The following is a 72,089-nucleotide window of genomic DNA, read 5'->3' as shown; positions in this document are numbered from 1 at the left end:
GATATAGAACAATCAAGTTTAATTCACTGGAAAATAATTTATTGGGTTGTCATGTGACAATAAAAGTTTAGTGTGGTCTATAAGGTTCTTCTGTCTCTCTAGTCTTTTTAGAGCTGAGATGACTAAAAACCGTGCCTGGAATTATAGTGTTTAAGATTATACTCCATTGCTAACTGGAAGGGGGGAACATGAGAGAGTGATGCACAGCTATACATTAATGATCTAAAGAATGCCAGAGAAAGGAAAAATCAAAAGTACGGATCACATAAGATCTGTTGGGAACAAAAGCATTTTAGAAAAGGATTATAAAAGCCACCCTTTCCCCAGCAGTAGACTTAATTCTGTATGTCTGCTACAGATCGATAGGAGGGTGGTGGATAATTAAGTCTACGAGATCAGGGAGATACATACCATTAGGAATAGTATTATGATGTGACACTTTCGCTTTGCAGATACAGCTTGCTAAATGAAAATGAATAGTAGTGCTAGTGCCTGGTAATTCTCAGATGTGTTAGCTAAAATTTTTCTGTATCAAATAGTCACCAAATCAATCAGAACAGATGATGGTATTTGTGCTCTAGCTTTGGAAAGAAATGAGGAAGTTACAGCGGAGTGATAATACAAAATAAACTTGTAAAGACATGATTACAAGCAGGTTTATTTTAAGTAAAGCAGCAAACAGAAATAGATTTGTAACTAAATTTCAGATTTTGTGAGAGTAAACCTGAATAAGTTTAAATTACAAGTTAGTGAAACCAACTAGACCAAGATACTTAGATACTTGAATATATAAAAATTTGGAACTTCTCCAAAAACAAAGATAGAAAATCTGTCTGGAATAAGGGACAAAGATGGTCTGAAATGTATATTTTACAAACAGAAATTGTAAGACACAGTGCCAGCTGTAACACCTCAACAAATATATTAAGTAGAGGTATTTTAAAGAATAGAGGTGAGTCATTTGCAAGAAAACCAATCGCAGAGGAAGTGAAATAAAAACTTCTGAAGAGAATTAGACTAAAATTCCAGAAGCTATTTAGCCAAACAACTCAGAAATAAATAAATAAAAAATAAACTACTATAAAGTTAAGGTGGAAGAGTGAACTAACCTTAGCACAGTCTTTGAACTTGATAATCTTGCAGAATGCAAAGATTTTAGCAGTGGTTCACCATCATTTCTGCAGGAATTCTGAGAAAACTGGTCATTGCTCAAGTCCTCATAAGGGACTTGAGGCATCATCACTTCCCTCTCAGTCTGCGTTCTTTAGAGCAATGTCTTCACATGTCTTCCTGGGAAGTTTTATTGCTTCTCTTTATTGCTGTATGTTTTCTGTTAGCTTTGAAACTAAGCTAATCTGCTAATGCTCTGGCTAGCTGCATATCCAATCATTTAGACATTACTCACCTGTGCTTTCTACTCTGGATTTACAGTCTATAAACTTGGCTCCACCTGTGATGTGCCAACACTTGATTTGATGGGAAACTACTGACTTGTATGAAGTAGATGTACCACTAACCACTTGTTTTTCACTGCTTGGTGTCATAACACAAAAAATGGTAAATTCAAAGAGAAGTACTAGAGCATCTTTCTGACAAAAGCCCACATAGCCTGATCTTCTCATTGCACTGTCTTATCACTTAGCTACATGAAAATGCAATGCATATTATAGACGTAAAATAAACCCAAGATTTGTTATGAAAATTTCCTATTTAATAATTGGATAACACAAATTAAAAAAAAAAAAAAAAAAAGGAAAAAAGTCAGATGCATGGGGGAAACAGATTTCTGGTGTTACCTAGATGTGATTAGACAAGTTGTAGCTTGCAAGTCCCTTTGTTGTTTCTCTTTTATGAACACTTGTTATCAATGTTACTTTTTTTGCATATTATGAATAAATATGTTCATTGGAATTTTGCACTTCACTTCATGCAAATCAGGCATAAATCAAGGCAAATAGATAACAGTAAAGCATTCCTTACCCAAGACTGTAGGAAGTAATGCAAGCTTCACACATGGTCCACCTCCTTGGCATATTCTTGACTGTACTCAACGGGTAGCAGGGTGAGTGGCTTTGCTCAGAAATCCCATAAGTCCCAACGAATGTGTCACAAGCCTGCAAATTTAGTATAATTCATTACCTAAGACTCTCTTGTCTCTATGGCTGGTTTTGAGGTAGCAGAGGTATAACTGCTTTGGGTCTGGCAGGTGTCAAAAAGACAACCCTTTGCTGCAAGAAGCATTCATCTTATACTGTGTAATATTAAAGTGCTGTTTCCTTTCACTGAAATTTGTTTGGAATCTGGTGTTCTGAGGTGCTGTCTCCTTCTGCATATAGATACGGATTCTCTGAGAGCACCTCTTAATTGAGGCCAAATCCCTCTTTTTTTTTTGCTATCAGTTACAGCTGTTAATTCTATTAGTTCTTTTCATCACTTTGCTCAAAATGGTTGCTAATAGAATCACTAAATAGCTGATGGGATCATCCAACTAACATTTATTTATTTGTTTATTGAAAAAAGATGGGAAAGGATCATATAATCTCAGGGTAGTCACACACACACACACACTCTCACATGCTCACTCACTCACGTACGTACGTACGTGTGGCATAATGATTTCTTCCATTATCTTTCAAAAGATATATAGGTCGTTGCTTTCTCAGTTCCTCTCCTATTAGGGGGCAACATAATGTTAGCACGGGAAAGAGTGCAGGAGCACAAATGGCAGCACAGAGGGTTGTATCAGTAGTATGGGGTGTAGAGTGACAGGCAAGATTGGTAGAAACAGAGCAAGGGCATTTTCCTCCAGTGGTACTGGGACAGTGCTGGGCACTCCCCCAGGACATGTCACAGAGCAACGAGAAAGGTGACTCTTTCCTGGTCAGCAGTGTATGGTACACAGCCTCTTTTGTGGCATGAATGGAGAAGCTAATTCAGATACAGGACTTTATTTATTTTTTTTTTTCCTCAGTATGTAATTAATTTCTTAAGAAGAAAACTGGAATTAAGTCACTTATGATTTGGATGAAGTTTAGTATTTACAATGAGAACAGTTGACACTGAAGGTGGAATGTGGAACTGGTTAGAAAAACATGGCTATACTTCAGTTTAGATAAGATGAAACTCCTTCAGTGTGTCTGAAATCAAAGGATCTGAAATCGTCTTAGGACTTGCAACTCTTTTCTCACAAGCCTGCTTCTGTCTTCCCCGTCTCCCATCTTTGTATGTATGTGTAGGGGGACATTAGAAGAAATCCGCAACATGTCCCTTGTTTCTAAAGTTGTTGGAAGGTCATCATAGAAAAAGAAGCTCCTGAAATGAAGCTCTACATGAAGTGAGAACACATATTTCTGGTGATAGTTTTTAAAAACCTAAAATGTGAAAAATTTCTTCTTCATCTGGTCACCCTCTCTAATCCTTATAACTACTATAGTTCAACTTTTGATTTTTAAAGATAAAGCTTTGTCTTCTCTGAGTATATCTAGGGCTGCAGTTACAGTATCACTTATTGTCATGCTAATCCAGTTGTTTGGAATAAGAACCCCCCGCCTCCCACACGATTGCCAGCTAAGAACTGGTCTAAATTGTTCTTCTGTTTGTAAAGTATTGTGCAGTGGTATCATTATTTAATTGCTGCTGCTTGTTTAGGAATGTTAATGATGACTAATTGAGGAAAAAATGAGCTGCTAATGAAAAAACCAAAATAATTACACAAACTTTAAAAGTTTGCTCAGAAAGACAACGAAGATCACTAAATGATGGCATGGCAATTAACAGTCAATTAAAAAGAGGACAATGAATAACTAAATGCTTCCTTACACTGTGCTTGTAGTAAACAAACATATTTATTTTGCCAGGCTATTGAATTTTAAATTAGTGACAAAACTTAACATGTTTTTTCCTCTTCATCTTGTTCATTACCAAGAAGCGTATCTACCTTTGAAATACAGGTAATTTTTGAAATAACTTATTTTGTGAACTATGAGTTTTATTCCTAGAGTGTGTTCTGTGATATGATACTGTGTTATTTCATTGCTGGAGAAAATCTTGTAGAAATGTGGAGACCATTAGACATAGCAAGTATGTCTTTTCCTCTATGCAATAAATGTATCCCAAAACTATTTCAATTCCTAATATTATGAAAAAGAGTGAAAGTGTGTATTCCTTTCTACCTTTTCTCTAACTTTCTCTGAAAGATATGTGGATAATTAAAATTCATTTTAGTCTGGGAACTTTAAAGTTTACCATTTTACAATAAATATACACTACAAAAAACATACACAGAGTCAGACTCAGACCACTGAGAATTTCTCAAGTGTTTTTTCAGCTTTTCAGATGATTTTCAACTTTCAAAAAGAGACATTTCTACCAGTCAATACTATTTCAGCCAGCATTTTTCACAGGCTTTCAAATTAATTTTTTAGTTTGAGTTATATTTTTAAAGCATGACTCATATATCTCGCTTTCCACTAGAGCCTCAATCATTCAGCCTGTTAAAGGGAAAAGTTCAGTTTAGACTGAATGTATATGCACACACAGGTCAGCGGACAAACATTTTAGACAAGATAATTTCAAATTAGCGTAATTTCCGATAAATAGAGAGATTCAAGCACAGAATGTCATTTTTCATAGTTTCTTCTATTTTCAAAGGAGGAAATACTGTCCTGGTATTTTAGGTGATAGTGTGAGGACTAAGCAAATATTAACCCTCCATCCTCCTCCCTCTGGCCAAAATGACACATGCTACTGAACTTTAGAGTGATAAGTGCTTATCTTCCACACTGAGTAGTTTTAAATTGCCAGGGGGAAAGCTGCACATAAGCATGGATGCTTTCACAGGAGTAGAGGAGATAACTTTACTGAACCCATGAAGAGGGCTCTGAAGAGCCTCTGAAGAGCCATGAACCCATTCCAGCATTTTTCTTTATAACTCAAAGACAGTGTTCCTAAGCATAAGTGCATTTCTTCTACTTCTGCTTGCTTGAAAGAGAAAGCTTGCCTTGGAGTATATTTATGGATATATAACCTGGATTAGCAGTAGATTCCACTACATATAAGCCAGAGTTCACTTAGATCAACATATCTGTATGCTGTCTCACACCTATGAGCTTGAGTTCCCCTCATGTCAAGATAATTGCATTTCATGAATCACGTTTCATAATAAACATCCTGCTGATGCTGTCCAAATTATTCCCCCCTCCCCCCATAAAAATGGTTTTATCTCAAATAGAACTGACAAGATAGAGTTCTGGCAGGGAAATTTGTTTGGCTGGAGTAATCCCCATTTGGAAAAAAATTAAATGGAGTTGTTTTGTCTGGTTGAGTGGCTGATTCTTGGGGATGTGTGCAAGGTCTACATGCATTTATTTCTTTCAATCTTCTTTAGTTCAAAGCAGATTATTTCATGGGCATATTGTGAAAGGATAAAGTACAGTTTCTGTGACATAAATGTGTGAGAGAAATCATTAAATTAAACATATTTCGTGCTTATATTCACCTAAGCGTAATCTTAAAATTGCTTTCAATAATTAACATATTACATTTAGTGTTATATGAAACCAAGCTGATATTGTTTTTGATAAATGTTCATTAAAAAAAATACAAACCCCTTAAGAGATAAAGATTTGTGCTGCAATTCTTTTCTTGTACAGTAGCCAAGAAGTGTCTAATTTATAATAAATGTCTGTATTTAGCTGTGTTTTGAGATATATGTTTAAAACAGTTTAATCTATTTCTAAAGGGGAAAAAATTACTCTTGACCTAATGATATAATGGCACAAAGACAACCTGAACAGAGAAAATGAAGCATTATTTTAATCTTAATTTATATCCTTTTAAATAAATACTAATCCTTTCATTGAGATAAAGTAGAAAATGAAATAATCATGCTGGAGTCACTCCTGGATTTAAACATAGAATATTGATTTACATTGTCTTACTTAGCAATCAATCTTTATCTTTTTCTTAATCTTTTAAAGAGACTCCCAAAAGAAATTACGTCCTTTAATCTCCATGTAAAGATATTAAATTATGTAACAGATATGTCACATAAATTGAAAGATATATAACATTCTATAAATAATACACTTAAAGATATTAGTAGGCATTTGACTTATGTCCTTCCTTGCAAACCCACAGAGTGGTAGTTAACAGAAATTGAGAAGTTTTCTAAAGTGTTATTCTTAATGATTCAGTGGAGCCAGAATCTTCTGGTACAATAGAAATTGACAATTAGGAACAAAGAATAAGGAAGTTGTTCAACAGTTCTACTGAATTTAATGAAATTCTGCAAGAAAATAAGGTAGTATGCAGAGTTTCCTGTATGAGAGAAATATCTGATATTGCCTAATTAAGAAAAAAAGCCCATATGAAGACAGCCCATGATTTTAGAATATTAGATTAGATATATGAACAAGTAGCTTTTAAGCTTATATTTATCATTTTGTTGATGCTGTTCTTTTGGCTTGGCTCTTATTTTGGGGAAGGGAAGGGTCTTTCAAAGAAAACCATGCAGTTGAATTCTATATTTTATAAAAATATGGATGTTAGGTTCTTAATTTCTGCTGGTTCCAAATTGACATCTAGTCAGAAAAGAAACTGCTGTACTCTTCTTTGATATAATGCATTTCTGTTTGCTATCTGTTTTGGAACTGTAATTTCAAACACAAAGCCACTGTGATAATAAGCATCAAATAGACAGATAAAATGACTAGAAGCTAAAAGTAAACTGATAATATTTGTGGCCCAAAATATGGGAAATACAAAATGACAGATCATTTTACACTGTAAAATTAAAGTTAGTTTTGCTATGAATAATAATGCAAAATAGGATTTCTGATTTTGACAGCTGAAGACTTTGCAGTCTGGAAAACTTTTTGGTATGCAGTTCACCGACCTTTTTATTTTTGTCTCTACTGGGATTCCTTCCACCTTTTCCTCTCCAAAAACCTCTATGCGGCTACTATCAGATCTTCTTGTTGGGGATGTGGTACCCTTGCAAGGTGTAGCCCCATGACAGAATGGGGAATTGTATGACTCAGAGCCCTTGAAAATTCATGCTGATTTTATGCTCAGATGTGAACATTTTTTTCTGTGACTGTATTATCTTGGGACTGGAAAAGAAGCTCAGAGTCCTGGTGGACAAAGTAACATAATATCTTCACATGCTAAATGGTGAAAGGAGGTTTTTATTCCCAGCTTCTTATCCACTCATGTTGGTGGAATTCTGCTGTTTCCATATTTTTCCTAGAGAATGAGGCATATAACCGTCTTATTTCACACACAGGAAAACAGAGACAAAAGTTGATGTAAATCTAGATGGAGAATAAGCCTTTTCTAAAATATAACTCTGCATATGATTGTCTGGTGCAATTACCAGTATGAAAACAGAAAAATAGGACTATTATAACTTAAGAAAAGAGTATGTCTCACAGCCTTCAGCTTGAATATAACATCTCCTGAGTATGTGGGCCTAAAAAATCTTGAATTTTTTCAATAACGTAAGTGAGCTGTAAAATGATGAATTCCAATATGTGGGCATCATGAATTTAAAAACGGCTCACGGGAAATCAATAAAAATCTTGATTTGATTCCATGTTTGAACATAGAATAGAAGACCAAAGACATATACCAAGGAAAATAACTTTTCCAGAAGAAAATAATGACTGCTGTAGCCATGCTATAAATGTTTGATATACCCTCAGAGCTATGCAGCCAAGACTCCTCCATCACAACCCAGGCAGGAAGCAATGCTCACTGTGTTTCTTTAGTCTCTAATGACTCAGCTGGAGACGAGAACAAGTTTTGAGTTTTAAAGGCTGATGGCAAGGACAAAGACAGTTACGGGAATGAAGTGATTTCAACCTGGGAAGGTCAATTTGATTACTGGCCCACACGGTGATCTCCACTGCAGGACAACAAAGTACTCTGAATCGGCTGAATGGACTAATTCTTAAGGCACAAATTTTGCATACCTCTTATCATGCCACAGATAGCTCTAGAGAAGGAATATTTGCATGCCTTTTTTTTTTTTTTTTTTTTTTTTAATATAAATACAAAGTTTCTGTTATTTGCTTGTGTAGGTATTTTGGAAGCACCCCTCAACCTGAACACCAATTAAAATATCTAGTAAAATGTCTGTTGATAGATTAGTTCTGAGTAGTTAATTCTGAGTTCCTAAACTGTAATGGATCTTCAAATAAGCTGCTTTTCAAAACTGATGAAGTTTCTCAGGAAGAACTGAAAAGCACTTTGTGAAGTTATTTATATCTAGTCTGAGTTTCAGGTCCAATTAGACAAAAGAACAAAAACCCACCAGACAGTGCAGAACTCTTTCCTTTATTTTTAGACAGAGGTGAAGATGATCTGCAAAATTCAAACTGAATTTGGATTAAAAACAAAGATCTTCAAATTTTGGAGTATGAAGAAGGAGGATTTATGGTTTAATAGATATGGAAAACATCTAGTTCAAAACCCTCATTTTCTATCATGTTTATGTCCAAAGTTTTTCTGTGCTTTTAATTCTGATTCTAAATCCTACTGTTTGAAACCAATTGTTGCTTTTCAGTATTGGTATTACTACTTATGAAGAGCTGAATAAACAAAAATTTTAACTGTTGTGAACCAGGTGAGGTGTTCTATATTGAAGTAATTTAACCTCTTTCACTCCCACCTTTTCTTCTTTAAAAAAGTGATGGTTGATATAGCTTATATCTTTCACATTTTATACATTTTCTGTCCTCAGAGACTGTCCTGTTGCTCCTCTTGTTTTTGTTTCTGTTTACCTTTTAATCATGTTTCATGCTACAGAAAATAATGGCATGCAGGTCAACCTTCTGAATGGCATTATTTTAAATGTTAGGTTCTGGAGAACTTGCACAACTATACCCAAAATGTGTTACAGACCTTTTATAGGTTAATTTGTTCAGAAACCTTTAGTGGGATATCTATTACAGCTGTACTGGAGTAGCAGACAGGGGAGGGTCCCAGTCTGTCCTTTCTGGGACTCCCTTGTTCTGTCTTCTGGGGCCTTCTACTTGATCTGCTTCTAGTATTATGTCTCTCTTATAAATTAATATTTTTTTTACTCTAAGTCAGCCAATGACTCAAAGAAGTAAAATCTGAATGACATACCTTTCAAGACCCCATTATTCAGCTTGACATCTGAACATACACTGCCAAATTAATTAAAAAGTTATCTATGCAAAAAAAAAAAAAAAGTTCTGTTATTGGTCAAGAGAGGATAATGCATTGAATTTTCTCTTCTAGATGTATGATTTCACTTTTTTTTACTCCCTTTTTTTTTCTCCACTAGCACGAGCGTAAGATTCCTTCACAATGTCTGCATCGTTTCTCTGCTACTGTGTGAGAATATTACCCTCTGCTTATTATAAAGGATTAGAAAAGAGAGAACCAAAGTTTCAGCAGCACTTACTCCACTCACATAGAGATATTCTGATTTTCTGTTGTGAAAGGGTTGGTGTATTTTTACTGACTTTTCCACATCAATACATGTAAGGCTGTGAGGAAGAAGTTAGTCTTTAATTTATTTTAAAAAGTATTTTTCTAAGTCTCTCTTTTTCACTTCTCTCTTCCAGTACGCTTTGGTTTGTCTTGTAGAAAAGGTAAATTAAGTTCCTCTTGAATTGATCAGGTGTTACTATGTTTAACTGATCTTTTCAAACAGTCTTTTCTAACTAATTTTACTCTAGTTCTCGTGTAAAGGTTGGAACTGCATGTATTTGTGTCAACTGTGTGCCTACTGGGTATGAAAGAACTGCTGTGATTTCTGCTTCCCAAAGTCGCAGGTACAGATCACATGACTTCTACCCAGAATCGGCTGAGCAGTTACTTCTCCTTTTCTATTTTATCCAAGACAATGTGCAAGCTACTTTGCATGTTGCTGGATGAATGCAGTCGGTTCCCAGAGATGTTCTGTGAGGAGTAATTTCAGTATATTGTGTATATTAAACCTGCTACACATTCAGAGCCTTTGCTTGTACCCTTGCCTGGATAGCAGTATAATTTGAAACTTCACCGCTATATGGGGGTCCAATAACTGTTCCATACCAGTATCCCTGGGCACTGATCTTAAAGAGTGACCCTTGTTTGTAGTGAAGTGCCTCAGACAACACAGAGGAGCACCTCCTCATTCCCTTCCCCAGCGAACAGTAATACATCATCATGCTCTCTCTCCTGTGATTTCTGTAGCTCCCTTCATGCTAGGATTTCAAACTTTACACATGAATTCTCATAGCTTGTTGGAGTTACATATAACATTTTATTTTGAAAGCAAATCAGCAATAAATCAAAAAGAGATTCCAGGTTTTCCAGCACTTGTGCTTCTTCCCAGCCTCTGGAGCAAATTCCATTATGCAGATGATGGGATGTGAAATAAGACTGAAGAACACAAGAGATGTTATAAGGCTGCTCTGGCAGCTTGCATGGTATGGAGTATTCTGCATCTTTTAAAGCCTTTGCGCTTCAGCTCAGTAACCTGTGGGATTTGCCATTTACTTCTCATTTCTACTGTCAAATTGAAAGACCTTATGAAGAATAAAGCCGACAACATGTTGTCCATCTCTGCCGCCTCAAAAATCACAAGTTAAAAAGAAACAACTGTCTGTAGATGTTTATTTATACAGAAGTAACAGATGGATATGAACATACAATCATATGGTGCCCTCCCTCTTTTCATGCATTAATTGATTTATGAAATCTGCAGCCAGTGGTTTCAATATTGATTGCCTCTTCTCCATTGTGATTTTACCATGCTGACAGTGTAATACAGAATTACCTTAATTGCCTTAGCCTTTCCCCTCTGCCAGAAGTGGACAACTCTGAAGGGTTACGCTGTCTCCAGGCAGAACTCATGGAGAGCCCTCATCAAAATAGCTGAAGTATTCCATGGTATACGTAGATATCACATTCCTAAAAGTGAGATCTCAAAGTATATATTTTTAAAACACAACAGTAGGCATCTGTCTAATCTTGAATGACATCACTTTTATGACCTTGCCAAACAACATATGCCAGTGCTAAGCTCTCTCTGTGCTTAACAAATTTTGCCTGTTTTCCACTTTGCTGCACTGTAATCCTGTTGCTTCTTGCTGTGTCCAGCATGGACACAGAGAAAGGGCGTGCCTTTCCTTTTTCTAGTTATTTTTTATGTACTTGTCCTTTGCAACTCACACTAAACTACCTTATGCCTTTAATCTTTCCACTAAGTTCATATATTTTGACCACTGATTTCCAGACTTGTTTTCCTTCTGTCTCACACCTTTTCTTGGAAGGCAGAGTTTAAAACTGGCAGCTGAGGCTGGTCTAATATGGTAGCATAGAAAAATCACTTCAGAAGTCTGTCATATAATACCTAATTTTTCCAGCAGTGTGATCCTGATGATTCAAACTCAAGCTATGATTCTCTGACAGCTATAATGGTGATACAGGATGAGAGAGGGGCCATCAAACAGGGAGACAAGAATGCAGCAATAAGAGTAATACGCTCTTTGGAGAGTGGGAGCACAGCCAGGGTGTGATAAATGGATACAGACTGTGATGACAGTTCAACAGGTATATAAAAGCATTTTGCTGCCACCTAGTACTCTGTACTAGTAGAAGCGCTACTCTTTGGAAAAGCAATGAAGAGTAACATACAAAAAGAGACCCCACTGCCAAGTTTGTAACAACTAACATGAGCTTCACATGTCAGAAATGGAAGAACAAATCACGTGAGCCCGTACCTCTGTGTGGGATACCACTGTCTATATGGAAGTTAGATCCATAATGTAGCAGTGTTTCTGTCAATTGTGATATTGCTTTTCAAACTTGCTCTAGAACTCTAAGTCTAGGGGACTAGATAACTGATTACTGCAGTATCTTTAGAATGTGCTCTTGATAATTCATCTACTTTCTTGGTCCCTGAACTTTCTCAAGTCAGTGGTTTATAGAGCTGACAGCCCAGACCCATCCAAGATGATCTTCGCTCTGTACTCCTCCTCCATTTGAAAACTAGGTAGAAAGTCTCCCACTAACACAACATGAATAGTGCTCTGGCTAATTCTACAAGCCAAAAAGAAAAAAAAAACACAACTTAATAATCTCCCTTCCTCACTTTGGTAGTCAGTAGATACTTCTCAATATATTTCATTGTATTACATTTCTACTAGCCAGAAACATGTATTCCTTTGCAAAGTATAAGAAGTATCTAGCTTCTTTTATCCATGGAAGATATTCCTAATTGATCCTTACCCTTATGCTAAAGTGGCAATAATTTTTATTTTGCTGCAGCAAATTTCTTTCATGCTGTTTAAGTACTATGCAGCATATTTTCAAACTATGTCCTACCATGATGTAATTTCCTGGGTTTTCTTAAATGGACTGTTTGCGTCAAAATAAATGTCCCTTCAGCAACACTCTTCAGATATCCTTGGCATTTACGCATGGAACCAAGGACCCTAAAAATTACTTTTAAGATCCTAAAAATCCACTTATGCATTTCAGCTTCTAAATCATCAGTAAAGAGAATTGCTCTTCTTTCCTACATCTGCTTCCAAATAACAAGGACAAAACCCTACATAGCTGAGGGACATTATGAGAAAATATAAGAGTACTTTAAACTGTACAAATTCCTTCCCTGAAACTTAGCATTTGTGAGACACATACTTTAATGCAGCAGTTGCATATACGTATGGAAAGGACCCTACTTTATTGCCCTTTCAAGTATAAGTAACTCTTTTTGTTTCTCTATACACCATTTTATGTTTCTATTGTCATGTGGTTACATGACAATAAAAAAATTCTGTCAGACTACCAAATACAAGTTCCTTCATCGTAACATTTTTCACAAACGCTTATTGCTGTCTTATTAACCTTGGTTAACCACCTACAGCCCCAAGATAGGACAAGATGTGCATGAGTAGATGCACAAATACAAATCTTAGTAAGAACTGTTGCTTTTGTAACTTTGCCTCACAGGGACTAAGTTGCAGTACTTAGCAGAGCTCCATTCATCTATGAAGAGTGATGAAAATTCTGGGATTAACACACAATATGTTTATCTTTAGAAGATACAACCACTTTTTATGCATTGAGAGATTTTGACCTTTCAGATAACTTGCCTCCAGCATAGTAATATCAAATAAAAACATTCAATTTAGTTCCACATTGTGATTCCATTTCTGACGGCTGCCATGCACGGAAAAGGCTCTGAAACCTGTCTGCATCTACAGGCAACAGAATGTAAAGGGGTTTTTTTTTAGTCTGTATGACCACAAGCTTTGGCTTTGTATTTTATGTGCAATTTGAATCCTCCAAAGTATTTTGTTTTGCCTTTATTTTTAGTTCTCATTTGGAAGTTTAAATGCTTGCCAAAGGGATTTAAAACATCTGTTGTTTTTTAGTACAAGGAGTGATGGATATTTGCTACTTGGTGTGAGAGAGTTAGTGGATAAAAGGATATATTATAATTGACTAATTAGAACTAGGTTTAGAATTCAAATACCTCTATATATTTCACATAAGCCTTTAAAGGAAAACAGGTACAACAGTTTTCTTAGATATTAATTAGAAACACAGCAAAAATAATATTCAACATTAGTAGCACTTTGACTCAAGAAAAAATATTTATGAAATTCCTCACTGTTGAAAAAAAAGTTTTGGAAATTGTATATGGACATAGAATGCAATTTCAAAAGAAATTACTGACTAGAAATTAAGCTGCTTTCTACTTTCCCTTCTTTCATAGTGTCTCATAGGTTGTTTTGCTTACTAGGATATGATATTCACTTTTATCCAAGTACAACTACAAACTTGTCTGAGCAAAACCTATATGTAGTATCTGATGTCAGAATATTTTTACTATCATGTTGTTGCTTATTTTTCAGTTTATCTTAGAGAAAAACAATACGTGTTATTTAGTACAGACTGTCATATCTCTTGTCATAATTAAAAATATCTCCTATTTATATTTTAAGAGAAAAAAAATGTGGTACAGAAGTGAAGCACAGGTCTGTTGTAATATCTTTTCATTACACTCTGTATTTCCAGTTACTAAAAGGCTGTAGACTTTAATAGGTGCTAAAGAATGATGCTGGCAGGTCTGACAGAGAGTGAAGTGAGAATAGCTCCTATGGGCAGTGTCCTATAACAAAATCACACTTGTTGGTCCATGAAAAAATCCATAAGGCTAAAACCAGTCCCAAACATGCAGAACCAGGAAACATTGGTACAAAATACCCCAGGGCTGTGTATGAAGTTGTCTTGCCACTGCAAAGGAAAATAACAGCTCTTGGGAAGCTGCAATAAAAGAGTAGATCACTTCTGCGTTGATTACCTGCCACATTCTGTGTTTCACAGCACAGGTAGGAGGAGAGTTGTGTAATCAACATGTTCCTCCTCTCACCTTAAGAATTGCCGCTCACATGCTGCTCTGCCATGGCTTTGTTCAGCTGATATTGCAGGAATTTTGTTGGACTCACCCAATCCAAATTGTTGACAGTTTTGCTAGCTTGAATTTCTGGTGTGTTTGGCATTTGACATTTTGCAATGGGAGCAAGGACAACAATTCAAGGAATTTTTATAGACAGTAATATCTACTTGAAATTTCAGCATTCTCTCTGCATGTCTTTGTGAGCGTAAGACAATCTTGAAATACATAGTAATAATGAATGCAATGGTTTTTGTTTCATTTTAAAAAGACATTCCCATTAAATCATTTGAGTTAACATCTGCAGAAAATTGCCGTGGATGATGAATTGTGTCAGATCTTACAAGAAAGAATTTAATTAAGTAAAACAAGATATCCTAAAGAAACTCCAGGTGGATCCAGGGAAGAATTAGAGAATACAGCTAGTCTTAAAATATCTTAACTCATTTAAATCCAAAGTTGTAAAGCTTTTGCAGATGTTGAAAAAAAATGTACTAATTTATGCATAGAAATAGCAAATTTACATTTCACTCTGAAAAATGTGGTACATATCTGTCTATCCTCCAAACAAAGTTGACAAGAACAAACAATAACGCATATTTTGTTTCCTGAAAGAACAGTTTGAAAGAAAAAATTCTACGTCACATCTCATTAGAAAACATGTAACATTTTCACTTGAGTTAAATTCAACGTACTACTTTATAGGAGGAAGTTGCATGGAATTAGAATGTAAAAATAGTGACAGCCAAAAATGTTATGATGTAACATTTATCTCAGTTTATTATTTTTTGGTTTTTTTCTGCTCTGTTTTGGAAAAATGTCTCTAGTCTTAACTTTAGAGCACATTTTTTTTTTTTTTTCTAGTTCATCTCTTATATGGAAAATCCTTTGAAATCTCCAGGTAGTACAGGAGAGAATTTGATTCTAAACTAACTATTTAATAATATAAATCCTTGACCATAGTCTGAAGTGATTGAGATCTAGTTATCTAGCCACCCTGACGAAAGAGGCGGAAATCAGAATAACTAGTATTAATTGTGGTACTAATGATGTGTAATGCTAAAAGCAACACATATTTTCTGCCAAAATTAATCACTTAATGATAGATATGTTTGCTACATGAAACACTAAGTGTAATACATGCAAATCACAAATTGGACAGAGTAGGATCTAGTTGCAGCTATGCATTTTGTTATGTTAGATTATTGGCAATATTGGGTTACAGCCAGGTACCTTGGAAGAAATCAGGACCAGGTTAATCCATAACTTGAATAATCCACTGATGATGAGAATTAATAGTATTACCTACTGTAAACATACATCACCTTAATATTTGAGGACTAGACCTTTAAAAGTATGCTGGTGATTGCCTCCTTCTGGCTATCTGCTTCTAATACCCAGGCACTAGTAAAATCTTAAAGTTAGTACTCAGCTGCTTCTTAATGACATAACCGCCTACATTTCAAACTGTGAGTGTACTTAAAGATTTTAAACATCCTTTAAACTCTTGGACACCTGAGGTGTGACCCCTCAAATCTGTCCCTTTCACTGTGCTTATTGATGGGACTCAATCTTCTGTATGGACCTGAGGGAATGAGGAGAATTTCCTATCCCAGAATAGCTTACCTGCAGATACTGCTTTGATTGTACTTAGAAATGGTAAAAAAAGGAGTGATAGAGACCTGTAAAAGAAATATTGTGCCTTATTCAGAAAAATGGTCTAGAAAAAAAAAGTTGTTTTTGTTGATAACTCATTTTGCATGTGTAGTTACCTAATGTATGTTTTGTGGAGAACCTCTAGGCTAATCCCAAGGACAAATTTAATGATGCAAAAATGTGCTAATGACCTAATATGACACCGGTACTTTCTCTCAGACAACAATCTTTGGCCACATGTGAGACTTTCAGGCTGATAGTGTGTTGAGACAGCAATCCTCATGCAAGGTGAACTCAAGCCCTCTACAAGGACAGTAAAACTGTACCCTGGTGGTCCTTATGAAATTATACCCTAAGAGAGTACCAATGAAGAGTACAGTGACAGAATCTTCAAAACAATGGCTTTTCAAACCCTGGTTTTGTTCACAGGCATACAGTTTTATCAAGCTCTTATCTGTCTGAGAAGGCATATCGGCTCCCAAGCACAGCTCCAGCGATCAAGTGTTTACATATTGCTTAGGGTTTTTTTCAAAAACACAGGTGCTTAGAATTGAATTATTTAAGAAAAGAGTATCACTTTTGATATTTCACATACAATGATCATAAACAAATCCAAGCTTTCATAAAAGATAATATTCTTATGAGATTTGTACCTAATTTTGAGGGCAAAACAATTCTAGTAGATCAGATTCTTCAGTCTGGAAAAGAAATAACAAATCTTATGTCATCCATCATTACCAAGAAAAAAACCAAAACAATAAACCATCATTATTATGAAAACATCTGTACCACTTTATTTTTCAACATCTCAATGTGGAATGGCAGAACTGTTTATTCTTAAGGAAGAGAAAATGAGCAGCTGACTATCAGAAAGAGGAATTTATCGTAATGTGTCAATAGAACCTTTCAGTAAAGAATGGCAATAGTTTATATGATTCTATTAGAAATAAAATAGCTAGCAAACAACCAGATAAAGAACTAAAGTGAGCACAAAATGGGAATCTGACACACAGAAACACAACACATGAAAACACAACAGAGAATACATGGAGTTTTCAAACTGTAACAAAAAAATGAATACTGGAAAGGTCTATTTTAGTATAAAAATAATTGCACATTTGAATTTGAAATACATAGGCAATAAATCTCTTTATGCTGCATGTCAAAACTTAGTGCTTCCACTCTTCTGATAGTCACAAATACTTTATTCTTAAAATAACTGTGGGAAATATTCTATAGCATTATATATCTGGGGAGATTGGAAGTGCTTAGCAGGTTTTCCTGTTAACTGGGGGGATGACCTGGGGGGCATTCTGTTCAAAATGAGCAAGGCATAATTCAGTCAGGATATGCTTCAAAGGATAATATTGTAATTAATATGCTTTATATCATATTTCAAGTATATGAGCAATATTTGATTTCTTCATTAATGTCTTTTTTTAAAAGAGATATATAGACCTTTTATATAGATGAAAATACAGTTTATTTATTATTTAGCACATATATGATTCTACACAGTGGTGATTTTAATTATACATTATTGGCTTTGTTGACCGAGTTCAGTTGTTAAGAACCCACAGATGTGCAAATCTAGGAATAGCAAAACATTCATTTTCATTGTTAACAGAAATTTGAAGAGAGTTTTTGGGAACACCGTTTTCCAGGAATGACTGTAGCTAGTACCATGTTCAGAGGAAGACATCTTAAACCTGCAATAGCACTAAAAAGGAGCATTTTCCACTGTCCTTTGGCTGTATGTTGATCTTTAATCTGGTACTTCTGCACTAGCAATTGTTTTTAGATTATTTTTTTCACAGAATCACAGGATGTTAGGGATTGGAAGGGACATCGAAAGATCATCTAGTCCAATCTCCCTGCCAGAGCAGGAACACTTAGATGAGGTTACACAGGAATGTGTCCAGGCGGGTTTTGAATGTCTCCAGAGTAGGAGACTCCACAACCCCTCTGGACAGCCTGTTCCAGTGTTCTGGAACTGAGAAGAAGTTTCTTCTCAAAATTAAGTGGAACCTCTTGTGTTCCAGTTTGAGCCCGTTACTCCTTGTCATACCATTGGTTGTCACTGAGAAGAGCCTGACTCCATCCTTGTGACACTCACCCTTTATATATTTATAAACATTAATAAGGTCACCCCTCAGTCTCCTCTTCTCCAAGCTAAAGAGACCCATCTCCCTCAGCCTTTCCTCATTAGGGAGATGCTCCACTCCCTTAATCTTCATGGCTCTACACTGGACTCTCTCCATCAATTCCCTGTCCTTCTTGAACTGAGGGGCGCAGAACTGGACACAATATTCCAGATGGGGTCTCACCAGGACAGAGTAGAGGGGAAGGAGAACCTCTCTCCACTTGCTAACCACCCCCCTTCTAATACACCCCAGGATGCCATTGGCTTTCCTGGCCACATGGGCACAGTGCTGGCTCATGGTCATCCTGCTGTCCACCAGGACCCCTAAGTGCCTTTCCCCTATGCTGCTCTCTAAGAGGTCATTCTCCAACTTATACTGGAACCTGGGGTTGTTCCTACTCAGATGCAATACTCTACACTTTCCCTTGTTCTATTTCATTATATTTTTCCCCACCCAGCTCTTCAGCCTGTCCAGGTCTCACTGGATGGCAGCACAGCCTTCTGGTGTGTCAGCCACTCCTCCCAGCTTGGTGTCATCAGCAAACTTCCTGATAGTACACTCTATTCCCTTGTCCAAATCGTTGATGAATATATTGAATAATACCGGCCCCAGTACTGACCCTTGTGGAACTCCACTAGATACAGGCCTCCAACTAGACTCTGCCCCATTGACCATGACTCTCTGGCTTCTTTCCTTCAGCCAGTTTGCAGTTCACCTCACTACCCGATCGTCCAGACTTCACTCCCTCAGTTTAGCTGTAAGGATGCTGGGAGACTGTGTCAAATGCTTTACTGAAGTCAAGGTAGACCACATCCACTGCTTTGCCATCATCTATCCACCTCGTTATATCCTCATAAAAGGCTATGAGGTTGGTCAAACATGACTTCCCCTTGGTGAAGCCATGTTGACTAACCCTAATGATCCTCTTATCTTTGATATGCCTTGAGATGACACCAAGGATAAGTCATTCCATCAGTTTCCCAGAGATGGAGGTGAGGCTGACTGGTCTACAGTTGCCTGGGTCCTCCCTCCTGCCCTTTTTGAAGACTGGAGTGACATTCGCTTTCCTCCAGTCTTTGGGCACCTCTCCCATTTCCCAAGACTTGGCAAAGATGATGGAGAGTGGTCCAGCAATGACCTCAGCCAGCTCCCTCAGCACCCGCGGGTGCATCCCATCCAGACCCATGGATTTATGGATGTCCAGATTGCTCCCTAACCCAGTCCTCATCAAATGAGGCAAACTCCTCCACTGTCCTGCCTTTCTCTGGGGCCTCAGTGGTACGAGGCTCCACAGGACAGCCTCCGGCAGAGTAGACAGAGACAAAGAAGGCATTCAGTAACTCTGCCTTCTCTGTATCTTCTGTCACCAGGGCACCCACCTCGTTCATCAGTGGGCCTACATTGCCTCTGGTGTTAGTTTTATCTGCCACGTATTGGAAAAAGCTCTTCCTGTTGTCCTTGACCCCTCTCACCAGGTTTAATTCTAGGGAGGAATTTTTGACTGAGTTGAGCTGACTCAATTTCAAATTAAGCATACTATAAATTTCCTACATCCTTTTAGAACTCCTTTTTCCAGAAATGCTAAAACTAAACCAAACAAGAATACAACTTGTCTTTCTAAAATTGAGCTTTTACTTGTACACTATCAAGAAGAATATACATGAAGTATTTTAACAAGACAAACTTCCTTTTAATTTTATTTTATCATGTGTGACATTTGTCAGAGAGAGACATAAGAAGAACCAGAAAGATATGAAGATTCAGATACAGCTTGGAAAAACCCAGTACAGAATAGAGGAACAGGCTTTTGGGATCAAATGCCAGTTGGAAAATCCTTGCAAGAGTGTGTGTTTTTGTTTGCATCTGGAGAAGCTGAAATTTCTGTAGTATCTGTAAAACCAAAACAAACAAGAAGTCTGCATTTTTTTTTCCTAGTTGGAGCAACCTGCAAGAACCTGAAATGTGTAACTGTTTTGTAGAGAAGGCTGAAGATACAGAGTCTTCACCCCTTTATGCCCTGTTTGTATGGTCATACTTGTCCCTCTCATATTTCTAACTTCTGGGCTTTGACCATTTGAATAAATCCTAAAAGATTTTGTATGATCTGGTTGTTTCTACACTTGGACACACATTTCAGGTGACAAATGTTATATGATTGCTTACTTTTGTGATTACTAGATGTGTTTTACTCTGTATAAAATATTTAATGTAGATGATGCTATATTTCACTTTTATCTTCCAGAGAGTCTAAGACTATCAGACCTCTTGTAATGCCAGAAATTATTTGCTTTTTATCCTTATTTGAATCACTTGCCTGACAAAATAACATATTTTGCTTATTCTTTTTATAGCATCATCATTAAAGACACAATTTTTCTTTTTTATTTTCATATTAGAACCCAGAAAAGTGAACTGAATATATTTTTCTGATTTTCCCTTCTATGTAGAAGAAAATATATTTCATGTTTTTGATATACATTCTCATACTGCTTGCCTACTTTTTATTTTTCTTCTTACTGGATTACATGTTATTAGTTACTATCTGCTTTTTTGAGACTCACGGTAGAAATGGATTTAGTTTACTTTTTATAGTCAGAATAGGTTCAGGTGAGAAAGATTAGCTGTCTGTTTTCAGATAGTTATATTATTTAATATTATAGTTCCAGGAACCATTTTCCCGATTCTTCCAAGTCACTGTTTTTTGTCTTCTGATAGTGGATTAATTTCTGTACTTTCATTCAAATAAGATAATTTAGTACATTTGGAGGCTGATGTTCCAGTGGTGTCTTATCTTCTTTGATAGATGTGGAGTCCTCACTATTCTCTGTGTGTCACCTGTGAAGATCCTTAGAAATCCCATGTCACTCCTTAGAAATCTTTCATGACCTTATAACTTAGTCCACAATGGGTCTTAGGTTAACGGTCAGTTAAATTGCCCAGACAAAGATTTATGTTAGACTCTACAGCTGTATAGTTGTGGAGGGTACATCTATGTCAGCAAACTAACGTGTTCCCAGGAGTGCTCTTGGGTACTGAGAGAAAATTTCTTATACCAATGATTTGTGCAAAAGTTGCCTGGTGTGTGTTGTTCCCTGTGTTCTCCCCAGCAATTTGCTGGTGCTGCTCACAGGTTTGCATAATGCAAGCAAAGTCCACTACTGTAGGGATGAGACATTCTTTCCCAGGTAGCCTGAACAGCTAGGAACATTTTCAGGCAAAGGTTTTTACTGCTTACGATGTAGACATAATTGCCAGATGGAAACATGATTGAAAAACAAACACGGCAAGTATGAACAACTGTATAAGTCATGACACAATAAAATTTTGTCTCTTTCTGCTAGCATATTTTAAAAAAATCATTGCAAAAACTTAATCCTGGTCTGTATATAACTGTGATGGAAAAGCCACGGATAATATTGGGTTTCCAAGGGGCTTTGTAGTAAGGTTACAACATGTGTCAAGCTCGGTTGTCCAAGTGGGTGTCTTCTGCTTAGGATGTGGCCAACGCCAGCAACATCCTCACAAACTCAGCAGAAGCATACTGCACAGTGGCCTGAGCAACGGGGGAACTGCATTTTTTTCTCTATCCTTTTCTCCCTAAAGTCCTGCTCACACTTTCAATGGAGATCTGTTGCCCTGTCAGCAACACATTTGAAAGCCCAGCACAGCTGTAAGTCTGTACTGCAGTTTTTGCGCTATTAATGATTGTGTTTAATGCACACTTCAGTGGGAATAGATCTTATTTAACTACAGTTCAAATAGAAATGAAGCAACTAATTTAGGCAAAGAGACTTGACTTTTATATTGCATTACTACTTGAATTTATCTCTAGAAGATTTAACTTGATTCATTAACAACACTTTAAAACCAGGTCTCTGTTTCTTCACTGTGAATTTGATTTAGCTAATCTGAACCTAAATCTGGTTTCACAGTAAAGGCAGAGGCTTAGAAATAATCCCAACAAACATATTGTAGAAATCTACACAGATCCAAGTCTGCTGTTCAGTTGAAATATAGGCAGTTTTGCCGTATGGAAATAGTTTATTTGTGTATTATTTTAAACCAGTTTGGCCAAACTTTTTTTTTTGTCAGAAATATTTAGAAAAAGAGTAAATGATCTACTGAGAAATTTACCAACATAGTACTTGACAAATTTAATAATGTAAAAAATGTTTCATTTCATATTCCAAAACTTGGCTATGCTTAATTGAGGAAAATAAAAGTAATAAAATATGACCAATATTTCCAAGAGAGAAACTAAGAACACCAGACTAAGAAAGCTTTAATCATCCTCATCAGCTCCCATATTCTACTTTTACAAGTAACTAATAGATTTTATTATGGATTTACTGAGTTTCCTTCTTGTTTGTATTAAATATTTTTACTTTTTTTTTTTTTTTAAATCCATTTTAAACTTAACTGGGAAAGCTGCATTAGAAACGCTTAAAATCAATTTATGTTATTTTTAATTTGTAAATTTTAATGTCTCACTTCTCTTGATAAGTCCTCTAAATTTCTTAGACTTACCTATGCTTATCAATAAAATAATGCTAATGCTACACTTACAAGCAAGGAAGTTGATTAGACATAAAGAAAATATTACCTGAATTTTCTTATTTAAACTTGCTGATTATCAGGATTCTTAAGAATGAAAAATAATCTACTATAAACCACTAATAATAGAAACTCTACTCTGGGTGTTAACACCCAGGACAAAAAAAAAAGTAAACAAAAGTTAAGATGTGCTAGTGTTTTGCATTCTGACTGCTACAATCTAAAGTATAGAATGTAACAAAATGTAAACTGATACATGGTTATTTTTTTCAGTTCTTCCATAACAAAAAATAGGCTTTGTACCTTACCAAGATAAGCACATATCACATATCATATGAAGCAGGAAAAAAAAGACTGCTCATTTTATCTTTAGACAATATTTTTTTACAACCCACTTGCTTGTAAGATCATGATGATAGAGAAAATAACATGTTTTATCCTTGATGTAAAATGAAGTGCATTTTCATTAATACTGGATATGAATTTTTAATAGAAAATAAATTTTTTTTTTCTGTTGTCACTATCATGTATCTACATAAAGAATTAATTTAACCAGAAAGAAAATATTTTAAAAGAAAAAGTAAAGCAGAGAAAATCTAATTAACCAAATTACTTCAACAACTAAATGGATTATTTTCCTTTGTTTCCTGGCACTTGAGTGTCTTATTACAGTGCCCTATTAATGTTCTCAGTTATTAATACTATCAGAGTGCAGAGAAACTTTAAAGTAGGTTTATTACTGTGTATTTTTTTATAGCCAGCTATAAACTATCCTGAATACATATATGTTGTAAAAAAAAAAAAAAACAAAACAAACAAATAACAATTGTCCTAGCTGTAGTGAACCCTTTTCACCATCTTCCATTTGCCAGAATAGGATATGTCACTGGTAATACACTGTAAGCTGTAATGCAACATGGAAAATAACGTAGTGAATAGACCCACTAATATGTTCTAGGGCAGAAAACTTGCTGTTATGGAAGAAGATCTACCCAGTCTAAACCTGCTAAAATTAACTAAAGCTTGTGAAAACATTCAAGTTCAACTTTAGTTAGAGTGTTCCTTCAAAGTGTCAGCAATCCACTAGAATAGTACAACACCAACAGCTGGTGGAAGAAAATGCTCCATGACACAGTTCAGTCTTCCAGCACTTCACTTTGCTGTAACTTAGCTCTGGCTCCTCCTGAGTTCTGTCTTACCTTCTCCTTTTTTATCTTCTCATCATGTACCACTTTATTTTAGTATCAGTGCTTTGTTTACTTGCTCACTCCATCAGACTTTGCTGTCTCCAAGAGATAGTACTGCAAAAAAGTCTGCAAACTCCACTGAAACCAGTGGGAAGTTTGATAATCACTTACAGGGGAGTAAGTTTTCCACCAATATCAAAACTTTATGGAAAAAAGATTGAAATTAAAAAAACCAAATCAAACCAAAACAAAACTCCTCAAACCAAACAACCAAGTTTGGCAGCTAATTTTTGTTTCTTTTTCTATTTTATTTTACTTTACTCAGTTACCCAATCCATATGGGTTAAGAGAGAAGGAAGCTAACTGCTTCACAAGAGAGCACTTTGTAGAAGTGTCTCAGGAAAACCAGAGGCTCTCAAGACATCTGACCAATAGTAATTCCAGAAAGCTTAAAGTGTGATGCATCTTGACAAAAAAATAGAATTAGCAAGACTTCAAAAGGCTTTAGTGGTTTACATCAATATATGGTAGTTTCAGTAAACAACTCTGATTAAAGTATGATGGTTCAACGAATCCTGTGGGTACGATATGAACAGAGTGTGAACAGTGCTCATTATGAATGCAGTAAAAATGACAGATTTCATGGTACTCAGGAAATTAAGATGCTTGTACAGAAAGATTCTGGAAATAAATATACAGCTCAATAATTCCGTTATCAGTTACATATCCCACTGGATAGAATGCTGAAATAAATTTAATTCATCAAATGGAAAAGTCACTAAAAATTTCATAAGTATAGCTGCATAGAGTTTTAAAACTCACTGTAACGCTCAAGACGTTGTTACTTAAGTACAATTAAACATATTTGGAAAAGTCTTCTTGAAATAAAGTTAGTGGAGAAAAGTTTATCCTTCTCCAAGGATTACTTATGTGGAAGACAACCAGACAATAGGGTGATTAGTGGCAATGTAGAACTCTAATAGAGATCCATGATTTAAACAAAAATTGGTACGAAAAGAATTTTTACAAATGTTGAAAATCTATCAAAACATTTTATTAATTGAAAACTAAGGGTTGTAAAGTAAAGAAAGCCTATATCTATTTAAAAATTGATTACTGGGAATGGTTTCCATACACATGAGACACTTGAGAAGTCTGGACAGATTGTGTTAATTAAGAGAAATGGATAGCTGCTACTAAAAAAAAGGATCTTGGGAATGCACTGGGTTATTTCACTCAGATGGAATTGTATTGTGTTACGGAGTATCCTTTATTCTGACTCACCAGCTGGCTAATGGAAATGTTCTCCTTCACTATTGCTTAGGAAATTGATAAGGTGGAGTTCTAGTCTTCCACAAAATAATGTCATCCAATCTTCAACCTCAGTGCAATATAGTGAACCTTACTTGCCTAAACTGTATCTGAACAATCTAGAAAGTATCAAATTTTGTTTAGTTACTCAAGACAATATTTTCTGAATTATGGAGATTACTACTAGTAAGATAGATATCCAAGTAGAATCTCTAGTAAGGTTATGGTATTAAATGTGAGCCTAAACCCATAGTTAGCACGTCTGATTGCTGTGGGGTGTGGGGGTGGGGTAACCTTGGCAAGCAGCCAAATGCCCACCCAGCTGCTCCTTCCCAGACCTTCTTCATCAGGACAGAGGGAGAAAATAAGAGGAGATAGCTCATGGGTCAAAATGAAGACATAGATATTGCTTACAAGGAACTGTCATGAGCAGAACAGACTAGACTTGAAGAAAATTAATTTCTTTTATTGCCAGTTAAAATATATTTGGGTAGTGAGAAACAAAGAGAAACATTAAAACAACACCTTTCCCACTCCCTTTCCCAGCTCAACTTCACTCCTTCACTTCCCACTCCACTGCTCTCTGCCCCGAACACTGGAGGAGTGGATGAGGAAGGTTACATTTGGTAGACAGTGGTTTCTCTCTGCTGCTCCTTCTCTCTTACACTTTCCCCCTGCTCCAGAGTGGGTTCTTCATAGGCTGCGATCCCTCAAGGAATATCCAGCTGCTGCAGCAAAAGGTTCTCCATGTGTCAGTCTCTGGCTCCTCCAGACAGAGGTCACCCCTGCAGCCCTCCCCCAGCCAACATATGAGTATTAACACCCAATACACTGATATGTCAAATGATGCAATCAACACATTCTCACCTGGCAAGCACTGATTTGTCACTTTGGATCAAAATCATAAAAGTTTTGAGAAAATCAGAAAAACATTTAACTCAAATTTAAATGAGTAAATCTTTCTTATGCCTGTCAATATCAAATCCCATGGTCCTCATGAAAGCTTTTCTGTTAACATCACTAAATCCTGCCTCAGTCTATTAAAAAAAAGTATCTTAAGCTAAAACAAATCAAATAGCAAAGTAAAAACAGTATTGTGTCATCCTAAAATTAGTTATCATTTTCATTTTCTGTTTTTCACAGCTAAAAAAGGTATTTACTAAGGAAGTGCAAAGAAAATGCTGGCAGCAGATCTCATTAAGTAAAAGGGAGGTAAATAGAAACCCCGATCTGAATGCAAATCTCTCCTCTGATAATTAAGTTTCAATGGAATATAACAACAACACATACAGATAAAGTAATGAATATATGTCTTATCTGAATGTTTCTTTTCGTATATCCAATTGTTTGTTAATTCCCATAGGCCTGTTTTATATAACACACCCACTCTAAAGTGCTCTCACAGAAGGAAGGGAATATTGTCTTTCTAGCACTCTTTAGAACAAAAATGATTTTGTGTGTGTGTGTGTGCGTGTGTGCATTTGGAGGCAAAGCAGAATTTAATAGTGTTTGTTTTGTCATTAAGCTGAAAAGAAAAATGTTCACCTAATGTTCTAAGATAAATCAAAAAAGAAGATGCCAATATATAGGGGGAAGTTTGCACATGTTGCTTTTTCAGGGCCAGAGAAAAGACTGGATGTTTTTCTGCCATAAGGGCATAAATAGTTTTCTGTTGAACTACTACAAGTCCAAAGAGACACCGCTGACTCTGACAAAGTTACTCCTAATTAACAGCGATGTGAATCAAAGTAGGAGCTGATTTAGATTAAGAGTAAAACTTACTCCCACCTTCCTTATTCTGGGAGCTCACAGATATTTATATAATATTGTTGCTCATAGAAAGCATACAGAATAATTAGCAAATCAGAGAACTTGATCATAAGTTTGTTAATCACCACTGCAGTTGTTTCATCCGCAAGTCTCCTCTTATTTACACCTTTTAGCATTGGAATTCCACTAACAGCGACACTTTTGCCATAATGATTTTCGGTATGAAATGAATGAATTGATGATTCTAGAGGAGCTGATGTCATAACTGACATAAATAAAATTCAAGGTGGCCACAGGCAGGAGTCTCTGAAGGTGTGGGGATTTTGGGGCTCTATGGATACAGTGCAGCTCTGTGTGTGACCACAGTCACCATCACAAAGGATGTGGAGTCTTGTCTCACTGTGCACTTGATGTGAAGACCCCCTGAACTTAGGTCCAACTCACTCAGCAGTTCACCTGTTAACTGTAGGACTTAAAATAACAACGGGGTTAAATAACTGACTTTTTACAGTACTTTTAAGATAGTCACTGATCTGCTACTAAAGAATGCAAGTCTGCTTTCTGCAATGCATATTTTTTGTATGTTAAATGCAGTAATAAACAGATGCTTCCATATTACATGTATTCAATTCTTCACTGTTTATTCATACCTAAATCAAGAACAGTTTGAACTACTTTTGACTGTGTCATTCTAGGGAACATCTTTTGGAAGAGTACAGCTAATGTAATAAGTGCAGTTAGGTATGTCTTTTTGCAAACAGTTTCTTTTTTTTTAGACACATGGACTATCTTGGTAATATGTTATCATGAAGTGTTCATCACTGTTTGTTTGTTTGTTTGTTTTTGGTAAAAACAGAAAAAGAAGCTGTAGGTATTACTTTCCTGAGACTGTACAATATTGTGTACAAACTCTGAGCCACATGGTGAGGACTGGGTTTGCAGAAGGTCAGATAGAGCTTCATTTTCATGTAATAATGAAAAACAAATCAAGTAACATTAACTCCAGATCTCCCTGCCGATCAAAAAATGCTCAGGTTCAACTTCAATTACAATTTAATACTGTGCTTATTGTAAATGATGATTACAATGAATCCATAATACATTGTGCAGGATGTTTTATGAATTTCTAAAGGGCTCTTTCTGCAGCTGTGCATTAATTAAGCATTAGTTATAAGCACTTAGATACATGGTTGTCAACTTGCCAAGTTTTAGACAACAGATATTAGGTTTTATAGTGCATTGAAACCACACAATGACAGTCACAATGACAAATGCTACAAAGATAAAATGAAGAAAAATGTAGAGGTTTATTTCTGTGATGCATATTTCATTTTGTACCAACTTTATTTCAAGAATCACCATCTATTCTGCAATTCAGAACTCTTCCTGCCAAGTACATTATACTCTTCCTGAGCTAACCAAGTGTCATTTGCTAAAATTTTAAAATGAGTAACCTGGCTTCTGGTGAGCTATTTTCTTAGAAAGGCCAAATGAACACTGACATGTGTAGGTCCTGATTCTGTAATTGTTAATTGTACAAAAGTCATGTGAAATCAAGGAGAGAAATGTCTGACTGGTCTAAAAATTATTCTCCTGTGTCATTTTGAAAGGTTCTATGTGGAGTTTTTAAAGTAAGGGCAAGCAAAGCTAGTTTTAGAAACTGTTTTACTTGTCACCCTATGTAACATTGTCTTAGAAAGAAGTACAATAATTTTTTTCTCTTTAGCTAATGACGTCTGAAAAAATATCAGCAAAAATAATTATATAATCGTCAATGAGTACAGAACAGGTCCATACTTTGGCTGATGCCCCCATTATTTATGTACCTAAGATGTATAAATAGGTATAGGTCACAGGATTTTGACTTAGCTTTGTATGTCAGCCTTATTTACAGTATTTTTAGTGTTCTAGCAGGAAGCTAAGAATACAGCACATTAATTTCCTTGCCTACCTCTAAGGCACCTGCATAAGATTATTATTCAAACACAAATAAAGAGAGTCTTTTAGAACTCTAAATGGACGTGTAGAATTCAGAAGATTGTTCAAAGTGATTGCTACTTTAAATATAAGATTTTTTTGACCTATTAGATTCTGGCATATGGCATTAAAATGACCCACGGAGAAAGAATGAGCAAAATGGCAGTGAAGCAGAAAGAAGAGCAAATTGAATGAAGATGCTCTAATAATAGTCTCTAGGTCATTAAAAGCTATTGCTTGGTCTAAACTATACCAAAGGAAAGTAAATTCAACTGAGATGTAAAAATAATTTTCTGATTCTAGAGACTAAAGCACAAGTTGTTATGGTAGGACAAAGGGTAATGGTTTTCAACTAAATGAGAGAAGATTCAGGCTAGACATGAGGAAGAATTTTTTTACAATAAGGGTGGTGAAATGCTTGCAAAGGTTGCCTAGAGAGGTGGTAGATTCCCCATCCCTGGAGACATCGAAGACCAGGCTGAGCAACATAATCTAGTTGAAGATGTCCTTGCTCATAGCCATGGGTTGGACTAGATGACGTTTGAAGGTCCCTACCAACCCAAACTATTCTGTGATTCTATAACTACAGTTCATATGGAGACTGTAGCATCTTCCACACTGAGGATCTTTAAGAAAAAGCTTAAAAATGTTTGTCAGTAATTGTGTACTTAGCAGATTTGCTTTGGGCAGAACAATAGATTTGGTGGGTCTTGTAGTGATTTGATGGCAAGGGACTCTGTAGTTTATCCTGTTCAGAATTTTTTATTTTGGTACCTCTACCTTTCTGCTTTTTGAGCACTCTAACAATGACTTAAAACACAAGTCCTTACAGATGTTCTTTGTGTGAATTCTGTAGTTAACAGATTGCTGTTAACATCATGAATCAAAGTTGTGAAAGTCAATAATGTTTTTCCAGCTGGGAGATTCGTTAAGAAATTGCACAAAGGAGAATGTGAGGATGAAAGGGAGTAATCATTACCATGATTCTATATACCAGTTGGCTTAGCACACACATTATTGCATGCAAAAGATATTTGTTTTATATCCATTTTAATTTGATTTGATGCCCTGGAGAAAAGAAGCTCAAGTATACAAATGGATTAACAAACACATTTTTTTGCTTTAATCCTTCGATGTAATGACCAAAATGTCTGATAAGAACCATTGATTGGCTGCCAGCTGTGATAAAACACCACAAATGCAGTTGTGAAGGATGATAATGCTAAAACTGTCTCATGACAGTTCTGATTTATTGAATTAAAGATATGAATCCAGTAAGAAAGGCTCACAAGGAGCATACAAAGTACAAACCCGAGTTAAGATGACTGAATTTCAAATCAAAGTTCAAAGAGAACAAAAAGTAGAAAAATAGAAACAAAACCAGATCTCATTCCTGACTGGAAGGTTGTGGAATTGTTCTATTTTTTCTTCTTTGACAAAAGCTGCATAGCTGCATGTCTTCTTCTGGGTATTTTTGTGGTTAGCATTTTTCATTCCAGTTAACAAAACCAGAGCAACAGCATTTACAGCTCTGAAAGGAAAACCTGTGGAAGCTTGTTTGCCTGGAGCACCTGCTTCCTGTAGGTTCTTTGTCTTGCTACTCAGGTCTATTGGACAGAAAAGAACTCTTGAACATCTATGCCTTCCCTAAACAACACAGATCTGTTGTGGGAAAATAAAATGCAAGCAGTCTTCATTTCTCACCTGCTAGTTATCTGTGGCATCATTTGCAGCTGAAGTTAGGAGGATGATAGAGTTTAGGGACAAGGGCTGGAAACATCTCTAATTATCTCAGGCTGTATCTCTTTTAGCTCTGTCATGTATACACAAAATGTATGTGTGTTTAGCAGATATGGAGGCTAGCAGGGACCTTCTGTTACACCTCATACATATAAAAATCCTTATGGTCTTTTCTTTGCAGCACAGCAGCAGTTTTTGCTTTTCCATGTCATTCTTGCAGATTTTCAGCTGCTAAATGAGACAAGAGCCAGTAAGCAATTGTGTGAGCATGAGGATGAACTTCTCTATATATGATGCAGAAAAGGTAACCTTTATTTTCTTTCTCATTTCCCCTGTCAGACTGAGGTAAATGCTAGGTGTCTTCAATAACTGGAATATTACATAGAACACAAATCTATGTAAATAAAAGGAATGAGCATTTCTAGTCTAAAATAGAAAGCTTCATTCTACATATTTTGCATTTTTTTTTTATAATTCTAATAATAATAATTCAAAGTAATAATTCTAAATAGGTAGTTATATACTAGTAAGTACGTGGTCCCAGTATGTGAACAATCAGTGCATTGGTCTATAGTCTAATTGGCAAATACGTGCAAGAAACAAAAACGAAGACAGTTATTTTAGGGAAATACATATTTCCTACCAACAAATGAATTCTATTTTCATCATCTCTACCACTTAATCATATTCTTTGTCAGCTCAAATCAATGTTTTGTAACATACAACACTATGATGTGATAATATCTAATAGTAATTGGTAAGTTACAAACGTTTTTAGAATGTGAGAAAGAAATACGTAAAGTCGTAAATAAAAATCTCATGTCACCTCTTACTGAGATACAAATGGAAACTATTGTGAAGCATTTGAATAGCATCAGAGATCTATCTCAGAGTAGCCAGGGGCTATTAAAACAATCAGAGATTTTTTCTAAAGATGGTCAAAGCTTTCTGTTAGACTAGAATCTTCCTCCCTTTCTCCCTTCCTTTTCTTCGTCACTTCTTGTTTTTATCCTTGTACGTATTGTGAATATCTTAGCAATTTATATTGCTTCACAAGTAGTTTTTGACTCAGTTCTAGCATTAGTGAGTTTTGCTTATACATTTCAAATTTAAGTTGAGCTTTTACCTTTGGAAGACTATTTCAGTATCATTATGAAAAAGCTGTTATCACATGTAACTCATATGCATAGTTCTCTTCTACTACAAGTAGTGCTATAGATCTCCATTAAAACTTTGTTAACACCATTAAAAAAAAAAAAATCCCCCAAATCTTTTTATTATATGCTGTAAAGCATATTGTTAGGTCAATAATAATTTGGCCTGGAATTTGCTTTAGATCCCCTATATGCTGCTTTCTTTCATGGCTAGTTCAGGAATTGATATTTCTTTACACCAGTAAGACTTCATTATATTTAATGGGGTGCTTTGATGAAGCTATCGCTGCTCCTCAAGCTGTGAGGCAATAAAGGCTTAGCCACACAAGAGGGGCTTTTTTTGGAAAACCTTTTTTTCTGTGAGATATATGCCAGCCAAAACCTGTCAATGGGGACACTAGCACACTAATTCTTTCCTTTAATTTTGTTTATATCACACCTTCTAAAGTATTGTTATAAATTCTTGTTTTTATTTAGGTGCCCGAACCTGTCTATATAAATTGACAGAAAATCTCTGACATTTCAGCAGCTCTGCCACTTTACACTATGTAAGTATTTTGTCTCAGATTTACATTCTAGTAATTGCAGTCATATATTACATATTTCTTGGCTTGTTAAAGGACTTACTTCACTTTATCTCCCCTCCAAAACAATGTGTACAACTTGTGGACATTTCTCTTTCATTTTCATTGCTAGGCAAATGTCACTTGTTAAAATTACGGGATATAGGATGGAAGCACATAATGCATTATCTCTGTATCAGCTGCTCTATCTTATCTGTGTTTGTAAGGCACTCAAAACAACACAATAAACACCACTGCTTGTCAGTATTTGTGGAGCTAAAACTATTGTCTTTCTGCTTGTACAGAGAGGGAAGAACAAAAAAGAACAGTTTATTGTGAAGCATGAGTGTGTACCTTTTACCTGCACCCAGCCAAACCTCACCTAGAAATGTTAAACTGCTGCATGGTGAACTGCTGTCAGAGTGCATGAATCAATCAGAGCCCCAGGAGCTCTTGCCAGTGTTGCTGTTCCTCTCCTGGCAGCCTGTTTATTCCAGCATATTGGCTCTTAGTCTTTCCTGGCTCTTACCTAAAGGCACAAGAAGTCTCTCTGCCTCCACCATCCCTTTAGCCACAATAATATTGTCAGGACTGTTGACCAATGACACACCTGAGTACTGCAATTGGGACATAAATGAAGAAGGATGTGCTGTGCCAGACTTCACATCAAATGTTAAAGAGAAAGATTGCTTTTAATCATGAAACTTTATAACAAACTGTGCAACTATTTTGTCAGTTGTGTGGAAAAACATCCTTCAAAATTGTCCCAGAAATAAAACCCCATGATTTTACTGCATTTTGTCCAATATTGACCTAATGCTACTTCATGAAAACACACGGAGTTTTTCATCCTTGTATTACAGAATAAAAGCCAAAATTCTACCTAGAGTGTGACTAGAAGAGATTGACATTTAAAGCATATCCAAGTCTGCCTTTATTATATTCACATAGATAGAGTCATTTCAGTGGCTCCAAAGTAGACCTCAGTGTAAGAACTTCAGATGATTATCTGAATAGTACATAAGGACAAAAAGGTTTCTAAATAATTTAAAATAACTTTTGAAGAAAACAATGCATTTTCCTCAGAGATGCTATAAACCAAAATCTTTTCTCATAGAAACAGATTTTTGTGGTTAAAGAATTCTGTTCACATGAAAGAGGTAATTGTTATCCTTGACTTGCACTAATAAAGATTTATCTAGAACAGGTATCAGCATTATTTTCCTTTACAGCTTGGGCCAAGTACCCTTCAATTACTTAGCAAAAAACTAAACAACACCAAAACCAAAACTCTAGAAGGATTTGCTTTTAAATGTGTACCTAAGCATTAAGATTTTCTTCTCACAATTCCCGTCCCTTCTATCAGTCAAAAGAATACACTGGAATTCATTCTGCTTATTTTTGCATAGCCAAACAAGGCATATTTCATCATGCTCTGGCTGCTCATCATATCTGGCTGTTCATCATATCTGGCTGCTCTGTGCACTCTTTTCTGATCCACACCATGGTAACACTCTTATCTCAGTGGCATTAAAGGAAGTAAGAGGTTCAGAGATTTCACCTGAGGTTTGTGGGACTGACAGCATGCCCTGCATGCATTAAGTAAAGTATAGGCTATAAGATCTTATTTTGGTTGACTATTGATAAATAAAACTAAGAGTTTTTAACAGTATTTTAGGTGGCATGAGAGATATTTAAAAAAAAAAAAAGAATCAGAAAACAAAAACAAAAGGACTGAAATGGTATGCTGGTGTCCCTATTTGACAGTTTCTGGCTGGAAAATGTCTCACAAAAAATAGAACATAAAATCGAACATGAGTCAATAACATACCTTTAAGGCAAAGAGAGCTACTGGTATCCTGGGCTGCTTTAGAAACATTGCCAACTGGTTGAGAGAGGTAATCCCTCCCCTCTGCACAGCACTTGTGTGGCCCCATCTGGGATACTCTGGGCCACTCAGAGCTGCAAGAGAGACATGGACATACTAGAAAGAGCACAAGGAAAGGCCATGAAGATGATTAAAGAGTTGGAGAACCTCATATATGAGGAAAGGATGAGAGAGCTGAGACTGTTTAGCCTGGAGAAGGAAAGGTTCAGGAGAGATATTATCATTGTGTATAAATACCTGAAGAGAGGGTGTGAGAAGACAGAACCAGGCTCTTTTCAGGGGTTCCCAATGGCAGGACCAGATGCAATGGGCACAAACTAAAATAAAGGAGAGACCTGTCTGAACACCAGGAAACACTTTTTTACTGTGAGGGTGATCGAGCACTGGCACAGGTTGCCCTGAGAAGCTGTGGAGTTTCCACCCTTGGAGATATTCAGAAGCCATCTGAACATGGTCCTGAGCAATCAGCTTTAGGTGGCCCTTGTTGAGCAGAGGGACTGGATCAGATAACCTTTGGAGATCCCTGCCAATCCCAACCATTCTGCTAACATAATTACATGAAACAAGTAAGTTTTGCTTTTCTGCTAGATGTTGTTGACTTCACTCCATTTGATAAGTGTGAAACTTCCAGAAAAGATGACAAATATGTTAGGCAATATAATTAGATTTTGAATAGAATCTGAGGGATGACAGGAAGTACTTTAGAAACAAGTCTTTAGAAGCAACATTCTGTACACTAGAAAAAAACTTTTCCATTGATAGAACATCTGGAAAATGGATGATGGAGACTGAGCTAACAAAATCAAACAAACAAAAGCTTCCTTAACAGAACTCACTGGAGCTCTGCACTCAAGTTTTCTTGTCCTGGAAGTTTGAAAGTTTCAATTAAACTAGTATAAAGATGTTTAGAGTGACACCTTCTCCTCATAAATATTGATCAGTTGCTGAGTGGTATATAGCTGGCTAGTTTGGTTTTGCTTTTGCTTTTGTTTTTTTGTTTGTGGGTTTTTTTGGTGTGTGTGTGGTTGTTGTTTTGTTTGTTTTTGTTGTTGTTTGTTTTTTGGTTTTGGTTTTGCTTGGCTTATTTTTGTTGTTTTGTTGTTGCTATTGTTGTTGTTGTTGTTGTTTTCCCCTGCTGTTATGTTAAATATTCTTGTGAAACAAATGCAAATTTATGTATTTCATTCAGAAGACTTTAGTTCTAAACATATCTTTACTCCCAGGCAGATTCAAAAGGATTAGAAATGAGCCATCTATGAAAAGATTGTTTCTCTTGTTGTTTGTTTTTTTTGTCACATTAATAAAACTGAAGATAACAGTTTTTCCTTATAAACCCAGGTTATCTCTTAGCTTTAACCACTCTTTATCTTCCTTTTTAATATACTACTGCAAAATAATCTCAACCTCCGAAGCTACGACTGAAATTAGATTTTCTATAGCTAAAGTAATTTAGCAAAATACTTATAGGCATTTTTAGTCATTATTATGAAGCTAGACAGTTATTTTGCACAGTGTATCATGGCAATAAGTTCTGACTACTTAGATTCTTTGAAAAACATATCATAACTTAAAAAAAATAAATTATGTTTCTGATTGTGCCCAAGACAACAAAGTCTACTTTCATATTTTTCCCACATTATCCAGTTTTCTTTCACTGTTTTTTCAAACCTAAATAAAAATGATATCTTTACATCTGTATCAGGCCTGATACTGTAACAGGAATATACTTCAAAGTGATGTATTAAATATTTTCAGCTTTATAAACCACTACAGCAACACAAACTAGATAATAATTTGCCTTGTGGAGTACCATGCAAAGTATACCACTTTCTCTAGCCTGTCTCACTTTGTAGGTGGCCAGTTTATCTGCCTTTGTTTTGCCTCTAAGAGGGTCCAGTTATGCTTTTATTAATACATTGACCCAGAATTGGCATCTTTGCACAGCTGGAATATAGCTTAAATTCCCACTTGAACTCTGGAATCTACAGACAGGCATAAAAATCTGCTCCTTCAGTCCTGCAGTAACCAATTATTTCAAACACCTTCAGTGGTAAGGGCTGGTATAAATTGCACAACTGGATGATAGTAACTGTGAAAAACATTTTGAGAAGGGAGTGATAATTTAGGCTCATGTGCACAATCAGAAGAAAAAAAAAAAAATAGCCAGGAATTAACTGGCCTTTATCACCAGGAGGGCCCAAATGTAAGCATTAATAGAGTTATTTAAAGAGTGTCACAGCACGAAGTAGAGCTGAAATAATGATGGTAGGGTATGTTGGGAAGATATTCTTCAGATGCTATTAGAAGAGCAGATAAGTTTGTTCAGTATATAGGCAATCTGACATTTATCTCAAAAAGTATCTGCAAATACATCTGGGGAATGCCATATCTCCAAATTAAAATAGAGAGGAATCACTGAGGTACCAGGAATGATTGTGTTTTCATAGGTAGAATCAACAGATACATCCTGCCCTCTACTAGGAAGGACATATCAAGTTATTACACAGGCAGGAGCATAAAATACATACAAATATATGTAACTTTTAAAGAAGAAATCTCCAAAGAGACACAGAAAAATGACTACTAGTTTTTGTTACAGTAGAGTCTTCAGTGCTACCTCTTGTAATTCTTCATGATACAGCTTCGCTGCTCAAAAATGTTAATCAGGCCACATTGTATCAGGAACATGGTAGATCCTAGGCAATGTATTCAAAATTTTTCTTCTATAGCTTTCCCTGCTATCTGCCCCATAAAATGAAGCCACATGAGGAAAGTAAATCCATATATTTTGTACGTTATTGTAGAATACTTTCTACACTGTAAGACGTGATGAAATATTAATATTTTTTAAACAGTAATTGCAAAATTAATGTTTGCTTAATGTAGTCACATCACTAGCTTCAATAATGCTCCAGTATTTCAATATCTTCCTTTTACTAGGGAATCCGAGCTCAGGCAACTAGAGCCCACTCTTTTGCAGACCTCTAATAGTTTTAGATCTCTGATTTATAAACAAAATCATTACAAATTTCAGTTTGAAATAAATTGTTATTTTTTTTAAGTTTTAAAAAAAGAGTTAACTTAAAAAAAAAAAGCACAAAAAAACCAAACAAAAAACTACTTCAGTATCAACCTAAATAGTTCTTTCTCTCCAAGGCTGATATTGTCAATAGGAGGCACAGCTTTTTCTCTGCTTTGCTTCAGAATGTACCCTAGCAGGAAATCATAATTCCTTTAGAAATCACATAGTCCAGAACACTGTGTGCTCAGGTTTCTAAAGGAAATAGCTCTTTTCCAGTCCACTAGAGTTTTATTACTCACTTTTAGCTTCAGTGAAGCAGCCCTCTTGATGAGAATCAGTTGTCAACCAGTATTCAAACTGTAATTGTGTTGGATCTGACCTTTATTCTCATGAGGTAAGACAGGTAACATTGACAAAGACCGACAAATTGGGCAGAACAGCCATGATGAGGGTGGAGTTAGTTTTAATATTTTTCTTATTAATTTATTGTGATTTCTTCTGAATTCTCAGACTTTCTGTATGGACATGGGAAGATGAAATGCATTAATTCTGACAGCAGGGACATAAGATCTTCTGGTGTCAAACAGCTTGAACCGTCTGGGCCCAGATCTCTTTTGTGTAATGTGTTTCTTATTTCTTCTTCTGAACTGTAGACAATAGGTCCACTAAGATATATTATTCAAAACCAAGACTCTGGCAAATTGATTAAAGGTGTCTGTTTTGCTGTTCCCAAAAACATTCTGTAAACATAGTAGATGCATAATTACTGGTATGATTGGGAGAATAATTTTAAAAATTGAACCATTTCTTACCAAAGAGTGATATTAATCTCTTCCTGCCTGAGAGAAAATGTTGAAAAGGATGTGACTTTATACAGTGAAAAGAAACAAGTTTTGTAGATCAGCAGTTTGAGTTCCTGCATGATTATAAAATGGAGAGGAGGAATCTCCACTGTCTAGAGGGCACATACCAACACTTGCCATGTGAGTGAAAGAACACTTGGGACTAATAAAATGATAGGCAGAAAACCAAATTTTTTAATTTTTTTTTTAATTATTTGTTTTTTTCACCTGGAAAAGATTCTTCTACTAATTTGTTAATAAGGCATTCTATAACATCACATTTTTGTTATATCTATTTGATTCACACAGTACCTCAACCACTTTTTCATGCAGCATGGGGGAGTCAGGCACACTGCCTGTAATAGAACCATAATTCCTGTAACCCTGAAGCATATTCTTACAGATACAAGTGGGCATGTAACCCTTCCTCTCTAGGTTACCATGTTCAAGTACTTTTTACCATTTGTAAAGAGAGTTTGTAAGCTGGGGATACAGAATTTAAATGTACAACACAATTATTTATGGGCTAATGCACAGAATAGTTATAATTAATAAACTACAAAGTTAAGGATTAATATGATCACTGCCACCAATGAGATACCAGTGATACCTTGGCTGCCATGCAATTACTACTAAGTGAGCAGGGATCACCTTCCCATGCCCTTTGGAAGAGAGTGATCCTCAGGGTTCATGAGCTAGATCTTGGATCACATCATGCTGAAACCCTGACAGGTGGGTTTCATGTAAGCCTTAAGATGACCAGTGAGATTTTTGGATTTTTATTTGAAATATTCTCTTTCTCATATGTTCTCATTCTGTGCTTTTTCTCACACACACACACACACACAAACCAAACCAAACCAAACTAAACCAAACCAAACCAAACCAAACCAAACCAAACCAAACCAAACCAAACCAAACCAAACCAAACCAAACCAAAACCAAACCAAACCAAACCAAACCAATAAAACCAAAGCCCTGAGTTTCTGCAATAAAATATTGATGCCAGTACTGATAATGACATAAACTGCCCTTCCACTGTAACCTTTGATGAGCTTCTGCTTGTACTCAGGGAGAACACACATATAATGTAGGAACAACACCTTACAGATGACAATACCTCATTAGTCTGCCCAGGAAACTTAGGCAAATGAGTCTGGCAGCTTGATTATGGGCTTCAGTTAGAAAGCACTGGCATATGTCCCTTTTTACTTCTTTCCAAGTCAGAAGTTACAGATAGATCCTGGGTAAAAAGACCAAACCATCTCAGAGAAAGAGAAACAGCCTGAATATTTTCAGACATAAGTTCATTATATGCCTACTATGAAAGAAGAATTACTGCATAGGCTGAGCTAAAAAAAATAATCCTCTATCAATTTGCATTACTTCTCTAAATGGTATGACACGACTGGACAATTTTGTTTCTTTACTGTCTCTAGGTAAGAGACAGGGAACATAGACATGGTTACTGTGGAACCAAGAGCCAGAAAAGACAAATCTGGAGCATATTGGGCATGTGTGTACTGGAAATATGGACACCACAAAAACAAGAAGGGGAATCACCTGTTTTTAGGGGGAGAAAAAGTAAAGATCAGTAGCTTTAAGCACAGCGTTCTGTGTCTGTGAAAGCCAAAAGATCAGACATGATGGAAATACAGTGGTGGTGGAACGAAAAACAAGTGAGCACCTCACAGAAAAGTGAAGAAAAATAAAGTGTGCTGCTTTTCATTTAGGAAAAGAAAAATCTGTGAGAGTAGAAATGTATTTTAGTAGAAATTATTTTAATTGTACAAAATGAATACACACAGCAGTAATAAGGCATACTAAGTTAAATGCTAATATGGTTACAGTCAGAGATAATTTCAGAGGTTCCTTTTATTGCTGATCCAGTTAACATGCAATTCAGAGGAAACAACATCCTCCACAAGCTCCTGAATTTCATGGATCTGGCAGTGAAATTGTGTATCTATTTCTGGTGCTGCTGTTAGAAGATGGAGAAGTAACTAGGTAACCCTTACTGATGAAAACTTTTGCATTATACAAAAATGAGAAAATTGTGTAATTTTAACCCTACAGAAAGTATTTTAAAAATTGCACATAGAAAATTTATAAGATAGATACTCAATAGTTGATGCAAGTTGAACAATTATTTAACAAATATCACAAACACAAATCTGTACTGGATGAATGGAATATAAAACAAAACCACCAAAACTTTTCTAGCTAAAATTAATACTACCTAGACAATAGATAATATAAGGATGACCATTCTGATGGAGATATTTCTAGTTTTCCGCTGTGTCCAGTTAAACAAACTAGTGTTTCTGCCTCAGAGGTTTTAGGAAGTTAAGCTTTGCTTCCATTTTGTAAGAAAATTTCTGAGGATGAAGGGCTTCTATTCAGTATAACGTGGCAGAGAGTGATGGTGAATATCTTATTTGGATAATATATACCCGTCTATTGTGAGTAAACTATGTGACTATGTAAACAAGTGACCATGTTTTCTTCCACGCTGTATCTTTATTTTTTCTTTTTTTTTTTCTTCCCCCCCCCCCCCCCCCCAAATAGCTTGATCAAACAAGAAGACTTTAAATGCACTACAGGCATTAATCAAGGAATTTTAAGATAGTTACTCTTGATTTTTCATAGCAAAGCAAGAGAAATAGATATCTACCAGGAGGTGAGTTATATTATCCTGCTACTGCTATATGACTAGGCAGAACCAGTTTATTTATTAAAACTTAGGGCACATGTATGTCACCATAAATATATCTTTAAAATAAACTAATGATATTCCTTTTTTCTTGAAATCTCAGGAAGTGGAATCCTATGGTTTCTAAAGGATTTTTGCTTACACAACTCTCTGCTTTTGAAACCGTTGCTAATACATATACTATCAGCAATTCAGAAGGGAGAGATAACTGCATTTTGTGAGCCCTTTTTTTTCTTTTAATTTTTTCTATATTGTAGTTGTGGAAATAACCTAGAATATCAGTACAGGAGGACCAGACTTCTCTCCAATAGTTTGTGCTGGCCTAGGCTGTTTTGTGTGATGCAGGCTGTTTTTTACTTAGTCCTCACACTTTTTAGATTATCTTTTTGGACTTTGTTATGATGAATGAACTAACCAGCTTTTTTGGTTTTTTTTGGTTTTTTTGGGTTTTTTTGAGGCAACATTAATTCTCCTCTTCCCTGTCTCTATTACCTCTCTAAATATCAGGCCAGTTTGTCAATTCAGACAAACATGCATAGGAATATTTGTGAATATATTTTTCACAGGAAGTTGAAAGATTATTGATCTCAATGTACTGTTTTTTGATGGTGGGTAATAACTTCTGATGACAAAGTGTGGTATTGATTTCTTTAGCTACATGTAGTGGCCGTTCTGTATTTGAATAGTTTCCACATTTCCATTTTAACAGCTTTGCATCCAATTAAAACATAATGTTTTATGAGGATAATTTATTTCATACCTGACTGTATAAACTAGACCTCAAATTAGGATTTTATCAGTTGCTCTACCCTATCTCTTAAGAATACTTCTTTTTCTCTGTGTTCTTAAAAAGCTTAAGCAAGGGCATGCGACTGAAGAAATTGTAGGCAGCCCTAAGCACATGTGTATCTTGCACATCTCTCAGCTTTAAAGTTTATTTACTCATAATTGCTTGGACACATGCTGTTTCAAATTTATCGGCTTTTTTATTTTTTTTTTATTTTTTTTGTCTATAGTGCTAGATACAAAAGCCAAGATTATCAATCATTAAAGTGCCTGGATATGGATACACAGTATGTTTCCTTTTGTTATCATGGTTGTGTTGTATTTCTCCATATTTAGACAGTAGGTAGCTTTAAGGGGAGAAATTAACTACGGAGCTGAATGAAGGCTAACACGGTCCTTCGATCTGTACTTTATATTGATTTTCTTTTCTGATATAGAAAAGTCTCCCTGAAATATTTCATCTTCGCTGTTTATCTAAACAGATGTAACAGTTCAGTCCTACAGTAAAAGTATGTGTATTAAAAGGTGCAGATTAATTCAGCAAGATCATGTGAATATTAGTAGTACAAGATGAATGCACAAAAGTCAATGTCCAATTTCCATTTCAAGAGCCACCTGGGAAAAGCTCTACTAAGCTTCAGAAAAAGCCACTAATTCAGATTCTTCTTCTTTCTTAAAAGTATCAGTTGCCACCAGCTCGTAGTTAAAATATGAATATTTAGGAAAAAGCAACAAGTTTAGTGGTTGGCCACACAATGCCATTTTAATTTTCTTTCATTATCTCAATTTCATTGAGATAACTCTCAAACTGAAACTTATTGAAATCAGTCTTCTTTTGTGGGAGATTCTTAAATTCTGCAAAACATTTACACATGTGGTTGAGATTGGTGGGGAGTGAAGGCAGTCTGAAATAATTCATGAGGAAAAATGTCTGAAGAAAAAAAGATTTAACGATTCTATAAGATGTGTAGATGTGGCATGTGGGGACAAGTTTTAGTGGTGGACTTGACAGTGTTAGGTTTATGGTTGGACTCTATGATCTTAAAGGTCTTTTTCAACCTAAGTGATTCTATGACTTCTGATTCTAACGAATAGAAATTGCTCTGAAATGCTCTGAAATTCTCTGATTTGGATTCCAGCTTCTGAATCTGTTCACTTAGTTCTTTATGGTTCCTGTTCAGGCAATTTTGGAGTTCAGAGGCTGGGAGTATTCAGAAATTTAAGGCCTTTGACCCAGAGATATTTTTTGTGCTTCTCAGTGCTAGGGAAAACTCCAGGTAATGCTATAGGTTCCAATTCCACATGAAGGAAACTGCAAAATTTGGGACTCAGAGCTAGGATTATCAACATTACTGGATTTTTTGTTTCAGAGCTGTGTCTCAGTGGATGTTCAAAAACTGCTAGTCTCTGTGATACGTCATCCCAAAGTCCCTCTGTCAGGGAGAAAAAGTTATCATGTACTGGAACATAAATGAAAATTACTTGTCACAAAAAGTCTGTTATGTGAGGAATATTCACCAAAACTGCTTGGCTTATCTGAGGCATCCCAGCAAGTTGTGCTAGCTCCAGGAAACCATCCTCTAAGGACTCCTTATAGGTCATATGTATACATGGATCTGAAGGATCCAAAACCACAGATGAGCTAGACAGATGAAGTTAAATACATGAAAGTCAATGATAGGATGATGAGAGTTTGAAAGAAATTACTGAATTAGTTGGTTTACCTAGTCTCAAACCCTAGCTGTAGTATGCCTAACATCTATATCCATGAGTGGGTATGACATCTTTGAAAGAATCTAGATTAGTTTCACGGCAATAGAGTCTTATGTATCATTGTTTTTGCCTAATAACCTTCACCAAACACCATTTTGTCAAACATGCAAATAGGACGCAATCCTGTAGGGAAAGGGAGGTAAAGTAGATGACAATTCAGTTTTTTTTCAGTTTCTAAATATTGTAGTTGTGAACCACTCTATAGCAGTAATACACACTGAAATCATCTGGAGTTTATTATTAGAACAAGAAAAAACATAGCTGAATAGCCATCTTGTTTCAGTCGGAATCAGATATAGGTAGAAAAAAACTTCACTAAAATACTGGGTATGAAATGTACCAGTCTTTCTGTAATCAGCAGGGATTTTGCTTTTAGATGTCTAAAAGCTAGAAATCATTCTAGTATTTTACAGAGTAAAAAGTCAAACAGTAGATGTCCTGCTTTTGATAGAGGATGCGATACACCTGATTCAAGCCCAGTCAACACAAATGGCGAATATGGGAGAGAAGTATTCTTGTGTCATGTTTTTCCACTCTAACCTGCAGCATAAGAAATGTAAAGATGAAGGAAAAATAGGCTTGCTTTTGCTCTAACTCCTATATAACAAATGAGTTAGTAATAAAGTTGTTAAAATCAGATTTCCATAGCTCTCCTGCAGTACATGCATTAAAAAAAATGATAGAAAAACTTCAGTAAAGTGTTGTTTGGTGGGCTTATAAAGTTTAGAAGATTCGAAAGATATTTTCAAAAGTTCATTTTTAGCACTCTTCATAATACAAATTTATTTCGCATACACTTCTATAAAACATACTTGGATTATACATTTTCATTCATCCATGGACTAAATCAATCAGAACTCTTTTGAAGTTAGCAATTCTAGTTGACAACAGTAAATAGCACTAAATTTTGTATCCATCTCACAGAATGAATTGGTTCCACAATGCTGTCATTATCTGAAGACACAAAGCATCGAAATTAGGGATATGCTTTTCATTTTTGTGTATAAACTAAGTACAGTATCTGAAAGAACCTGATGATTATATCACTTGTGCAAGTGAAGGAACTCACCATTTGAGAAAATGACTCAATTATCTGTCCAATTCATTAAAAAAACATCTTCTCTCTCTCTTTTTGTGGTCATGTCTTAATGCAGAAATGAGTGCTTGTAAATCAAGAAATTTATCTTCAAAATTTACTATGCGTTTTTCATTTCCATTTAAATTAAAATGTAAATATTTGCTGTGTCGCATGTAATATACAAAGGAGTTGAGCTTTGATGGTGTTTCTTTCTTTGCTTGTTTCCATTAATGAATTTCCTTTAGTGAATTTACTGTTCATGAAATGAGCATTACTGGTGAAAAATGGAGAATTAGAGGCTATATCTACTCTGTGAGTTATGTACATATGACCTGTGATGTAGTGGATCACAACTAAGGTCAATTCATCCCAACAATGGTAACAAAAGGAAGCTGAGATTGGATGTCTAAATCAAGTTTTCAGTTTCTGGTCTCACACTCTTATATCACAAAGAGCTTCTTCATAATTGTTAGCCTCATGGCATAGGTGAGATGATGATCGCTGTATACTTCACATGTGATCTTGGAGCAGAAGTTTGAGTCAAGTTGGTTAAATATTTGTGCTTTGCCACTAGCTTGGCATTCTCCCAGCTTTAACCACAGTTATTGAAGTGATACCACAACATGTCTGAGAAAGTACTTTGCAGGCCACAAAAGCTATGATTTGCACAGGACACTGATAAAGAGTGGTTAAATGGTGGATTATTTAATCAGATGAATCAGAAAAAAACCAAATATAAAAATGTTAACTGAGCTCTAAGCACCATTTTCAGTGAAATCATTGGATTTTCAAAGAAGAAGGGGAAGAATAACTATGATCAAACAGAGAAATGCTCGATTATGAAAACAAAGAGGTTTTACTTTACTCAAGGAACTGATTTCTGCCTTGTATAGAAGTGACTATTAGGGTAGGCAGAATCTGAATACGGATCATGACAGTGGATCATGAATAACCTTATGTGATGAGTTTTTGCCTTACACCTGTGAGGTTTTTTTATTTAATGATACATCTATAAAAGTACAAAACAACAGAAGAGTGACTACTGTGAGCCCCAGCATATTTTTACAGCAATTTTTTCTTCGAGCAACAACTACAAGCCTGTGGAGACACCAAACAGGCAATGGAGTGTCCAGTTAGTGATTCTCAGGAGAGAATCTGTATGTCTGAAATATATAATGGTGTGTTGCAGTACTATACAGAAATATTGACTCCCAAGGGCAGACATCTGAATCATTGGCATGCTGCTTTACAGTTTGCCACTGCGCTGTTTGACTTTTAGTACTAGATTGTTTTCCAGTAGCTCTGGGATGTCTGATCTACCACTGAGAACAAAAAAGTACCCTAATTGGCTTTTATAAATTTTAACACTGGCTTCAAGTTTAGTGTTGAAGAAAGCTTTCATTTCAACCTAAATGCATCAAGACAAGGATATATTGTTTCCTATGTATCCTGTTTCAGTGAAAGTAACACCTACCCTGAAAAAAAGCCATGGCATGATTTTTCAGGATTTTTGAAAATGCTCAGATTGTAAGCCCTACTCCAAACATAAGCCCTAGTTACAGTTCATTGAAAAGTCAATTTAAAGAGTGTCCAGGCAGCTATATATGTAAAAAAGTAATAAGTTTTGGAGCAAAAATAAGACCCTGTCTTGTTTTCAGGGAAACAGGGTAGCACAAGGGAAAAAGAGATTTTATCTCAGACTCTATGATCATCACCATAATATAAACAGGACTAGTCTATCACTATCAAATTAACTATTCTGAGAAAAAAAAAAAAAATCCATAACTTGCCTTTTTTTCATCATAAATAGACTGAAAGATAAACACTGAATCAGTAAGCAGCTCGAACTCCATTGAAAATGGCCTTGGCCTGCTAATCAATACTCCTATAGTAGTAACAGAACATAGTTTTGAACACGTCTCATAGGTAGATTCCTAAGAAAGATGTGGAATTTCTGAATTGTCTTTCTCTGGAGCAAAAACACAGAGGAGCCATTTTTGTCTTATGTTGATTCGGAGATAGGGAGCTGAAAGGAAGTGTTTTCTCAAGGACTGTATTTTGTGAATATCTGTCATAGAGAGAGAAAAAAAATCTGTATGATTTTTCTTGGAAATACTGACTTCATTTGACACTTAAAAATGCTTTTAATTAATGTGTCACAAATAAACTGCTGAGAATCTTCTGGCTTACTGCAGAACTGAAAGACATTTCTTGAAAAATAACAGTTAAAGCTTGTAACTTCATTTTTTTTCACACTTGTTTGCTCTGTCAGGGAAATACCATCTTGTGAGGCCATTGCTTGAGGTTAAAAGTTTGGATCCAAATAAATGTCTGCAAGCATCAAAACAAACAGAAAAAAATAAAGACAAGCTGATCTCTAACTTCCTGAACTCCAGCCACTCTGATTTCTTCTGGTCCACTAATGAAACTAGGTTCAGAAATGTTTGTTAACACTGTCATTTCTATTCTATGACCCTGGGAGAACTCCCTAGCAACAATTAAGCATGGGGACCAAAGAGGAGAAATTAAATGTCTGTGTGCAGCTGCAGAACTATAGTTCATTTGGTATCACAGTGAGTGTGTGAGTATAGCGGAGAGGTGGTTGGGTAGGTCACACAACTGGAGAGCTGTAGTGGATCAATTCAGGCTCTTCAGGAAGGACAGGCCAGAGGTGTAAGGAGGGGGAGTTGTCCTTTATGTGAGAGAGAAGCAGGTTCTATCTGGATCTTTGCTTTGGGTGATATACCAGCTGAGAATTTATGGGTTACGATTAGAGAGTAGATCAATATGGACAATATTGTGGTGAGTGTCTGATACAGACCTCCTGATCAGGAAGAATAATTTGATGAGGCCTTCTTCAGACAACTGAAGAAGCCTTACACTTGCATTCCCTGGTCCTTGCAGAGGCTTTCAGCCACTTTAATATCTGCTGGCAAGGCAAGGCAAGGCAACTGGACACAGCAATCCAGATTGTTTCTCTAGTTCATTGATAACAACTTCCTCACACAGGTGATCATGTAGCAAATGGAAGAGAGATGCTCTACTGGACCTCATACCTACAGAAAAAAATATGAAGGTCAGGGGCAGCCTTGGCTGCAGTGACCATGAGATGCTGGAATCCAGGATCTTGAAACAAGGCAATAAGGCAAACAGCAGGATCATATAGTTGGCAGGAGAGCTAACTATAACCTGGTCAAGTTATATATAACCTGAACCTGTTTTGAAAAGGGAAATTGGACTAAATGATCTTCAGAAATCCTTTCCAATCTCAACAATCCTATGCTTCTGTAAGATAATGCATACACTATCTGGGAGTTCCTGAAGACTCTATATGGAAGATTTATTCTCTTGATTCTTTTCATGACAGTAACTGTTAAAGACTTAGACTTTTATAGTGACTGAAAAAATACTGGGAAAGCTGAAGACTGTGATATTACATATTCAAAAATTTTCAGTGCCTTCTGCTCATCTTGCAGAGAAAATGACTGTTTCCCTCTTCAGCTGTCAAACCTTGGAACTTCTACACAAGTTACAAAGCTCATGTTTTTTCCTTTGAAGAGCTTCATTTTGTCTCTGGTGCAACGCAACAAATATATCACATACATGCTTTCATTGCCTACATGATGTGTTTCTTGTATTTTGACTGATTTAGCATTGTAACACACTCTGCCTTCCTGACCATACAGTGCACTGGCTTCTGTGGGACAAGAAATTATCTGGTTTACAGTTTAAAATAAAATGCACCATTATAATTGAAATTAAAAACAATAATGTGTTTAAGTGTCACAGATATTAATTTCAGTGAATTTTACAATAGCTTTTTGATGGATCCAGTCACTGGATCTATTAAGCAGGTGGTATGGCAATATTTCAGCTTCCCTACAAAGGAATGTAGGAAGTCTTATTCTGGAAATATCATAGCTTTTGGAGAAATAACTCATACGTTTCAAAGTCTTCAGATTTATATATAAGACTCTACCACCAAGTTGGATTTCACTGACTCCTGGAATGAGTTTTCAAATATTTAGCCTCTTAGCAACTGTTATTAGCCCAGTTCACGGTTACCAATAACAGTGGTTTTTTCCATATTGGATGTGCAGTTTGGCAGTTTCATCAAAAATGTGTCTGACTATGGCACTGATCTTAACATCTATTAATAAGTTTATAATCTTAATATCCACCTTAGTGCTAACCTTGCCACTATTTTCCAAGACCATGAAACATTTCAGATCTGGAAACATTGTATCTGTTTGACAATATGCATTTTAAGTCCAGCTGAATAGTCCTTTGGAAAACAGCTAAGATGGAAAGCAGTAAAGTACTAGAAATATACCAGACAGTTTTCCTGCCATTGAAAGGTCAGCACTCTCTTATCACATCTGAATAAGTGCATCTGCTTATAAATCCTGATCTAAAATGTTCTGCTCTTTAATTATTTCTTTCAAAGTTAAAAGATTTTTTTCTTCTTTTCTTCGGCAGCTTGAGAGCTTAACTGTCATATCAATGCCTCCTTAAAAATGCTCTCCATTACTATAAAGACTTCCTTTCTCCCACCATAACATTTGAGTATATGCATTCAAAAGTCTTGGAAGTTATAGCTGAAAAAAAAAAAAGAAAAGGGAATTTTTGTTTCGATGAGGAGTTTAGGAGATATCAGCAGAGAAACTATGCAGATAGAAAGATAGATACATAGCTCTTAGTTTATACCAGTCGCTTTATTTTCCACATATTCTTTGATTGATTTGTTCATACGTAGGACTGTTGCATCATCCATAATTCTCAATAGATGCATTCTTTCCAGTGTGTGTGTAACTGTTTCCTTGCCTTAAATGAAACATTTGGGACACATGGCTGAAAAGCCTTTTCTTATTCATACTCCTTTTATACCTGTGAATGTCATTAAGCTAAATATTTTGCAGCTCATGAAAAAAAAGCTAAAAATTTGCAATCATACAGATAGGCACTTAGGATTAGAATGAAACATGGGACAACTAAATTCAGTCTTCTACCATCCAAAACCAAAATCCAGTGAATATAAATTCCACATCCCCTATGCATTACCTGCCTGAAAGCACTGACGTTATTACTATGATGCATTATAAGGAACTGCAGCCACAGTGAGTTGTACTGGGTCTGATAGATGTGACTCAGTTCAGCTGACTTATCACTATAAGTTGGCTTGCAACAAACATGATGACATAAGCCTTAGTTTAAAAAGTTTAAAAACGCTAGCCCTGCATCTGAAATGGCTGAATGGAGGACATACAACTTGTTACCTTCCCCCAGGTGACTCCTGGCAACAACTCCAGTTGTAACCGGATTAGACATCTGAGTCTACAGGGACTCCTCAAGTATTTCAGCTGCTCTGATTCTACTGCACTATTCACACAAGTTATTGTTGTTGGGGAATCTACGGTGCTGGGTACATAAACATTGAAAATTGAAAGAAAACACCTGCTACTATCACAAAAAATTCAAATTTCACTTATTTCAGTGATTTATAATAGAACGTATAAAAGATAATTTGTGCTGACTACAAACAAAACTGTGTGACAGACAGGAATGGCAGCTTGAGATGTTTGACTGTGCTTTAAAATATTCCAAATCTATATGATGATATCTATATAGTCAAGTGACTCTGCCTCTGTAAAATTATCTCCCACATCATAAAAGTCTATATGCAGATGGACAGCAACCAAGCAGTTAAAATCTTCATGGAAAATACAGCCTAGGATATTGAGGGATGCTAAGGGAGGTAGCCATGTAGATGAGAAGAATGTGCAACTTCCTGCAAAATTCAGTTTACAGGATGGTGTTAACTCCTGTAGGACTTTGAAAATTTAGGTGAGTATTAATTTATTGTGGAAGGCTAATATTTCCATATTTATTTGTTTACTCCAGTGAAACACAGTTAACAGCTCTCTGACAGAGGAACTGTTAGACCACTTGCTTGCTTTAATGCTATGCTGCCTAATATTTCATCCAATGTTGCATCTGGAATACTAATACAAGAATTCCACGTTAATTTGGGCCTTTTTTAGGTTATGTTATACCTCTATAGTGCATAAATCATTACTTATCTTGGTAGGCCATGTGTCAGGTAGCATGTGAAAGGGAACAATTGAAAAATGGATATATGTCATTACCAGTGAAAAATGAGATTGATTTATTGTTTGTAAAAAATAAATGCTCCCTCTTCACAAGTGGAGAAGACTGCTGCATAGTAATTACAAACCCCACATTTTCAAGAATTCCTAACAATGACGTGTCTTATTTTTCGCTTTGGAAACTGCTGCTAAGGATCTTCAAAAATTCATTGAAAATGTGATTGTTCATCAGCCGACACTCAATATTGGATTCACAGAGGTCTGCATTAATAATAAAAACCCACTAAATTACTTTTCTGAAACATTTACTTCGTATTTTCTTGGTTAAACATGTACAATAATTCCTGACAACTATTAATTTTGTTTCAGTTCAGTGTCCTGTCCAATATGGAGGGAATTCATTTAATAGAAGAGATGAATAGTGTTTTAATGACAACTAGCATTTTATATTAATGTTTCTTATTTTGTATTTATATTAATGTATTTCATGTTAGTGCATTTTGTTTTTCTCACATGTTGTTGGAAATGTCATAATTACCACTTCCTCTACTTCAGTGAAAAGCTGGAATAAAGCACAAACACTTAATCCATAAGCAAATATGGGAATTAGAATATTTGGAAGAAGTAAGAAGATATCACAAACAAATAAAATATGTAGTGTCAAATGAAATTACAGTGAGGGACAATACAAAAAACTTGTACGTGAATAACATCTAGCCTTCCATCACATTTATAATTGATGTATATAATAATATATAATATATACAATAATGTATATATATACATATAAACATGCAAGAATATCCACACCCAGACTACACTATTCTTTCTATCATCATTACTTAGCACAATAATCTACCTATGTTACAACAATAAAGAGGTTTGTTAATCCTTTTTTACATTTCCTTGAATCAGTAGGAATATAGTCCTTAATCCTCAGATCCAACTGAAGAACACTCAGTCACTTTGAGGACGAAAGGGTGCAGAGATCTTAGCATTTCCTAGTGATTAAACTGATTACCTTGACTAATAAAACACACATAATAAATTTCAGAATAACACATTAACCTCTTGACAGTAAGCTCACTCAAAAGCATTTTTCATTATTATTGTTACCATCACATCTAGTTGTAAATGTCATTCACCATCACTATTCAAAGCATACCAATAAAGTAGCAATGTCCATTAATTAACAGAGTTAAACACAGTACATTCTTGTGGATATATCATCACAGTAGTATTGTGTTTATTACTGTTTCACTGCCAACTGTTAGAGCATACTGACACGGCTCAAGAACATATATTTTGGGATTTTTAATAGCGTAATACTATTCTGTACAGTAGTAAGTGCTTTATGTGTGTTTCAAAATAGATGACTGCAGTGTTAATTTGGTAGCAAACTAGTAGAGTGGGTTAGCTGGTGCACCAAAATACACAAATATTAATACTAGTTATTTTAGGAAACTTGGAGGTTACTATTTATTTTCTTGAGGAAAGAAATTAATTTAGTGAGTAGTTTTTTTCAGTTATGTTTTAAAAATATACATTCTATCATGGTCTTTTTCACAGAAGTCATTAAAGGATTCACAAAGAACAGAAGGAGAGATTCAAGATGTGAGCCACGTGCTTAAGAAAATGTCTTTTAGTAGATATCAACAGTCATTATTTACTATACCTCAGATTGTCTAAAAATCTAAACTTCCACTGGAATTACCCGGCACAAGCATAAAGGATTACAATGTGTTTAAGTGCCTGAAATCATAATTTTTTTTTTATCTGCGAGGCTTAAAAACCTGTTTGTAATTTTACAAATCAAAAATACTAATCAATACCAATACCAAATAAGAGATTTTTAACAACGTTTTACAGTAAGAGAATTCTCAGAATTTTGTATTTTGTTTATCTTACATTTTAGCTTTTTATTTAAAAAAAAAAAAAAGAAAAAAAAAGAAAAAAAAAAAAAAAAAAGAAATCTCTTTAGCCGTAACAATTTCAGCTGATACGTAAGGAAAACTCCTCCCAAATAATAGTGACAGACAAAAGAAGAATAACCATTAACTGTATCGCTGCTCTTGCAATGTTTATTTAAGACAGAATGAGCCACTGAGCTACAGTTGTGATGTAAAATTCAGCTTGCATCCCCTTCAGAACAACACTCACTTGAAATCCTTTCTCATTGGTAAAGTCAGTCATGTGATAAGATAATAAGAATATAAATGACAGGAAATCTCAGAGAAAACAGCAGCATGACTGAGAAAACTGATTTGCAAAGCTTAGTATGCGTACATAAGGTATTAGACAAGGAGTTATATTTGTGAAGAATCTCAGACGTTAAAAACAAATCTAAAAAAAATAGAGATCAGGAGAAGGAACATAACCAGGTATTGATTCTTTTTCTTAATGAGAGGTCTACTTAGTTTCAAGCAATACCTCCCTGGTCTTTGCTGAAGGTTTATGCGCAGTAGATTAATTTCTGACTCCTTTTGTGAAGGTTTTATCTTCTTAAGTTTGTTAGCAGCAATTTGCTTGTCTGAAGGAAATTAGCTTTACACTGTTAGCGGTCTACAAATAAGAAATCAATAATATTAACTTCACACATCGAAAGAATTAGACTGACAATCATTGAAACTTCTTGTTTGCAAAATGAATAAAGGTACAGTCAAAGAAATGTTTGCAGCATTAAACATAGTAAATTATCTTAAAATTGTTGAAACTGGAAGGCCATACACTGAACTTGGTATCATTTGCCTGTTGCTCTTGTTATTGGGACAAAAATTGTAACTAAGAAAATCTATGTTAAATCACTTTCAAAATATCAGGAGAAACCTTGGATACCAGTAGTTTCCTGCACAATCTGAAAGGGAATCTCAGGCATATCTTCAACAGACTGATAATTTCAGTAATCTTTGCAACTGGCTTCAGACGGAAGAACTGACTTATAATATTTGATACTATCTCCCAGCATAATGAAACTGCCTTTATCCATCCATCCAGCAGAGGAAATTGTTAGCCTAAATTGTTGCCCTGACAGAAAGAAGAGGATGAACAATACGGGAGAAAGTGAATTTAAGGAAAGAGGGATGTACCAACTTCCAGCATGTAGAAGGAATGAATGCAGACAGGTAGAGGCAAAGTGCAATCTTAGGTAGAGAAGAAAGAAAAATGAAACACATCATATTCTCTCGTGCATATGAACTTTGATTGTGGGAGCAAAGGCAATATAAGGCAATATTCAGCTCAGTTGTGTCAAGTGAACAAATAATAATCATGAGGAAAAGTATTATTGCAAAAGAGAGAATGAGACACTCACAAAACTGCTGGTATGTGGAGTGAGAAGAGAGTAAGAGTCATAGAAGGCAGTTGAAGATCCTCACACAGGCACAGTATATGAAAAAGTGGTCAGAAAGGGGTTGGTTCTGGAAAGTGCAGAAAACCCATAGCAAGGAAAGAGCAGTGAGGGCAAAGAGGGCAGGCTACCGCTCAGACTGGGTGAATGAGAATGAGAAGCTATGGAAGGGAGTCAGAGATGTGGAGTAGCAGCCTGTCCCTAGGGAACAAGGATGTGCATTCAGGAAGTGTGTGAGAAATTTAAATTCTCTGATATGAGCAGTGTACTCAACAGTAACATGACCCTGGCTTCTGTGCGGTCCTCTCCAACAAAGAGAAACTATTAGCACTTGTAGTCTTCCTAAATCTCTTACTCTACTCTTCTTTGGGGCTGCTGGCCTGTATAATTTTTCCTGCTTGAATCTTTTGTTATGTTGACTGAAGAAATTAGTGTTTTTATCTATGTGTTCCTGAAAGCAAGGTTGTTTTTTTTTCCAGAAGCACAGTGATAGCAATAAATATCATGCTTTACTTATATCACTCATTTTAAAAGTGGATTACTATTTATACAACTAATGGATAACCATTGTTTGCCAGTCAAGAAGGAATACAAGGAAGTCATCTGTGCAAAAAACACCCTAAATAAAAATAGATGTCACTCAGCAGTTTTAAACAGAAGATAAACACTATGCTCCTGAAAGCAAAAAAAAAGTTTTGGAGAGTAACTTAATAATATGTGAGATAACTTCTTTTCAAAAACAATAGCTGTACATAACAAAAAAAACCAACAACAAACAAACCAAAAAAAAAAAAAAGAGGTTTGATTATTTCCATCTTTCTGGGATAGTTTTATTCCAGCACAAGACATTGTAAAAATGAGCAGGATGTTCCCATACCCAGTAACTTAGCTGCTGATTTTTTCTACTCCTTTTGTGGCTGTTTGAGAATTATCTTTATATTAAAGGATGTTCACAAGTGATGGGGGCAAATGAGACTTATTATGACTTCAGTTTTAAGTCTCCATTTCTTTTAAAGGGTGATATCTGTTTAAAATCAATGAACAAGTGGTATAGAATAGATTAATATATGGCTTTTGGGATCTGGATTGGAATTTTGTGCAAACACATAATTTCAACTTCAGTCCACACTGGGAAATTGATCTGCTGCTTTCAGTGGATATCAGCAATGTGTGATGCTGAACTACATGAAATACCAAATGTGAAAAGGTTTCAATCATATTCAGCACCACTTCAGAGATCATGGCTGGACATCACACTGACTCTGCTAAACAGCTTCATGCAGCTTTTGTACATTTGCTAAATTGTTAACATGCATAAAATCATCATTAATAAAAAAAGAACCTGTTTTAGGACTTAACTTAGTCATCTTTAGCTGCATGCTTGTGAATGAATTTTAAATGGTTGTTGATTGAAAGGAGTTTCTATAACAAGGAAGATGAAGGTCAACAGCTTAGATCTGTGATTTTCTCATAGCTGACTTTATGGTTAGGTATTTGTTGCTTATTTTACATGCAATTTTCTCTTAGAGAGTTGAAGACTGCATCATGCTATTGTTCAGGTGGGACCTGGTTAATCAAAAGTGCCTAAACGCATTTCACCTCAATAGGAAAGGGGAGGAGTGAGGGGGTGGCATGGGAAAATAATAAGCTAGGCCTAAACTAATTTCACCTCATTAGGAAAGGGGAGGAGTGAGGGGGTGGCATGGGAAAATAATAAGCTAGGCACTTTTGAAAATCACACATATATACACATAGCACATCGAGAGATTGTAGCTCACCTCATTTAATACGCTTGTAAAACTATTTTTCTAATCGTTTATTCCAAATAAAACTTGCTTACTGGGTTTCTGGGAAGGTATATACTTGTTTTCTTCCATTCTTGTTCTGATTGTGGTTTGGATTCTCTGGAGGAAGGATAAGGGTAAGAAAGGGAATACGTCTCCACCTCTCAATTCACATGAGCAGTTCCAGAGACAGAGAGAGGAGGTGAGAATATTCACATGGCTGATGACTTTCCAACACTGATGAGTGTTATTGAATCGGAACTTTTAAAACTGCATGTTTTAAGAAAGATTTAGAGAAAAATTTTGGTAATGCTATCAACACTTGAAATTTAGACTACAGAAATGCAATTATTAAAGGACCAATTCTTGACTGCATGGCTTTAGCTGGTTTATTTCCTATCATTAAAAAGTCAGACAAATAAAATTAATTGATGTAATTAGGATATTCTTTTATGTTTATGGGAGTTTTAACTGAGTTGCTAGAATAAATATTGAAACTTTAAGATATGACTCTGCCTCTGCTAGAAGAGAACACTGAAGTTCAGCATCACTTCATTAAAGGTCTTCACATGATAGATTATTAGGAGCCTTGTAAAAGACACTGCATTCAGAGTCAGTGATCTTGACAAGGCCAAATCTGGGGATCTCTATTCTTATATATAGAATATAAGCTCAGTGAGGAAAATACCACAATGATGGTCTGTTATGCCTTGTTTCCTGAGTGCCATACAGAAATTCTTATGATCTTTGGCTTTTCAATATTTAAGGCACATGCTTGGTGTTGGATAATGGAGGAAGATATAAGTAGGTAGAATAACTTCATTTGCTGTAATTTTACACTGGCCAAATTAATGTGACAACTCACTGCTAAAAGCCTGATGATTATAAACTCAGAGACTATAACATCTAGATACATGTTGATGGCTCCAAAACACAGGTTCTAGAAAATCTGACTTTCCAAGTGCACTATGCATTTATATTCAATAGAGAATTTGGAAAACCAGTGCTGACAATTATTATACATTTATTTCCTTAATACTGTGGAAGATATTAATAAATATTTTAACATTAATGTTAATATTTATCTTTTACTAGTTATGATCTCAGAGCTTAAAAGTAAAGGAAAATTTGTACTTTTGTGGCTTGAAAGGAACTGAATTTATCAGTGGTTAAAATAAAAACCAATCTCTTTAACTGCATAATATTTTCTCAGAGTATGTTCCAGTCCCCAGACATAATTGCCAAAGGTCAATCTCCAGTCTCAGTTATCTCTAGTCTGCTCTGAATTAATGGTTGATATTGATAGAGATTTAAAGATTTTAGGGATTAAAAAGCCCACAACAACACAAAATCCAGTATATAAATGTTAAATATAATTAATATGATATAGTCAACTTGAAGAATGTCCTTAGTCTTTCAGAGAAGCATGTGACTATGTGAATAACTTAATTTACTGGCATAAGGAGTCAGAGATGGAGAAGATACAGCACTCTAATGCAATGTTGAGATAAAAATTACCATTACACACACTAAATGCTATATTTAGTGTATAAAACTGTTGGAGATCTCCACAAGACAGATGATTATTGATTGGATAAATTTGATTTTAGTCAAGTTCCCTGTGGATTTTTCTTGGGTTTGTTTGTGTCTCCACTGTTACATTTACTTCAGTTTTGTCAGATGTGTCTATACGGTGTTCTTGATACATCAACAAACAATTTATGCAGAAATACATAGGCTGCACCAGTTAATACCTCAGGATGTCTCCCGTATTCAACTCTTCAGTAGGAATTTCATGTTGCTCCTCCCACTTCCTCAGTCTTCTCAAAAGAACTACCAACAAATAAAAAGACCCATCCTCTAGGACATTCAATAAACTGGGCAAAATACAGTTGATATATATTTATTTAATGCAACAAGGACATGATCTCATCAGGTAATAACATGCAAGAGGAAGTGTTAGAAGGAAGAGTCTTTGTTTGCCATCTCCAGAGTACTTTATCAAACAGGAAAGACCTACCACTGAAGTATAAGTCTTAAAAAGACAAACAGTATTTTGGGAGGAAACATCCTATTTGAAGTGAACAGAAGTTGCACTGGGAGGTGAGGCCAAGGACTTCAATTGGCTATTAAACCAAATTGAAACTACTGCAAACCACACAGCAGAGATATAATAAAGTATGGCTGAGTAAGTGAGCAATTGTGTTTTACATCCCACATTGATAAAATGTTCATACAGTGTTATGCAGAATGACTCCATAGTAAACTATGATCATCTGTGGAGGTACCAGTTGCCTGCATAAATGTTCATAAAGGAGCTTTGGTGAATGTGTCCTATTTATTCATTGTACATTTAAAAGGAAAAACAAGACTATTCCATTTTATAAATGACATCAGGGAACAGAAAATTATGATGTGACCTAGGAGAAGGAGGAACAGATTAAAAAAAAAAAAAAAAAAAAGAATTTATGTTCAACTGAATAAGAACATTATGTCATTATGACTTCAAACTCCATCTGTCATAGTCATGACTATATTTTCAGATACAAAGCAGCAAAGATCTTAAATGGGTTGTTATTTATGTAGTAATTTGAAACTACTGAGGATACTGATTGAAATGAAACAGTGAAAGAATTTGCCTGCTTAGATCAAATTTCATTGCTACTTACAAATATGAAATTTCAAAACTATCTTTCTTGAAAATTCCCATGATCTTTAAGAAACAGCAGAAGATGCTCTGCTGTTTGAAATAGTCATCAGCACTCAATGTCTTTAGAAACTGGGCCACTAATTTATTATCCTACGAATACTGAACAAATACATATGATTATCACCTCTGCTTTCGTCTCATCTCAATTACTTCAGTTTCTGAAATTATATCCAGTAAGGCATCAAAATATGTACATCTAAAAATTAGAGATAAAATGTGTTTAGTTGCTTGGTAAAAATCAGCATTTCTAAAGAACATTTGAAAATAAGTTTCAGCGTAGAGGTATTATATGATGTACCATGTCTTTCTGACCACAGTGATATCATAAATTGTTAATGATGGTATCTAAAATTATTCTAATTAATGATCTAATCTGAAGTAATTCAATCCTTAAATCATCTTCATTTGTCAACTGGTAAATCTAAACAAGGGTTATAGTTCTTATTGTGAGGAAACTTAGTTTCTCCTCATATTCAACATAGTTCTTTAGCCTAAAGATTTTCCCCCAGGCATCTGGGTAGTCGGAGAAAGAATGGCTGTATATTCAATTAGAAATTAAATGCCAGTCACCTTGTAATAAAAATGTGCTAAACAGTACCCAAGGTTTCTGTACTGTTTATCATTCAATCTATCAATCAATAAGTAAAGAAAGCTAATTAATATTAGGGGAACTTGTCACTATTTATTTGGTCTTTGAAGTAACAGACATAGAAGTCATTAATGTAGTAATAAGAATTTATTATTGATCTTTCTGTTGTGCAATGTGGAACTCATTCATTGGCCTTTTATTCAAAGACATACACACATTTTCTGAAGACCATAAAAAAGCTAAGAAGCCTCTATTCAGTGTGTTTGTATTTTTTTTTCTGAATGTGTTTTAATACAGTTTTATGATGACAAAACAGGAGTATTTTGTTGAATAATTAACATTATAAAAGCAAACTGCAATTCAGGAAAAATTCTTTCCACTGGTTGTACTGTAGATCAAGTTTTGGAAATGTCCTAGAAAATTTTATCGAATATTACTGTGTAATTATTTTCCAGACATAGTGGAGGTTTTTAAATAGTTCTTTAAGGATCCATTGAAAGAATTATTCCTTCCATTCCACAGAACAGTAATTTGTGTATCAGTGTTAATTCCTCCAGAAAATATTTTCATAATGAAAAATTCTTTCTATTTTGTATCTGTAGAGAAGGTTAGCTTTTTATAGAAAAAAGGTGACTTTCTTGCAACACATGGACACAGAGTTCTACCGTGAAAGTAGTTCCTTCTGTGAATAAAACCACGTACAAGGAACTTACAGAGTACTTGCACAATGACTTAATTTTATCCCTTAAACTCCACTTGCAGAATAAGGAGGTTTTTTTCCTTCTTAGGTAGTGAAACATTGGAATAGGTGCCCAAAGAATTTGTGGAATCCCCGTCCTTAGCCATCTTCAATACTCAAAACCCTGAGTAATATGACCTAATGTCACGGCTGGATGGCTGGCCTTACAGCTTAGTGGGACCTTAGCACTCAGACCTTGGAGGCTGGACCAGGTGACTTCTAGAAATTCCATCCAATCTAAATTATTATATGATGATTGCAAAGTTTAGGTAGAACCTTAGCCTCCATTGAGTGTGTTTCTGTTTTTAAGAAAAGGTAGTTCTGCAAAACTTTTTGTGAACTGTATACACATCTACTAAAGTCTGTACTTGCTAGTCAATGGACACTTTTGTGCACCTTGCACAAGTTTAGTCTCTATCTAGATCTTTACCTGACTGCAGGGCTGATTAAGACTTGAAAAAGTAGAATTTGAGATAGTGTCTTATATCTTGAACCAGCTTTCTGATGCATTATCGTAGAATCATAGATGCATAAATTCATAGAATGGTTTGGGTTGGAAGGGACATTTAAAGGTCATCTGACTTTAATCACATACTAATCAAGACCTATCTAGTACCAGCACCTACCCACTCAATATAAATATCACTTTTAAGGCACATGTTATGCATAAATTTTTAATACACTAAAGTTTCCATATTAAATTTCATAACAAGTAAACTCACAAAACTATAACAGAGCATATGTGCCCTGTGAGGATCCAAGAAAATAATTGACTTTGCTGAGTGAGTAAAAGCACGCAAGTGCTCAGCATCAGCTCGACTTTATATTACCAGCTGAAAGACGTAAACAGGGACTCAACCAGTAGCAATGTGTAATCACAAATATCTGGTGAATGCAGCATTAGGGAAATGGAATTCTTCTGGGTTCAATAGCTAAAAAATCGAAAGACAACAGCACCCACACTCATTAGGGCTTTTGTATTTAGCTGGGGACTTCCCATGATATAAAATGGATAACAAAAATCTTTAAAGGCAGTTGAAATCATTCCAAGTCTTGATAATTCTGTATATGTGAGAAGTCTAAATCAACTTGAGAAAGCAGTGTATATAGGAATTTTTCTTGAAACAAAAGGGCTTTTTTTGTCAGACCAGAAGTACCTCCAAGAATCACCTTTTCTAAACTAAAATAGTGTTTCACTCAATCAATAAGCCTTTTACTGATTTAGTTTTTAATTGTATACATTGTACTTCAAAGACTTTTCCATACTTGGGCTGATACAGTGGAGACCTGTCTGGCATGTTGTCTGTCCCCTATATGCAACCAAGATTAACAAAAAAGAATTTGGTTTAATTAGTGGGAAGAAAATCAGGTAATCGTGAAGATCCTTGCTATGAATTTTACTGCATGTTTCTAGTATCACAGTGTTTCTAAAATTGTCATATGCCAAATGGTTACGTGCCTAAATTATCCTGAATAAGATTTGCTGGAATTCCTACTGGATTATCTGGGAAAGCATTCAATTTAAAGTAGATTCTCTAAAATCTGAGTTATTTTCAGAATAATTTTGCATCTACAATTGTCTTTTTAATGGTCTCTTATTTAGAATGGATAGAAGAGGCAATGTTGTGTCATCATTGGAGTCACCATATTATTCAATAGATACCATTGAAGTGAAAAGAAAACACTTTCGGAATCATGAGCTACAAGAATCGAATAATATATTTCCCTCACTGACGACCACAGTTGTACTTAGCAGGTATCTTTCTCTGCTCTAAAATTAACTTTAAATAAAACTCTTTAGAAAATAATTTAAACCTTTCTGCAGGTATTTTTCTACAGCTGCAGCCTAATTCTTGTAAGTCTTAAACAGTTCAGTTACCTGTGTTCAGAGGTCTAAAAGGAAATCTAATGCCAAACAAAGATTTTTTTTTTTCATCTTTCCAAGTGTAACTACATGTTAAATTTCCAGGATTACTTCTTGTCCTAATTTTGTTAAAAACAAGTTTCTCTTTCAGTGAATTTTGCCTGTCAGCTAAAGCTTCATATTAACTGCATTTTCCTGGAGAACCAGACACACGTTTTGGTAAACCTAGCAATGGAATGCAAACTTATTGATAAGCATGGATGGACATCTCGCGAGAGGGGCAATGAGAAACCGATGACCAAGAAACTGACCAACTGTGTATAACATTCCATTCACGTGGTACTTCATATAAAAGTGGGAGATCACGAGGATCTTGCCCCTTTTTTTTGCCTTTGCTTTTTCCCTTCTGCTTATGGCTGACATTAGGAGAGGACCTTGCTAGTTTTCCCTGCGAACTGAGGCCTAGTGAGAGACTGAATCCAGCTCTGGTTGGCTGCATAGTCTAATCCAGGACTTTGGGTGCCGGCTCTGCAGTTGCTGAGACTTTCAAGATTGGTTTTGTATATTTTGTATTATTTTCTCTATTCTTATTAGTAGCATCAGTAAAACATCTTTAATTTTTCCAGCTCTCTTCTCTCTGTCCTTCTTTCCCTCCCGATCGCCTGTCCTGAGTGGGAAGGGGGGAGAGGGAGGGGCACAAGGGGGAAGTGGGTGGGGGAGAGGAGGTTAACAATACATCTGCCAGGGTTTTATTGTCACCCCGCGATCTAAACTCTCGACACTTCTGCTGAAGGAAAGTTTGGTAGATTATTAGATCACTCCTGGACCAGGAAAAGCTTCATTTCTTTCAGATATAAGTCCAATGTGCCCCAGTTTTCCAACCTTCCCTTATGCACGGATCTTCTAAGATGCCCTGACCGGACATCAGAGAGCTCAATTTCACTGTTGCAGAGTACTGTCAGTAGCACGTCAACAGCAGTTCTCTGGCTAGCTGCTATTAAGTTGAACATGTCGTGACTGAGCTCTGCTGGTCTTGCCTCAGCTAATTTAACATTTTCGCTCCACCTAACTGCTAGTCTTTGAAAGAATAATTTGGCTGAATATGAGCAAAATTACCGAAAGTATTATGGCTGGTTTGCTGACAGACAGCATGATAGCACAAACATATTTCCCTTATGAAACCAGGCCGAAAACAAATTAAAATTCTATTTCCTTTGACAGGGATTTTTATCTTATTCTTCTGTTATTGGTGTCAGTACTGTGTCATTTGAATCCTCATGATCCAATAACTTTGAATTACAGAACATAAACGCAGGGTATATCTCATAACAGAGCATGTCTTTGTACATTTATCTGCAGGTGACCTCCAGGAAAAAGAACGACCCACTCAACTAATAATTTCTCAGCCTGAAAAAGTTTTGGTATACAAATAGCTTAAAAAAATTGTTGGTGTTGAAATGTATTCTTCTAACCATATACACAAAATTAAGTGCAAAACGTATCAGTGATTGAAAGTAGTAAGTACTGGCTTTTTACATACACATATTGCCTATTTCTCAATTTGGATGTTCGTTATATGTCTGCATATAATTAGTTTGCCACATGAACAAGAAACATCTGGTATGTGATCCAATGAGATTATGCAAAATAGTTTGGATTAAAATAGCATTTAAATAGTGTTGAGCTATTCAGCATTAAAAAGTGCTGGTGACAGCTTGTTACTGAAAGTATACTGGGTAACCTTCTGTTGCCTGACAGCTCCTGGGACAAGATTTACCCAAGCTCATCAAAAAATCTCTGGACATCCTTTATTTTTGTCTGTGTGTAGGAGAAGAGATGAGAGAAAGAAGGAAATAAGGTAGTAGGGAGCATCAGTGCAGGTAGCACTCTCTCACAAAAGGACAAATTTGTTTTCCAGGCAATGTGAAGAAGCAAAAGTGTCTTAGATTAAGGGAATATCTGCACTCAGGTTGAGCCCTTCCAAATGGGAGTGGATTCTGTCACAACATCAGACAGAAAGAAACTAAGTTTCTGTGACATAAGATGTAGGTGAAAAAGTTCATAATGCACACAACAGGTTTGCCTCCTTCACAAGTGTTAGCCAGTTCCAAAGGGAGAACACCAGATATTGCTCACTATCAAGCTCAGTTAGTCCTTACCCCATACAAATTTGCAAGTGTTGGTCTCTAGAGGACTTTTATCCAAATGCTAATCTGACTCTACTTGCTTAGTCAAGTAGATGTGTCTTCTCACAGCTGGAGCTAGCATAGCTTCAGACAATTTTCTACTCCTGCTGTGCAAATGCATGCTCCATTTCACTGTTACTTGTTATTCCTCTCTAGAACAGAAATAATTCAAGTAGGAAAAGATCCTAACAATCTGTCATAACAATTAGCCTATAAGTGTGTTAAAACACAGAGGAAATCCCAGAACTCACTCACATTCCAAAAGAAGAAAATAGAAACTTTGCCCATCTCCCAGTCAATATCACAGAACTGCTATGGTCTTAACATTGTCCTTATATCTTCTAACTAATTTCCTAGTCATCTCTGTCACTCAATACTTACCTAATTTTAGATAGTCTATAACTATTTTATCCCAATGGATTTTTTTAAAACATGAGGGATTCAGCATATTTAATAACAATAATGAAGCCATAGCAATTAGTTAGATGAAGTGTAATTTAGTTCAGCAAGAAGATACAGAAAATCTTATCAGTAAAAAAATCTTACCAAGTTCAGTGGCATTAGATGCTTTACCTCTAGGAAATATTTTCTTTTACAAAGATAACAAGCAAACTGAAAGGTGAAGGAAAATCTGAAAATGAATAGATGCTAATGTCACTACAAGTTTCCTATTGGCATTGCAGAACACAGAATTGGTCATATGAGGATAACAAGACTTTGAAGAAATTACTTAGACTTTCTACTAAAATTTAAGACTTTCCCCCCGAGTCTTAATTATTCAGTTATTTTTATGGAAAAAAACTAAATTTAATAAAATTCTGAAAGGAAAAATTTTGTTCTAAATATCTCTCATTTAACTCTCTACTTCTTGTTGCTGTTTCTCTGACCTCTGTTATCCACGTTGTCTTTTTAGGTAATCAGTATAAGTATGCTAAATAAAAATTTAGGGAGTAAGAAACAGTTGTGATATCAATGCTTGAACATACAGTAGAGAACAGGGCGTCCTCCTTTTGTCAGGGAAATTATTTCATGTAAATAGAGTAGTAAACACACAGCAATTATTTTTTTAAAGAAAAAAAAGATTAGTTCTTCCAAAATTTCTCACTTTATTATACTTTTATTAAATGAAAAAGTTTGAAAATGAATGGTCAATGTAGGAAAAAATTATTTTGCAAATATAATAGGCCCAGGCAGGATCTCTCAGCAAAGCATATTTTAATAACAATTTTGCAAGACCGAGTGTTCTACCTAGAGGTAGGCATACCTAATAGGGCAAAAAGCCCCTGCTTATATCTCTCCAAAATCCCAGCCGCAATTTCCCTCCCCTGTTCCCCATTGGTTGAGTACTTCAGAGTTTACAGACTATCCTGATGCACACAATACCCTTCCCCTTATCATTCTATTTAAGATATGGATTCCTGGTACTTTGGCTATACTTCTCCCTAAATTAACTTATCAATACAGATATCGGTATGTATACAGGTGTCAGTACTTATTCTGGGAAGAGACTGTGTATTACATTAAGAATTCGTAGTCCGATGTCTCTCAGTCCTTCCTCCCTGCTGCGGTCAGACACCAGCTCTTCAGTTAGGTAAAAACAACAGTTCTTCGTTAATTGTTCCTTACTGTCAACTTAAAAAAAAAAAAAAAAAATAAAAAAAAAAATCTTCTTAAGGAAAACCTGAAAGAGAGAATGAAGAAAATGAAAAATTGTAAAGGATTTTCCATGTTGTCTGAAACCATTTTTTTTTTTAATAAAACCAGATGAAAATGTGGTTATTTATTGCTCTAGAGTCCATCTACAGCACTTTGATTTTTCTGTGTATTCTCTTATTCTAAGGAATAGCTCAAAAATCTGCAGTGAGAGAGTCATGAGGTATAGCAAAATGAACAAATGGCAGTATAAGGAGTGCAGTTACAACTTGATTCTCAGTTTGCTTTCCATCAAAGCATTAGAAATTGATTATAAACACTGAAGATTTTTTTGAGGAAGAGCAAAAAACAAAGTATGAAAGATGGTGGTGTGGCCTCGATCTGTTTATGGAGATAAAGTAAGGATACCCCAAACTGAATATCTTAAACTTGCAGTGTCTGCAACTTTTCTGGTTTTCTTTCTTTTCTATTACCTTCTTGCTCAGTGAAGAATCAAGATCAGAATTAAAATGGGACATGTAATGGCTTAAAAGTTGTGCCAGTCAAATTAATATTAAAATTTGTCAGTATTGCCTGTTACATTTTGAAAAGGAAGCAGCCCATGCAAAAAAGATTTACCTTTGGAAACTCTGTACTGTTCTCTGTCACCTGATTTTCTACAAGGTAGATTCATAGGCTCATGCATTTTTTTTTGCCTGGTTTCCTAAAGTTTGGTAACTACATTTTTTGCTGGTCTCTCCCTGTGTACTTTTAAATTCACTGTACAATTAAATCTAACTTGACAGATAGATCAGAATCTTAAGTAACAATAATAATAAAAATCCTTAATTCTTTAGAAAACTATAGGAAATGGAAAAGCATACAGACCAAATTAAAGAACTCAACAGTGAGCAAAGCTACAGAATAATCTTAGGTGTTGTCTGATCTGTACCCATTGGCTGCTCAGATGATTGAATGAACAGATTTAGTACAGTACTTATCTCTGCTAAATACACAACCAAACAAAAGTATTAGAAATTAAAAAGAAAATATTTTCACATATGTGAAGGTAATGACAGCAAGTGCAAGAGGTCTCAGGGTCATGATTGAAACTGTGCGGAACAAGTATTTCAGTCTGTAATTCATTATACGCAGAAGAAACTCAGCTGAAGATGTGCTAAAGTGTATTTCAGGGATTGCTTTTTTCAGAGCTGATGACAGATGCTGTTAAAGACTGCTTTACTACGGCCAAAATACAATGTGAGGAAAGTTACTTTCAGTAACCAGAAATTAAAATGGATACTGAGAAATACTGAGAAAATGATAGCAGCAACAACAACTAAACATGACAGCTCCTACCAGAAGACTTACTTAGAATAAGCTGGAAACAATGTCAAAGAGTCTTCTTTCCAAAAGAGAGTAAATTCAGGTCCTAGCCACAGTCTTTTTGTGTAATTTCAGAAGCTCTAGAGGATCCAGGACATTTGCAGAACATCTTTTGTGCTGCCTTCAGTTCTTTTTTGTTATTCTGTCATCTTTCTCAATACCCTGCAATTTTGTCCGTGACATGTAGCGTTAAAGTACAATACTGATTTCTGAAAAAGCTGTCCTGTTTCCTAAAGGAAGGAAAACAGACATAAATTTAAACTCTTTCAGAGAGGGCTGATTTTACTAATTTTCTGATTCCAACACAACATAACAAGAAATAAGGAAAATAAAAAGAGAAAAAATGCTGTTTGAAACTCAGAATTTCCAGGAATGAATAGAAGCAATGTGTGTGTATTTGTTCTGGCTAGGGTGGCATTAACATTCCCTATAGCAGCCCTCATAGTGCTGTGCTTTGTATTTGTAGCTAGATTGCTGTTGATAACACACTGATGTTTTGACTACTGGTAGGCAGTGCTTGCACAGCATCGAGACTGGCTGTCCAACTCTGTTACTCTCCAGAGGCCAGTAGAGTGTGGGTGGCTAAGAGACTGAAAGGAGGACATACCCAGGACAGCTGACTCACAGTGAAGAAGGGGATATTCCATACCATATAACGTCATGATCAGTAATAAAAGTCAAGAAAAATGAGAAGAAGAGGTGGACTGGGGTGAGTGCATTAATTATTAAGGTGTTTGTCTTATGAGGCAACTGCTACATGTATCAAGTTACTTCCCAAGAAGTGACTGGGCATCCTGCTGATGGGAAGTAGAGAATTTTTTTGCTTTTCTTTCTTCTGCAGGCAGCAGGCAGCCTTGTATTTTGTTTCTTAAATTGCCTTTCTCTTAACCCATCTGTTTTTTGTCTAATTTTCTCCCCCTGTCCCACTGAGGAAGGGAAATGAGAGAGCAGCTTGGTGCTGGCACTATGGGCTAATTTTTGTGATTAAGAATGTAACAGTAAAATTTACAGAGTGTGATTAGCGTAAGGATCTCTTGAACAGTACTTTCAATGCGTGTGGAATGCAGTAGTATCTATTGCACATCTACCTCTTCCACCACATTCAAACCTGGACTGGAATATTCTTTGCTCTTTTGGTGGTGTAGCATACTGTTGATGCAGAAAAACAAAATAACTTCCTCTTTAAAACTGCTCCTCATGCAGTCATGGTGAATGAATTAAAGAATAAATCATGAGGATGCAAATGATCCCCTCCTTACAAAACTATTAGTGTATGCTTGCTTCACATAAACTTGCTTACCTTGAGGACAAGCTGTAGTTATACCCATAAAGACATTATCCTGCATAATTTTCTTTCAGACTGTGTTGTCCACTGGGGTCAGTTAAGTTATTTTAGGCTGTATGGGGGTTAAAGGTACACATGCTTAACAAAGAAATAAAATTTAGGTAACTGTAAAGACACCAAAAGTGGCTCAGTGCTAATCTGTGGTAAGATTTTGCATACTTAAACCCCATTGTCTGTTAATTTGGACACTTCACTCACTGTGTCCTCACCCAGAAGCCAGTATTGCCAAAAAACACTGCTTTTTCCCCTTTACTATCCAGAGCAGTGGATATTATCCCTTCCATAAAACTGTAAATACTCTAATTTGTTAGTGATTTTATTGTATGGGCATTGTGATTTCTCTAGAAGTTATGATAATGTATTATAGGAAGCTTGCATCAGTTCTTTATATAGCAAAGAAGAATTATACCAGTCTAATCTCCTATGCAGTAGAGTTTCTATAAAGATTATAACTTCTCTCTAGTGATGCACGTTAAAGAAGTTACAGACATTCTAGTGTAATTTTTTTAGATCATTTTAAGAACAGTTCTGTCTCCAACTGTGCAGAGCTTTGCACCTCAGAGATGTTAAACTCCTTCCAAGGCACAGAAAACAGACACCTCCCATGTTCCTTATACTTTGAAGATGACTTTGAAAGTACCTGTAACTAAGGAGGTAAGAAAAGAAACTTCACAAGCTGACTGTTTTTATCCATTTGTTAGTGTAGTAGATAACATTGCCTAAGAAATAAATTGGAGCAGAGATATGGGAACAGTGTAATACCTTTGAGGAAACAGTTACCAGTTAATTAACTTTGTTTGTAGTTATCACATCTCAATTTCACTAGGGTAGGTTTTGAAATAGAGAGAAAATATGGAGAAAATCCTGAGTTTTATTACTAACTTCAGAGGGAGTAGGTTTCATCTGTAGGGTAGGAAAAGGATCAGTAATACTGGCATCCCATACTGTTTTATTCAAGCCACAACAAACTCAAAAGCACAGGAAATGACAGTGGTTGTGTACAATGGTTATATCACCTGTAGGCTTGGAAGAATTCAGGGTTTGTTTTAGTTGAAAATAAATGTTTAGAATTTGCAAAGGCTATTTATGGTTTCAAATGTTACCAGTAACTGTTATTCCTGGTCAATTCTAACCTTTTTTCTCTCATAGTCTCAAGGATGCAGAGGTCTACTCTTCACATCCAGATCACTATTTACTGCATTATTTTAGATTTCTGATCTGAACTGTAATCAACCCCAGATCCTATGAAAATCAGAGAACATCAAAGCAGAATACTTGATACCAAAAATCCTTTTTTTTTTTTTTTTTTTCTCTGCATACTGTCATTGCATGATGCTAAGGAGGTCTCCAACTGAAAAGACAAATAGGTGTTTTCCCACTCAAAATTCAGAAACAAAAATTTTCTGAGCCATGGAACCTTTTTGCACTCATCTACTGCTACGCACCTGCTTGGACCTGAAATTACTTTCCTGAGATAACAGGCTCTGCTATTGAAAGGGTCTGCTTGACTGCATTCTTCCACTGCTTATAAGACGATTATTCTCTTTCTTCTATTTGTGATTAACACCAACCTGGCTCATGACCCAGCTGATCAGCTGTTGGGTAGGGGGTCAAGCATCTCTCCATGAAATTTCCAGACCTGTGGCATGAAGACAGCCAAAAATTAACACTGGCTGATAGATCTTGTTAAAAGCTTGTTCTTAAGCTCAGTTAGACATCTGCCAGGATTTAGTCAAGCTAAAGCAGTTAAGAATTCATGGATGAGTACTTCAAATGAAGTTCATTTATTCCTCATATTTTACAATATTTTAATGAGTTGGAGATTAGCTCATAGTCCTTGAAAATCAGTAACTGTGTAAAACTAGGCTGGAATATATGCCTTGATTCAATTCTAGCTGATAACTATGATTCAAATGGGAATATACTAATCATGTTGCTGGTATTATGGCAAGTACTGTAACAGAAAAACAAAATTAGTTTCTGTGGAATCATAGAAAACTTGTGTCCTGGTTTTGTTAAAAACAAGTTTCTCTTTCAGTGAATTTCCCTGTCAGCTACAGTCTTCTTACTAACTGCTTTCCTGAAAGATAGATACGTTTTGGTAGACATAGAAATGGCATGCAAGGTCGCTGGATGGATGTACATCCCGCGAGAGGGGCAATGAGAAGAAGTGCACTGAAACTGACCAACTAAGTATTCCATTCCATTCCATTCCATTCCATTCCTTTCCATTCCATTCACGTGGTTCTTCATATAAAAGTGGGAGACCATGAGGATCTTGTCCCTTTTCCTTATGGCCAACATTAGGAGAGGATCTTGCATGTCATCCCTGAGAACTGAGGCCTAGTGACAGACTGAATTCAGCTGCAGAATCCAGTCCAGGACTTCAGGTGCTGGCCCGACATCTGCCGGAGCAGTTGCTGGGACTTTCAAGATTGGTTTTGTATATTTTGTATTATTTTCTCTATTTTTATTAGTAGCATTAGTAAAACATTTTTAATTTTTCCAACTCTCTTCTCTCTGTCCTTCTTTCCCTCCTAATCTCCTGTCCTTAGTGGGAAGCAGGGAGAGGGAGGGACTGATGGGAGAAAGCAGAGGAGAGAGTGGATTAACAATACATCTGCCATGGTTTATTGTCACCCCACAATCAAACCTCGACAAGTTGTTGTTTGCATCATTTGGAATTCATTTAACTTTAAGCTTTACAAGTAAATTTTAACCAAACAATATACTCAGTGCACAATGCTTAGGAGTTTTGTCAACTCAGTTTATCAGGAATAAAGCTAACTGAAGTATTTAACTGAAATAAAAAAAAAAAAAAGGAAAACTAACAAACAAACAAAAGAACTAAAAGAAAAAAAAAAACACGGACAGCTAAATATCTGCGAGGCATTAAATTTTCTACTTAATCGTGTTTCTGTACAATTACAGTTACTAACCAAACACTAGAAAATTGAGGGTGAATATGTACAAAGTAAATCTTGACAGATATTATTTTTTCCTTAATAAAAAATAATAGCTTCCCTAGACAAAATAAATAAACCATTTTTTTCTCTTGAACTGACTTCTAGTTATTAACTGACATCTAGTTATTTACTAAAATCCAGTTCACAATTCTGTAGCTCATTATACACTAATATCGAGGTTTTTAAAGTGCTTATTATTGGCAGAGCTCTTCTCACTAACTTCACTCAAATTTGACCTTTTGAGATCACCTAGTCCAAGCCTCTTGCTCAAGCAGGCTCAGCTAGAGCAGGACACACAGCATCATGTCCAGTCAGGCAATCTGTTCCCATGTTTGACCACTCTCACAGTAAAAGAGTATTTTGCTGCGTTCAGGTGGATTTTCACGTGTTTTAATTTGTGCCCATTGCTTCTTGTCCTGTCACTAGGCACCACTGAGAAGAGCCTGGCTCCTTCTTCATTCTCTATCATCAGGTATTTGTATGCATTGATGAGATGCCCCTTTCTGGAGCCCCTCGAGCTTTCTGGTCTCCAGGACAAACAGTCCCTGGTTTTGCAGCCTCTCCTCATGTGTCAGATGTTCCAGTCCCTTAATCATCTTTGTGGCCTTTCAGTGGCGTCTATTTGGCATGTTTATGTCTTTCTTGTACTGGGGATCCCACAACTGTACCCAATATTCCAAATGTGTCTCAAACAATGAATGACAGAGGAATAAAATATCTTGAGTATTTCCTATGGATTGCTCTAATGGTATCTGAAAGATGGGGTTTTGTGTTTTGAGGGATGAAAAGTTAGTATTTTTGTATAATTGAAGGAAACAAGTTTGAAAAGTTTCCATTAAGCACTAAAACTAG

Source organism: Nesoenas mayeri, assembly GCF_963082525.1.
Source record: "Nesoenas mayeri genome assembly, chromosome: 3".
Classification (NCBI taxonomy): domain Eukaryota; kingdom Metazoa; phylum Chordata; class Aves; order Columbiformes; family Columbidae; genus Nesoenas; species Nesoenas mayeri.
The sequence above is the reverse complement of the archived record's forward strand: the minus strand, read 5'-3'. Positions refer to the sequence as shown.